General features: G+C 35.5%; 1 protein-coding gene across 2 annotated transcripts; it reads right to left on the reverse strand.

Moving 5' to 3' along the window:
- Positions 1–17,815: 17,815 nt before the first annotated feature.
- On the reverse strand, positions 17,816–51,713 carry NOP10 (nucleolar RNA-binding Nop10p family protein). 2 transcript variants are annotated; one of them, XM_089814039.1, is made up of 4 exons: positions 51,664–51,713; positions 51,502–51,574; positions 18,440–18,482; positions 17,816–18,342 (listed from the first exon to the last, which is right to left on the reverse strand). In XM_089814039.1, exons 2-4 carry the CDS (start codon positions 51,553–51,555, stop codon positions 18,245–18,247), a joined length of 195 nt encoding a protein of 64 aa, XP_089670165.1. In that variant the 5' UTR covers positions 51,556–51,574; positions 51,664–51,713; the 3' UTR covers positions 17,816–18,244. The 2 variants fall into 2 exon arrangements, with proteins under 2 accessions (XP_089670165.1, XP_089670164.1); XM_089814038.1 differs by having other exon boundaries at positions 18,440–18,500.
- Positions 51,714–72,089: the final 20,376 nt, after the last annotated feature.

Below are 72,089 nucleotides of genomic sequence, written 5' to 3' on the forward strand. Positions count from 1 at the left end.
AAAAATGATAACCGAGTTAGAATGTTAGTCGATATTTTTTGCATTGTTGATCAAGAAAAATTTGAAGTCAATAAGAATGGAATTTGATATGTTATCGAGTTATAAAATGGAGCATTTATTGTGTCTACCTAACCATTAATTCACTTTATGTATAAATAGGGCATTCGTCTGAATCATTGTTTATCTTGCATTAACAATTTTTATATAGAAAATTTGAGTGATTTTGACCTATCAATGTGAGTGACTGAATTTAAGCTATATCGAGAGAATTTATTAGAGATTTGAGTTGAAAGAGTGGTTTGAAGGAAGATTCAAGTGAACTCAAGTTATTTTATTAACAATTACCAAAACCCTAATCACAAATATACAATAATGGCATCCATATTTGTACTTGAGAAAACATCAAATGTTAACAAGGATAATGAAGAACCAAACTAAAAGTTACATCCAAAGGTTTCTACATAGAATGATGAAGTTGAAGCATTATTGTTGATACCCCCTAGGGTTCTACAGGTACAAGACATTTTTTCCTTCATCTACTTCAAAATTGGAGAGGTTAGTCACTTTGAGCTTCAAAAAACCTATGCAGAACTATGTGAAAATGGCCAACTGAAAGATGAGAAAAAATAATTAGAGACTAAAGGTTTAACCCATGTTTTACACTTTCCCAAGGATTTCAAAATTGAGAGGATTCACATTTTGTTGAGTCTAGCACCTAGAACAACTATGTGGTTAGATGAATGTTAAAAAATAACCAAGGATATAATCCACATGGTCACCAGCTACCCAGTTACAAAAAAGGCCAAGGCTATAAGGAACACATTGAGGAAGGAAACTAAGAACACTGGAGCACTATGGGATGGTAGAGGTTTGGAAGTTGCAACCATTTCTAATCAGGAAACTGTACACTCGAAAGTGTCCCACTCTAAACCATTCTATCCAAACGATTCCATGAGTTCGGAATGCTTGGATGCCGGCTTAGAGCTCCCTATCCGTGGAGTGCAAGAGAGTATATTTCAAGTTCAAGGGCTCTCAAATGAGCCTTAGAGATACTCTTCTTGCTAGTAAACCATGCAATGGGATGTTCCAAAGACAAGATGCAAGAATGCAAATGTCCCAAGGAGTTCCTCAAGAATGCAATGCAAATGAAAATTAAGCTAGAATGAGATGCAAAGTGGAGCTATGCCAAAACATGTATGAGAGTGTTACAATACCATTATTAAGCTATGTGAGATTAAGCTACATGTAAAAATAAAAGCTAAGCTAAGCTAGAATGCCATGATGCCATGGATGAGAGAATGTAGACAAGAAATAGAAGTTCTCCACAAAGCTCCAAAGAAACCTATTAGAAAACTTGTAGCATAACAATATTCAAAATGAGGATGGATTGAGGGGGAAAGCTCTCTCCCTTTTAAAGATGTATGGACGGTAGAGATCAAGATGAAGATGGTGGATGATCAACGGTGGAATTCAAAAAGAGGAGTGATCCATGTGCACACACAAGTCAACCAATAGAATATAAGTTGACTTTTCATATAAGAAAAAAGTCACAAAGCCTTTTCTTTTAATTGCAAAATAGAAAAAGGACTTTATGTGTGCACTTTAAGTGGGTTAGAAGAACGGGGTGTTTTATTTAATTAAAAGGGGACATGTTCTTTTAATCAAATAATGAACTTAGGATAGCATAGTCAAACTATAGGTTATAATTAAATAAATTGATTATTAGCAATTTGTTCTAGGTAAATGATTAAATTAATTTAGCCAAAATGTTGAGAAGGGGGCTAATAGTCTAGATGACCATTTTTAGGTGATTACAGAAACTAGGTTAAGAACCTATGTTGTGGCATATAAGATATATCAATCAAGTAGACCGAATAGTGTACCCTGTGGAGCAATGGACCTAGCATATAAAATTATAAAGAAAGGTCTTAAGCTTGACCTAGTCAAGCTCCTACTGAAGCTTTTTGAGGAGAATACGAAGACAATTAGAGTTTCCAAGACCAATAAATGTAAATACGATTCACTATTGGTATGTATTTTTTTCTACCTACAATATTATTTTCCTACCATTGGCAATGTGAATTGGGATGCAAATAAGCTAGTTATTTACCAAATAAATGACTACATTAAGAGTCTCGATGACAACTTTGAACGAGTTATGGATGAACTTTTTTCTCAATTCAAGGATAGAATGCACGAGACGTTCAAGATTCCTCCCCAATTAGTTGAAATATACAAATACATTATTTGTTTCTTGGTAGATACCGACACAACTTTGATTAAGGTTGTTGAACTAAGATCAACATAGCTAGAGCCAATGGAATATGAACTTAGCATTGACTGAGCTATTCAATACATTTAAGATTTGTTGAAAGAACCAATTGATAGAAAGGTCAAACCCTATGGCACATATAAACAAGCTAAGAAGAGGATAAAAATGGATATTTTGGTTCCTAAGATAGAGAAGATGTCGAAGAAAATGATAGATACCTTGGAAGATAAATTTGGTAAAGGTGAAGGAAGAGAGTACTTAGTTGAGATGATAATCGAGGGTCGTGAGGAAGAAGTCAATGAAGAATAAGTTGAGGAAGAAGAAACCCAGCAGTAGGCTCCAAAATCAAAGAAGGCAAGGAAAATTACATTAGAGAAACCACAAAGTCCTAAGGATTCCTATGCTAGGACTAGAGTTGCATTAACATATATACCCCCATCCAAAAAAAGTAAGAGAAATATGTACAAATTGAACAAACACAGATGAAGACATATCAGAAAAGGAAGACTGCTCAACATTTGATGAAAAGCCACCAAGGAAATAGAGAAAAAAGGATATAAAGACAATGATAGTGAGAAAACTAAATCTGACAATTCAAGGTGGTAAGCAATTTAGTTCCTAAAATATATATATATGAGCATGTCAAAGACAATTCAAGGTGGTAAGCAATTTAGTTCCTAAAATAGATATATGAGCATGTCAAGGCAATAAGAAAAACTAGTGGATTGGCAAATATATGTTTCATTAAATATCATACATTGAATGATGGTGATAAATTTAAAATTTAAAAGGCTATTGTTTATTCCATTTATACCTAGAAATGTCTTCCAGTTAAGATTTCTAGCTATGTACCGAAAGACTTGTAAAATAAAATTTATGATAGATGGAAATATGCTTTAGAAATAGAGAGCCAAATAAGAGAAAGGACACTTTTCATATCATTATCAAGCCTCGCTATAGAAGAAATTGATGAAGGTGTGAATTCTCACAGTAAACAATTGAGAGTGAATAGTAGAGCATTGAAGGTGATGTTGGGGAGAGCTCAGGAAGTAAAGTAGGAATGCTTAGAACTTTGGGTAATAATATATGATCTTGACAAAGAACAAAATGTTGCACCTACAACCAAGCCCTAAGAAAGCATTCAGTTGGATAATCGAGATGTGACCTCATGGACACAGTAAAAGAAGCAATTGATAACATTCCCCAAATGGTAGTGGGAATTGAAGAAAGGATAGAAATTATTGACATTATTGAGAATGATCTAGATGCTATAGTTAATAAGGATCAATATGTTATGGAGGGTACCAAGAAACCAAGTGAAAAGACTCTTGTTTCCAAGTCTACAGTTGGAAAACTAATGAAGGAAGCAACAATTTTGGAACAATTCCAAGCTTATCTAGCCCCTCCTAGTGCTATTGATAATACAATTAATTATTTTGATACTAATGATCTCTGTGATGCAGACATAAATGATAATCAAGCACCTGAGCAATAGGAAAAGACCAATAAGGGCACTAAGCAACAGATTCCCAAGCTAGACAAGGGTACCACTAGTGATGACAATAGAGATGTCGAGAAAAGTAAAGATGACACTATTGTGAGAGCACTAGGAATATCTACTGATAGAACAAGCTCAATCACACAAGCCACTGGGAAAGATACTAAGAAGCAACAAAAGGATGGCAAAAAAAAGGACAAGGATACTATTATATCATCTACCAAGGTATAACCTCTGCAATAGGACGCAACCACTTCACCATCAACTACACTCGTCATTAGCATTGAAGCCCCTATACAAGAAAGAGAAGAGAAGAAGAAAGAAAGTACACCTTCTACCACCAAGAAATCAAAGAAAAATGAAAAGCAACAGGCTCTAGTGCTACCTAAGATCATATCATTTATAACTAGTTCAATCATATCCCAGTCAAACTCGATGAAGTCATTGTGATACCACAATGTGGCCCGACCAAACTATCTCCTAATGAATTGAAAAGTTATGTGAATTATGCCAAAGAAAAGATGCCCAAGACAAGTTAAGGCTAGTAGTCAAGAATAAACAAGTGTTGTCAAATGTCAAACCTTCTACAGATTATTTTAGACGCATCACTGAATAAGAAGGCAGAAATAATTGATCAAATTTCATATCTAGCAGAGAAATTCAATTCCCTTGATGCAAATTCTCAAGAATAATTAAAGGAGAGAGTATATAATAAATCAAAGAATAAAACAATGGAGAAGGTCAGTGATTTCATTGCAGTTCACCAAGCTAAACTTGACACTTTGACCACCAAATTGGAAAAAATATTTAAAAATATAATCCAACTATTTCATAAGTTGTGTGATGTTCCTCACTTCACACAAGTAATTTCAAAAAAGATGAAGGGGCTTGGGGAAGAATTGAAGGCAAGTGTTGACAAGCTAAACACAGAACCTTGGTCTTTCCAAGTTCATTATCAAAAGGTTAAGTATTTTATGGGTTTATAATTGGAGTTAAGGACCAAGGAGGATAAAATAAGAGCTGAAATTTTAGAAATATAGGTACTCATACAAATACTGAAGGTTATGCAGAAAAATGTCAAGAAGGCTAGGAAGTTGATCACAACCCAAGAAATTTTGGTGAGAGATCACATGCTTGAGCTATCATCACAACTATAGGTACAACAGTTGGTATTGAAAGCTATCAAGAAATCATGGAACTCCACTGTAAATAGTGCCAAGAATACACATAAACATTTTCTTGATAAATTGTAACTGAATCTTGTATCATTTTTTTTGTTGCCATGACTTTTGGCATTATTGTTAAAAGGAGGGATAGTATATAGATACAATGGTAAAGATAAATACATAGACGAGAGTACGGTATTATTTATGTGAATACTTTTTATATGGAGATATAAGGGAAAGGATATATAAGGATGATACAAATTTTGAAAAAGACTTTGAATAACTCAAGTAAACTGAGAAGCATAAGTTTCGGGGGAGCACTCAAATTTTCACTAGTCCAATTTTGAGTACATGCACAAATTTTTTCCGCTAATGCCAAAGAGGTAGAATGTTACTCATATTTTCATTTGAGTGTTGTCATTGATGAAAAATTATGATGAAGAGAAAGGTTAGTTAATGAAAGTCAGAGAATTTGGTGAACCTTGACACCGAAAAGAACAATATTACCAAATAGAGGCAGATAGCAAGAGAATTTTAAGTTAGCAAACAGAATGATTAGCAATAGTTATTGATTAGTATATGTATATCGAGCACAATTATGACCGAGCATGAGATTTACCAAAGCACAAGATATTATCGAGCAAAGAAGACAGTATTTACTGAGTGATATAAAAAACATGTAAATGTTTATAAATGCATAGAATTTCATGTACCTAATCCTACCAAGCCAAGAAATGATTTACATGGATCGAGGAAAATATTGGGTGAGAATTATAGGAAATTAGACCTACATTTATGGATTCCTATACGCAAGTATTGACCAATAATATAAAGAGGCAAAATGTTCTTAATGATAAGAACGAATAAGAATTGTTGATTAGTTTGATTGTGCATTCCAGAACTTTACAAACCCCAATTAGGTCACATGTGATGGAGGACAGAGAATTATTATGTAAAGAGGGATCGATAACAAACAAAAGAGGTTGGAGGAATGATAGTTTGAACATCAGACTAAATTATATCATAACTGAGCTATCAAGCATTGAACAAGGGTAAATTGGGTGAAATCTATCACAGGAAGGTAATTCACAAAATAGAGCAGACTAGATCAGAATCAAGAAAGTAAGTTACTTATTGACAGATCATTTTTACTATTACTTTCTTAACATTATAGCAAAAAAAATCTTAACATAGTGGACCTAACAATTCTATTGTAAAATCTCCTAAGCAAGTGCACAATAAAAGAGGGTTGCTAAAATCCTCTCACAAGGTAGACTTTGACAAGTCTTTATATTACTCCTAACTTGGTAAGTCACCAGAAGTGACGTCATTGTAATCTCTAATCGAGCATTCTTATGCTAGAGTAGTGAAGATTTGTGGGTGTCATCCCCACCACAATTCTCACTCTAACCAAGGGTTTTTGTGTGACCAAATCTATGTGTTAAATGTGTTAATGTGTTGATGAATGCATGTGATGTATTTATTGTTGTAGATCTTAGATTTGTTTATTGTTATTCAACAAATAGTATTATGGATATCCATGCAAATCTAGTACATTAATCATGAGGGTAAGTAGATTATTAAGGGATAAAAGTTTCTAGAGATATTGATTCAACCCACCCCCCCCCCCCCCCCCCCAACATCTCACATTTCCTAAATATTCCAACAATACCTTCTAGTATCATATCAATCCAAATGAAATGTTCATTTGTGTCCTTAAATGCACATTGCATATCTAATGGTATCTCAATAGGGTATCTAATCACCTCACTGAGTAAACTTAATTATTAGCAAGTCAGAAGTTATACTCCAACTTAGGTTTTGAATCTTCTTATGAATCCCATACCTTGTCATTTTCACCAAATGCAGTACTACAACTAAGAATTGTTTCATCGTCCAACCCAAATAGTGGATTTTTATGTCTTCTCTACACCTACCTCAAACAATGGGTTATCATTGAACAGAAAAAATTGATTCTTCCACTCATGATTATACAAACCAAGAGAATTAATGTTATTTTGAATATCAAAATCAAAAGTATTAAATATTTCATCAATGACTCCAAGGTTGTCTCAAGTCTCTTCAGCTTCCTCATTGGCATTTTTAGAAGTATATTGTGGATCTAAATCATCAAAAAAAATTATGCTCAAAGTCGACCTCATGCAAATATAATTCAAATCTTTTCCAAGATATTCATCACAGTCATCAATAATATCCTCCATATTTGCATTATGTTCATCTTCACAATTAAAAATGAATTCATCTTGTGTCATATTTTTATCATACATAGGTGCCAAAACACCCAAATCTTATGTGTCAAAAGGTTGATTGTTTTGTTTAGAAACAAATTGTGTGTTGTCCTTCTTGTGTGTTCACCTCTATGAGAGAGTCACTCCCAAACTCAGTAGAATTAATGTCTTCATAAACACTCCTTTCTAAAGGTTGTGTATGATCATCCAACTTATATCTATCTGAACCATCATCACTGGAAATATATGAGCTCAATTACATGAATATTTTGTTATCTTTATCTTCATGCACAAACTCATCAAAAATAGTTACATGTGCATCCAAAGGATCTTTTTGACACTTTGTCATGTGGTTCTTATATATCAAGGCAGTATCTCCATTCAAGTAATCTACTATGAACCTCTTTGCATATATTTGTTTCTCACCATTTCTTGCACTAGAAGGATCTTTTGCATTTACTTCTACTTTTGTTTTAAAGATGGACCTTAACCACCCAGGATGCTCACACAAGTACTTTTGGGAATTTCTCGAAACTCTCATCATTTTAACATCTCTTAGTTTGTATTTGATAACTTTTTTTCACTTCTATCAACACTATATGTCAAGTCATCATCTCATTCAAAAGGTCCAATCGATGGTTCTATTGTTGAGCTCTTTGTTTTGCTTGTTGATGTGCTTGAATTAGTGCATCCAAAAAGTTCAAATAGATGTCTTCTCCTATATTCATGGCTTCCATTTTCTCAATATTATTTTCTTCAAGATTTCTTTGTTCCTCTAGATTCAAGTTTTAGTTGCTCTATTTTTTTTTTATTCTAGTGATGTGTAAAGGATTTTTTCTCAAACCCAAACATATCATTTTTTATTCATCTTTACACCCACCAGAATGGAAAAATACACTACTCAAATAATTGTAAGAATACCCCTTTGTTCTAGACCGACTTTTCACCTTTCCATTCTTTATGATTTTGTCAAATTAGTGGCTTGCAATATGATTACTGAGTTATCTAATATTTTCTTAGTTTGTAGATGTAAATGGTAGCTTTATTTAATTGCAATATTGAGAAATGTAATATCATCCAACATGAAGTTGAGATTTTATCGCATTATGTATGACACATGTTAGCAACATTCACAAATATTTTTCTTACAAGCAAATTGACATGGTAATTTACAATGAGCAATACTCAAACTTAAGTCAATTAATATGACATAGGCATACCAATCTCGTTGTCCAAGTTTATTTCAAACCTGCAATCACTCCACAACCATGTAAAACACCATATGTTTGTTATATAATGTATGTCACCTCCTCTAGATAGTTACATGTGTACATCTTCCCTTCACATTTGGTGGTAATATGACACTATGGAATACCATTAAAAACCCCAAATTTAAAATTCACTTGGTTCTACAGTATTTCCAATATGTACACCAATATTTCGTAGTATGACAAACTCCAACACTTTTGCACTAATACCAAAGGGATAACCTTAGCAATATGTCAACCTTGGGTTTGGCTTAAACAATTGTAGTCTATACAATGTATGATGAACAACAAATCCACACTAGTTTAATGGCAACTATCTAATTTTTCCCAATGCCAAATAAAACCCTTGTCTGACAATGCAATATTGAAACTAGGAATGATTGTAAATGCAAAAAAAATTTACCTTGACACTTGATTCAAATCCTCCTTAGTGTCTCATGTAACAATGATTAGAATGTCATTCATGAGGGTTTTCTCCCTCACAAACCTTGGAAGAAGTTTTCCAATATTTAATCAATTTCATATATTTTCCAAGCATGTTGAAAGAAAGTTCTTCAATCTATTTTATAACACTCTCATAAGATCACATTCACTCCTTGTCGATGTCGAATAAACAAAATCATTATTTTTCTCTTCCTCATTTTTAGGTTTTCCCCCTATTTTCTTGTTCCTGCTTGTTTTCCCTATTTTAGTGCCATTATTTTTTAATTTAATATTTATCTTGCCATTAAACATAACTCTCCTTCTATTTGAGTCCCCAAGCACCTTTTTTATGTCTCCAATGTAGTATAGGATTTTTTTTTAAATTCTATTAATTTAATATTCAAAATTTAACTTTATAAACTAAATTTAACCCATAACAAATTATATCAATGATAAATAAATTTCATGTCGATATTAAAATTTACCCTTGACATTCCAATGTCACTAGAGGTCCCAATCATGCCCAAAGTGACTATAAATAATATGCCTGAAATTGTCTCTAATTTTTTCAAAATGATTTCCAATTGAAACTTCCTAAGCCAAATGGCTTCAAGGTCCCCAAAATATCTTGGTTAACCTACAGGACCAAGGTGAAATATGCTAATGACATCATCATGGTAGAACTGCTAGGAAGTGGACATTGTACTTATGTTCTCTTAATATTATGGCAATTGAATAGAATATGGGTATATGTGATAATAGCAATTGATATATTGATTCCATCATTTATTATGAATATAAGTTAATATTGCTCTAAGCAGTTTAGGATGTTTTATGGGATCTAGTCTTATAGATGTGGGTATCATGACTATATGGACCATTGAATGAACATGTGTTGCTAATAGATGGACCCTAAGTATGAGTATTATTAATGTCTCATTACATCATCTTGGTGCCCTCATGTTGAGTGGTCTTATTGTGGTCTATGATTATTACACATGGTGCCATTTGTTTTATCTAGATTGCTTGCATGGTTGTGATGTGTACTCAATTTTTGGATGCTTTCATTGTGTTCCCAAGATTCACTCATGTGGAGTGGGCTTTTGTTATGTTGAACATTGCATGATCTTGAGTAGCCATATGTCCTTTGCATCCTTGTACCTATGATGTGACATTGGGCTCCTTATGTGACATTCTCATTGTACATTGAACAATACAGGTGGATTGAGTGTGTTGAAAGTCATACTACATAATTATTTAGTGTGTGTTTTGGGGCCATATATTTATCTCCATGAGCACGGTTGGAGGGTCCAAGGACCTCAAGGTTGAGTGGCCTAACTATCCACTCTTAAGAAACAATGTATAGGTGACGAGTAGTCATGATATTATATCTTCTTCGTAGCATTATGGTTCTATATTGATGTTGTTACATCCCATTTTTTGCTGCAATTAAAAAGAAAAGAAAAAACTAGCTGTTGGAAATTCATGTGAAGTTAGTTGTTCAGTACTAGCCGTTGGAAATTCATGCGAAGTTAGTTGTTTGGTAAATTTGTCGAAATAATTTTTCATGTGAAATTGATCTATCAGTAAAGTTGTTGAGATATTTTAATTCTTGTGAAATAGAATTTCAGTTATTAGTTATTGCTTCATGTGACATGTTAGTTAGTTGTTATGAGGGAAATTGAAAAATGAATATATTAGAAATTAGAAATGATAATGTGATATTTTATTATTATTTTAAATTATGGAAATATGTTTTTGATTAAGGAAAACAAGATTAAAAAGGGCCCTGAAACCCAAATACACATCGTAACATTTTCAAAGAAGACCATTTAGGAGAAATAGGTCACTAAGAAGAAAAAGGTGACTATTGTGGCAACAAAGATACCAAAGTACAACTCAGCCACTACACCAGGTTTTAACCAGGCACCTGGAACCCCATGGTTAAAAAAGGATAAGCATAAAGACCCGAACCATGAACCAATACAATGGACATCAGGCCAAAAAAGCTAGAAGAGCCAAAGCGGAACAAGGACTCAAGATTTCCCGTTCGATCCCACCATTTGAGAACGTAATGCCATATCAAAAGTTGGGGTGGAGGACTTGACCTTTTTCTTCTTGATAGTTTTCCATCCATCCTCCACTATACTTGCAACCTTTTTCCATGCAAAGTCATGAGCATCGCAGCCATCCCCCAAAACCCCCGCAGCCCTAGAGGGACACTGAAATGTGGCAGGAACATCAACAGCAGAAAGGGACGGAACTGTCGGAGTGGTACCATCATCAGGGACAGAACCCGAAGGAGGGAGAGCCAGAGCGTTTACCACCGTAGAAGGATGGGGAACAAAAGAGGTCACCACCGGAGGGGCAACACCAAAGTCCACCACAGGGGGGGCCATTTGAACCGGGTCCAAAATGACCTGAGAAGAGTCGCCCTCCCCAGGTGGGGGGGATTTCAGAATCATGTAATGATCATCTGAAACCCCCCTACCACCATGAGGGAGACTTCTTCGGTCTAGATTTCCCAGGAGAACAATGAGCAGCAAGATGTCAAGTCTTGTGACATAGCCTGCAGTGGAAGGGGATACCTTCATAATCAAGAGACAGGATCCAAGAACCAATCGGAGATTCCAGCTTAATCTTATCAAGAAGTCCTTTAAAGATGTCCATCTCCACCAGGATGCGAGCATACATCGTCTGAAACACATTGGATGAAGTAGAGTCAACCAATAAAAAGTCCCTAAGGGCTTCCCCCACCGCCTCCAGGATAGAGTCTTGCCATAGGTGAAGGGGAAGATTCGGTAGCCTGACCCGCAAAGGGACCTTATTAAAGGATTTTGTCGATGGATCAAAATCTGGGAACCAAGATTTAGTCATCAAGGGAAACTTTTCCCCCCAAGAGAAACCACAGTGCAGAATGGTGTTTCTATCATCAGTTGTATCAAACTTCACAACGAAAAAACCCCTAACTACGGGGTATATCTGAGCAGTTGTTGAAATGAGGGGCACCCAAACCTGACCAACCCAAGCGTGCAAGTCTGAGAGAGAGAGGGCCAAAAACCCTTGAATCGAAAAATAGCAGTAGTGGAGGAGAAATCATTCAAATGAGAGGAAATCTCATTGACAATATCAGGCTCAAGATCAAGCAATAAAGGTTTGTTGACAGCCACAGGCACAGCATCCCAGAACCCCAAATGCACATTTGAAACCCCGAGGCTAGCCTCATAAGCTACCACATCTACATAGGAAATGGAAGAACCACTAATAAACGGAGTGACAGGTGCAATTGGATAACGCCCTCCAATATCAGCATGTGAACAAGCACGGGTAGGAGAAGTCAAATTATGGAAATATGTTATTACTTGGAACCATTTCCATTTTGCAAGAGCACAATGAAGGGAGGGGGTGGTGTTGTCAAAATGGGAGTCAAGAAGGGGACACCCAAATCCACTATCAACCATCAAGTATGAAATCTAACCACCAAGACCAAGGATAAAACGACTAGACAAGCAAGAAAGTACAAAGGATGACCATGAGCTAACCAGTTAAATTAAAACATTATAAAAAATCAAATAATAAATATTACCTTCATTATTTGGATGAGTCTCGGTGTATCTTGTTTATGCTATCACGTCTTAGAATAATAATATCATTTCTATACTCATACGTGCGTAAGTATAAAATGTGTACCTGTAGGCACGCGCATGCATGCACGAACGTGAATCTCAATTTTTTTGTGTGTGCACATATATATGTACATACATATTAAGGCTACTCAAACAAGCATGATTGTAAAGGGCAGACATTATTATACTAAGGCATGAGCGATGATATTGTTGACACCCTTGTTCTTTTATTTTGAACCTTGGCTATGATTTTTCTTATTTATGTATTTGTCTTCAATGGTCACCCTTTATTCTGTCACCTTTATGACATCGGGCTAGTCTTTCTTATATTATAATTATGATTTTGGAAGGTTGTGTGAACGTTTTCTTTGCCACTTCATTCTTTTGCGTAACTGAGCACACACGAGGGTGGCCATTTGTTACCTTGTCGCTCTTCATGGATGTATCATATACGCATTGCTATCAGCGCCTTAAATGGTTCTTTTTCATACATTTGCTACCACAAGAATTTCTTCTTTGTTCATACTATATTTCTTCTTTGTTGATCTCAAGTAAGTGGGGGTTGAATATAATCGATGATCGTTCCAAATTGTGTCAAGCTTGTGAACTAATCCATTATTTTCCTTGGACACAACTAAAATCTTGGAAGCATAAGGGGGTGCTCCTTTCGTACTTCTCAAATCGTGTTGATTGAATCTCATGTTTTACATTCACTTTGGTTTATCATGCTTAAGTCATGAAATCTGAACTTTTCATTTGCTTCTTAGAGCTACCTCTATTTTTGTTTTACATTGAAAGTCCATAATCAGGATAAGTATTATCAAGTATTCTTTTTTATACTATAAACTTGTTACAAGAGGGAATTATCTAATTGTCGTGAGGCTTTACCTATGATAGTATTTAAATTTGAATGCACATGTTTCTATCATGAGTGTTGGACCGTACAGCAACATGGCTAATATATCTCTGAGATGGGATGTCGCCCTATATGATAAAGCAATAATCGAAATGAAGGCTTAATTCAATTATGATACCATAGGCCAGAACTGGCATGAAAGATGGCAAATGTATAAGTACTCTTTCAACTAGATGTCATATAATGAATCTACCTAATAGACATCTATGAGGACTAGCATGGTTGAGATGAAGGGTGAGATTGGGAATAATTTTGCAATGAAAGGAAAATTATAATTAGTAATAATATTCAAACACAGTAATAAGTAGCTCATGAAAACCCTTTGTATAAATTTATTGTTGTCAAGTCGAGTTGTGGGTGATCGAGCATTTAAGTTGCCCATCTAAAATCTTTGGCCAAGGTAGTTAATGACATGATTGCCACTATGATCACCAGAGCGCTAGCAGTTGTGGGATAGACTAATTGGAAAGTGTCCACATCCTCATTAGCTAACTAGTCGACACTCTCACAGAAGGATGCTTAATGGCTGGATAAGGGTGTCCCAAGCCAACTCCCAAGATAGGGAGGACCTTTCTCAATGGAGATTGTGTGGGGATACTAAAGGTCTATGGTTGGGAGGTTAACCCCATGGAAATGCTTCTCATCTCTTCCAGATGTTGAGGCTTACACAAAACAAGGTCATTATTCGCATATTCTCTAGTAACATTTTCATGTTTTTTGCATTTTGTTTCATCAATATATTGCTATCATGTATTTTGAATATTTCCTAAAGTCAAGAAATTAGCTTAGGAAATGCAAGTGAAATGGTAGCTATTAATTGAATGTCATGTGAATCTAGTAGTTGAATGGTTGTTAGTTTCTAATTAGTTGGAAATGTAAATTACAATTATCTTGTATTTTCCCTTCATGTGAAAGAGTAGAATAATTGATTTAACTATAGCTCTTTACATTCGATTAAGATAGATGTTTTTTCCTTTAAGCTAATTAGTTAATTAGACTTCATATTTTTAGCATGTTACATATGTATCCATATACTTATGTGCTCTTACTTGTACTTCCAATTGATGTAATATATTTTATATCAATGAAGTCAAGAATATTGGACCTCAAATTAGTGTGTCTAGAACTCCTATGTTGAGGTAGACCTTATTAGGCCTTGTGTTTATTTTTTCTCAAGTTTTGGACATGTTGATTTATCCTTGTGCTTATGTGCTTTTACATGTACTTCCAATTCATGTAGTTGAATATATAATTTATATTTTACATTTGATGAAATCAAGAATATTGGACCTTGATTTAGTGAATCTAATACTCCTTTGTGTTGAGGAAGACCTTATTAGGCCTTATGTTTGTTCTTTCTCAACTTTTGGATAAAACTTTGAAAAATGTCCTACTCCTATAGATTCGTCCAATCCTATTGTGCATTTAACAAGTCATGTTCCACATACATTCATTTATCCTACACATTTGTTTCTATAAAACTACGCATTTATGGCCGATGGTAGATGCCTTAGGTTTGGGTGAAATTCACCTCAAGTTTTGGATAAGCTATCCTTGTGAGCATTTTGCTATAATCACTCAAATGTATGGTCTTGTTTAGCTCACTTTTTAGTTGGTACTTAAAATGACATTGTCGTCATTGGTTTCAAGGATCAAAGCATTCTCTCTTGGGTAATCGTGTGCCATTCCCACCAAGTTCCTTGAAGATTGTTGGACATCATTCAAGCTCTCGAGATGCAACTTTGTAGAACTTGATCTCTTCTCATCATGTTCATCTTATGTTGTTATTTAGTTATGCATGTTATTTGATATTATTTGAAAAATAATAATATGCATATTTTACCCTTTATTGTAAGGGTTCCTTGGGATAATCATTTAACCACATTATGAAACCCTCAATACTATATAGATAATTATTTCACCATAAAATGCAACCCTGTATAACAAACAAATAATATTTTAAGGTATAATGAAACCAATGATGCCGTATAGATTATTACTTTGTGGTATGCTTTGTCTCGTGATGACAAAATCAAGTAAAACTTTTATAAAGCATGATGCCTAATGTTGAAACCCTACATAAAATCATATGATTGATGCGAATTTTGACAAAATAGGTGGACAAAAACAAATGAAATCATCTCATTGACTGGAAAATGAAACAAAAAGCCATAGGCTCAATAATTTTCCCATTATGGCAAATCATTGCAAAGAAACCCTCAACACCATGGACAACTTTTGAAAAATTAAAGCAAATGTCAAGTAAAGAGCATAAATGCAGCATTGAATAACCAATAAAACAAAGACATTCTAGGCAAAGAAACATAGTTAACAAGTAAACCTTTGCCAAAAAAACACAGCAAGGAAAATAATTCCCAATTCTGCAAAATTTTGTTTTTAGGGTTCAATAATGTCAGCAACAAGTTATGTATGTAGCTGAGGGTGGCGATAGAAAGTTGGTGAGAAATAAATGGCTACATTCCTCATACAAAAATGAAAAAATGAGTTAAGTGGTAGGGGTGAGGACCCAATACTTGAACACCCTAACTTTTCACTTATCAAAATCTAACGTGAAAATTCCAAATCACTCCGAATTTTTTACAGCAGCTTACTTGATGACTCGTCTACTTATAACTAAAGTTTCATGTCCATATCATCACTTATGATTCCACATCAGCATGATTTTTGCCAAGTCCAAAACAGCCCAAATAAGAAGTGAGACCGATGGTCATGCAAAAATGGTACCCACACTTGCACACCTGATGTGGCATCACATCATTGGTTATTTTTTACAACTAAAAGTACATTTCATTCAATTTTGATAGTCATCATTGTACTAATAACTTTAAAGTCACAAATATTGGTGCAATGTTGCCAAAAAATATTGGACATTAAATTAGTAAGTATAGGTATCAAATCAGCAAACTACTATCACAACCACTAGACCCTATTCAAGTATTGGAACCTCTCACCTATTCAATTTTGTATCTAAATACTTATAAAAAGAATACTGGTTGCCTCTCAAACTATTGTTAACACATAGATAGTCCTCACTTTTTGACCTTTTTGCACACCACAAATCTCACTACGTGTGTGCTTAATAACTAAAAGCTTAAACACTAGTTTAATACAATTAAGTCACATACAAAGACAACCAAAACACAATCTTCAAAGAGGATCTATAGGTGCACATAGCCACTACTCATACACTTACCCTATTTGTGTCTTGGCATCCCTATAATTTGAGGGCAAACTGGTGTTAGCACAATGTGGCTCGTGTATTAGGTTAAACTTCAAAATGACTTCAAAATGACCACTTTCTGATCTTTTTGTGCCTAACAAATCACACAACGTGCATCCTCAATAACCAAAAGTTGAAACACCTCCTTTATACAACTGATTGCAAACAAAGATGACCAAGAAAACTTCAAAATCCAATGAGGATCCATGGGTGCACATAGGCACTACTCATACACTTCGGTATTTGTGTTGGTCCCCCGTACAATTCAAGGGCAAAAGGTAATAATTTAACGATTGCAGCCTTGTTTTGGCAAAGGTTGTTGAGGAGTTTCAAGAAGATCCCGTGCCTTGTTTAAGGCATGGTGGTGACGTCTCAGTCTGATTCTTTACACATTGGTGAAAACGTAGAAGCAATAGTGAAGAAATGGTGATTCACTTAAGTTGTGATCTAGACCACTACCTTTTGGAGGTCTCAAACAGGCACTACTGGGGAGCGTGCATAACCACTTTTCTTGTTTCAGTTAAAAGGTTTTTTGATCTATTGTAAATCAGCTTTAGGTGTAGTCATCAATTATACAATGTAATGGTAGGTAACCGGCAGTAATTTGAAGGAATATGAAACTAGATGAGAAAGATTATATGACTGATCAAAACAAAAGAAAAATTTCTTTGAACTTGCATATCTCCAACACCTCCACTTTCCAAATACTCAAATGTGATTATGATAATAAATTTGGGCATATCAATTAATATATGTTTGCAAAGCCCCGTCCTGCAAGGAAACCTCACTTTATGGAAGGAAAATAAAGACAACTGATAACAAATCAACAAAAAGGATCATACCAAAAGGAAATTCTGATTGGCAAAGCATAACATGTTTCCCAAAAACATTGTACCACAGTATCCATGGCATTCTGATTGGCAAAGCATAACATGTTTCCCAAAAACATTGTACCACAGTATCCATGGCATTGACCTACACTTTTGACAATTTCAATAAAAGTACCAAATACCTATCATATGATAAAAATTCCCTTAGAAGTTTGTACTCTACCAAATTTTACATAGGGCTGAGTTGGAAAGATATTGCTCTAGATAAAGCTTTCATGTCCTAATCGTAAATTCTGGGTTGCATTTGACCGAGAAAAGCAAAAAAATTAAGAAATGCATCCATATTATAACATAATGAATAAAATATATATATCCCGCCACCACACCATGTCTCTCATCTTTATAACGCTGGTTCTTTCCAAGTTAGTGAAAGTATTGTACCACTAAATCAAAAGCACTAGGAAACTCATAAACATCAACTGCTTGCAGAATACAGGATTCTAAATTAACACAAGTAATAAACAGCTACTTATAACCGTCATTTTTTACATCAGGTGTACCGGTTCATTTAAACAATTAGACAACTGCAGTGTCTTTGATCATTAGAAGCAGTAATTAGGAATATAACATTCAAGTTCTGGTGTAGATCTCTTTGAAGTTAAAATGACCAAAAGACTACCCCACCTCCATGTATCTACCAGAATGAGACTAAGTAGACTTTTTAAAGATGAGAAATCTATAAGAGAACATGATTTTCAGTATGTGACAGGAGGCTGTTGAATTGGCAGCAAAGAAAAGCGCTTCTTCAGCAAGATACGATGCCTCGAAAATTTGTCATCGGGAGAAAATCGAGCTGCAACATAAAACCACCTACGTTAACATTATTTTAGAATGCAGAGTTACTTACCAGACAATGAATAAGATAAAATTACATTATTAAAACAGTTCACCTGGATGAGCAGATTGGGTAGGAGTTCCTTCGGGTGATTCTTTCTGCACAATGCATAATGTCTATTATTATTATTGCAAGCTATCGAATATCAAAAAAAGTGGGGTGAGCAAGCACAGTAGTGTAAAGGTTTGGCCCTCAGCTGTCACCAATCTAGAGACGGGTGATCACTGCCAAGACATTAGTTTCAGTTGAAAATAAGAATAGTAACAAAAACTCAACTGCCTTTTTTGTCAGTCTTCTAAGGGAATGCTTTGTGCAACAAAAGAAAAAAAAGGCCAATAGACCTGAAAAAAATTGGGCTATGAATGAGAGGGATGAGCGAAGAACAAAGTCCGCCTATAGAATCCTCCTTACTGTATTGAAGGAAATTATATAGATAACAAGAAGCTGAAGTGTCATGACCCTGTCTAAGGAAGAGTAAAACAAATAAAATTAATCTTGCCTGCAATCCAGGTATCAGCAATGAAAAGCGGCCATCAGTCAATAGACAGAGATCCAGATGATTGAGGCATTGCTTACATTTAGCTTTGGAATGGGAGGGTGTGGTTAAGAAGGGATACCTCAAGCATATAACCTGTAATTATCTTACATTCGACATGTATAGTGGTATGGAATGGTAGAATCAATAAATGTTGCATGATTATGTAAAATGCACATTCTAAAACATTATCTAATTATAGCCTGGCAAGCAATCATGTACGCAAAAGAACAAAAGCAAGAAAGATGAGTAGATACAAGATCACCATCTAAGTAGACCACCCCATGATGGATGTCCAATGTGCTCGCCACTTGGGGCCAAGGTTTATAAAGTCTGCTCTTGGGCAGAGGAAGGAGGATTTCCAGGCCCACAACAGCAAGTCCTTTCCAACCTCTAAGATGATTGGTTGTTAAAATAAATAGGTCATAAGAGGAACAATAAGAAGCCATGAATAGGGAGGGCAGAGATGAGCACCCCACTAGGTAGACCACCCCATGATGGATGTCCAATGTGCCTGCCACTTGGGGCCGAGGGGGCATAAAATCCACCCCCTCATTCAAAACCTGTTGAGATTGAATACTTCTCTGATTAATTATAATGATTATACATATTTGTACTCGTATGTGTGATTACAACCCTAAACCCTAGTAGAAATGAATATATATAACTGAATTTATCTTGTTAAAAGGCATTTTTAATGGTAAAGATATATCTCTATCTATCTCGCATCTCTTATTTTACTGGAATTTGTGATTTTAGGGCAAGACATAGTGCAATCCCAAAGAGCGGACATCACACAAAGAAAGACTGCAAGGCATGCCAGAAAGACCAGTGAGAGTGTTAGTGCCAAAGAGATGCAAGAAGCTAATGCACTAACTGAATTTGGTAAAGACTTTAGTACAAGTAATGCCTCATAAACCACCTCTTTCTTACAAGTATTATCCATAAAGTAACAAAAAATTATTGTGGAAATAAATCTTATCATAAAGATATGCCACTAAATAGCTTGTGAAATAAAAAAACATCATAGAAAACAACCACAGGCTAGACAGAGCCTACAAGGCATGATATTAAGTATGAGAATTTCAATTTTCAACTAATAAAAATAAACATGGCAATGATTGCCAAGACTATATCAACTTTGACATGGAGTTTCTATCTGGGGCCCGCAGGAAATGCCTGGGAATCCTGCAATGGTCAGGAAGTGGGGATGCAGCATTGGGAGCATTCCCCAAGTCCCCAGAGACTCGTATCAAAATTGCAGGCCTTGGGTGGAGTTCACGCGGGGCCCATGGAAGACTGAAAATAAGTGCAAGCGTCTAAAACTGCTCCATCAGAAGCGTATGTACTGATTTCTGAATACCAGGTGATCCAAAAGGCTAAGGCAAAGGATTGAAGGATTCTCACAAAAGATGACACCAAGGAAAAGCACAGCACAAGGAAAACATAAAGCAAGTTTAAAAATAGGAAGAAATCTGTCTATAAAATGACTCTAATTAATTAAAAATAGTAAAAAGTATCACATTTTCCAAAATAAAAAAACTCACTTTTTAGTATAAGAAAAAATTGCTTTAAAAAGTACGTCCAAGAACCTCAAACCTTCAAGAGACCAACTGCATATCTACAATTCATGGATATGCAATTATAGTTATAGCTATGTTACTGGGAGGTAAAAGAAAATGTTGTTTACAAAGGTTGGCTAAGCCAAAAAACTTAATCCTTCCAGGGACCAATTCAATAATTACAATGCATGCAGGTGCAGTCATATTTAAGGCCACGTTACTGGCTATGCTCTGTACCCTTTGTGTGCCTATATCAGGTTCATACTGAGTACGGCCTTAGATTGTTGGACCTGCATGGATATGTCTAAGGCAATATATACACACTTTTTGTTTGAAGGCATGGAATAGCTGGTTAGGGCCCTGGACCATGAACTTAATCTTTCGTCTTTACCAGGTTTGCCTTAGACATATCCATGCAGGACCCACAACGCAAGGCCATACTCAGTATGAACCTATATGAACCTGGTATAGGTACACGATGGGTACAGGATATAGAGAGAGAGAGAGAGAGATAGATAAATAGACACTAAAATTCAGATGTGTTCTCTACTGCAGCATTGTTGTATTTTAATATAAACACCAGTTTGATTTATTGTCATTGGATTATCAAATTTCAATTATCAGCGGTGTTCTCTATTAAGTTTTTCATATTTTGTTGATATTATTGCTATTTTAATACTTTGATATCTTATATAAATTACTGTGGATGTGCCCAACTAAACTGAATCCAGGTTTTTAAAAAATCAGAACTGTCATATCCAACTGGGAACCTAGATTTATAAGAATAGTTCATACCAAAAGAAACTAATTGATTAACCCTGTGCATGACTTGCAAATTAAGATTTTTAATTTTAATTTTAAAATGTGTTTTCCAGTTTACCCGTATAGATTAAACTGCATAAACCTAGTCACGACAATTAGGCATGCAAATCCACAAACTTCCCAACTACAAAGATATTTTAATATATTTCTATTTAAACTCTACATTGCCAACTTGAATTCAGGATAGGGTTCAGCAATTTTTCAATTTTTTCCTTCTCCTGGATTTAATGTGGCTTAATTCAGTTGTGCAATGCACACACATATACAATAGAATTAGAAGTTGCACAAAATTAAATACAGAATTCAGAACGCAGTTGACAATAATTCATTGTTGATTCAAATCATTAATTTTAAAGATCAAAACAATAAATATCAAAGCTGTCATAAGGTTCATACTTCAAGTTCAACAAAAGACCAAAACAATGGTTTAGATTCAAATTAAAAAACAAATAGATTCAACTGTATAGATATACTAAAATTGAACTTATCAAAAAATTAAATAATATTCTTTTGGATTCCTGTTTTTGTGTGCTATGTTGTCCTCCACATTTCTAATTATTACATATTAAATTGCAAAATTATAATTTAAAGATAACATTATTATACAATTGTATGGGGTGGCTAAAGGGCAATACTGGGCCACCTGGGTGTGGTGGTTGTTTGGCTGCGGTAGCGCTCCCCTTGGGAACTTAGACTAGTCCCCTAGCCGAGGCCATGGGGGTTTATCAAGCTCTCCTTCTCGCTAAGAATTTGAATTGTAGAAAAGTCTGGGAAGAAGGGGTTCTAATAATATTATCAATTGCCTCAAAGGTGTCAATAATCCCTCTCCCTCTATCTCCAACTTGATGTCCCTCTTGGGAAGAAATATGAACACTTTTTAAAATGTTTTTATATCATATGGTTATAGGGAGATCAACTCTATGGCTAACTGGCTTGCGAATGAGGGGTCAAGGCAAACACGTACATAAGGTGGCATGGTGAGCTGGACTTCTGTCATGATGCCAAAGCAATTCTTGGAAAGAATTGTACTCATGCAAAAGGTGGTTTTATGCCTCAATAATTCCAATGATGTTTCAAGTACATCTACAATATTGATTATTCATGGAAGCACGGTGTTGTAAACTCAATATGTTTACTTCTTTCAGTTTTCGCACACTTACTGAGTTACTAATTTGTTGAAAGCCTTTTCTTTCTCAAATTTGGTAAGTTTCTCTCCATTTTCTTGCTAATGATGAGGGTTGCTTTGGCTTTTACCAGTATGGGTGGAGTATGAGAAGAGTGACCCTTGTCTTGTGAAGAGTGGAAGCTGAAGCGAAAAGATTGAAAGAGGTTTAAGATTTGGAAGAATCTTTGAGAATATGAAAAGGCCAAATGTTTTTAAGAAGGGTTGGACGGACAGGAATATGGAGATCTGTGGCAGGAATGTCACCATTGATGTAAGTGTTATTGCAGCTGTTTCTGGTCTCCCCCTGGTGGGGATGAAATTTTACTGGGATAGGAATATTTCTGATGCCACTATCAAATGTTTCCCAAAGGATGATGCTGAGAGGGGAGGCTATGGTTCGGGTTAACAAGAACTATTTCTCTACCGCTGCAATACATCACCCTGGATGACAGATTTAAACAGACTTACAGTTATCATTTTGTCCTTCTCAATCACTTCAGATATAATGAGAAAGTCTCTATGCTTTTTTATTTGCTCCGTTCCCTAGGCACTAGTATTGTGGAGTCGCGGGGGAACCCTAGTAGTAACCTGACTCTACATGAGGGCCCCATGGTTCTCATTTATGAATACTGGTGAATACAGTGGAATTCTATTATTGAGGATGTGTATTCTAAGGACACTTCAGCTAAGGAGACTAAAGGTGAAGAAGGGTCTATCTGAAGAGGTGAAGATTATGGATCCCCCACCAAAGAGGGGTGTTTTGTCCAAGAGGAAAGGCACTGGCAGTTAGCCCTCTTCCTCCTTTGGTGTCATTAAGAACAAGAAGTTTGTTGGTAAGAAAAGAAGGCATGTTGTTAAGAATTCTTCCGTCTCTGAGGATAGGGAGGATGAGGACATCAATGTGGAGAGTTCTGACACGGAGGTTGAGGGTGAGGATGGCTCCCCCTCCCTTTCCACTCCTCTCTCCCCTTCCAAAGCTGTGAATGTTGACCAAAGTATCCCTCATGGAGATTATGAAACCCCCACCTAAGAAGGGTGTTTCGTCTAACAGGAAAGGCCCAGGCAGTAAGCCCTCTTCCTCATCTAGTGTTATTAAGAACAAGAAGTTTGTTGGTAAGAATTGAAAGCATGTTGTTGAAAATTCTTCCATCTCTGAGGATAGGGAGGATGAGGGCTTCAATGTGGATAATTCTGACATGGAGGTTGAGGGTGAGGATGGCTCCCCCTCCCCTTCTCCTCCTCTCTCCCCTTCCAAAGCTGCCAATGTTGAGCAAAGTAACCCGGCTCTACACGAGGGCCTCATGGTTCTCATTTATGAGTACTTCAAGGTGAATAAGATAGAATTCTATTATTGAGGATGTGTATTCTGAGGACACTTCAGCTGAGGAGACTAGAGATAAAGAGGGGTCTATCTATAGACGTGGAGATTATGGATCCCCCACCTAAGAAGGGTATTTCATCCAAGAGGAAAGGCACTGGCAGTAAGCCCTCTTCCTCCTCTGGTGTAATTAAGAACAAGAAGTTTGTTGGTTAGAAAAGAAAGTATGTTGTTCAGAATTATTTTGTCTCTTAAGGATAGGGAGGATGAGGACTTCAATGTGGAGGGTTCTAACACGGAGGTTGAAGGTGAGGATGGCTCCCTGAAATATCTCAAATGGATATTGACCTCATTTTCTTCCTCACGATAACATTCAGAACATGAACATATGAAGTTGCATTTTAAAACCCAGTAATACAAACCATAAGAAATATCCCCAATAGATATTTATCTGATTTCTTCATCAAAACAATATTCAAGATTCAAGCATATGAAATGCATTACAAACCAACAATATAAAACCAATAAACTCTCATAAAATTCCTTAAAATACATTATTGCATTATACAACAGCAACACAATAATCAGCATTCAAAATCCAATCTTAAACACAATTTTACAGTCAGATTGGAACACTAAAAAAGGACCCTGTAAGCACATGCGGACACCTAAAGTGACGTCTCCATAGGCAATGGGTTTGCGTCCATTGTTTGTCGGCACGAGGGGATACGTCCTCACACTGGCTGAAAGCTAAAGCTTTCCAAATAACTCTCGCAAGAGAGAATCTGAAATCTGAATCATAAAATCCAGCACGCCGAATGAAATAGCTTCTCTCCTTTTAATCCACAAAGTTGTGACTCTTCAACTCCCCTCCTAGCTTTTTGTCTTATGCCTCCTTGTCACCTTTAGCCCACCTTATAATATTAAATTGCCCCTCTTATTCACGCTCTCATAGGCAGATTTTAATATTATAAGAATTACACTCCCCTTCTACTCCTCTCTCCCCTTCCAAAGCTATGAATGTTGACCAAAGTGCCCCTTGTGGAGATTATGGATCCCCCACCTAAGAAGGGTTTTTTGTCCAACAGGAAAGGCGTAGGCAGTAAGCCCTCTTCCTCCTCTGGTGTTATTAAGAAGTTTGTTTGTAAGAATTGAAAGCATCTCATTTCACCCACCGCCGAGACTGGTTCATTGACTACCAACCTTACTCAGATTCTGTTATTTTTGGTATCATATAAGAGTACACCGTTGTTGGCAAAGGCAACATTCAAATTCAATCGGTTGGGAGGAATCTCATTTTCCTCGATGCGTACTACGTTCCAAGGATGGAACTAAATCTACTCTCAGTCAGTCAATTACTGCGGCATTCTCCACAATTGGATGTCATCTTCAATTCACATCACTATACCATCACTAATATGGCTACTCAGTAAATTGTTACAATAGCTCTTGAGGATCATGGTCTGTTCTGACTTGCTTGTTCTGATAATTCTTAGGACTTAGCTATGGCTGCTCGACTGTCTTCTGTTAGTACACTTTGGCATCAATGATATGGGCACTTAAATGTGCATCATCTCTCTCAACTTGCTTGGGAAGAGCTTGTCGTCGGTTTGCCAGAGATTTAGACTCACCAGCTTAGAGTTTGTGATGCATGTTGGGTTGGGAAGCAACATCACACACCTTTCACTAGTGGCGATTCATGGTGAGCTTCTTAGGTACTTTAGCTTATTCATGCCAATATCTACGGCCCTATGGCCACTCTTTCTATTCTTGGGTCCAAGTATTTTTTGTTGTTTGATGATGATTCCAATAGAAAAATGTGGGTATATTTTCTTAACAAGAAATCAAATGCATTTCCTGTACAATGGGGGGAATTTTATTCTAATGACTTCTCTAGCTTCTATGATACTCATGGCATTAAGCGCCAGTTAACCACACCCCACACACCACAACAAGAACAGTGTAGTTGAACGTCGAAACAAAACAATTATTAACCATCTCTAAGGATAGGGAGGATGAGGGCTTCAATGTGGAGAGTTCTGACATGTGACATGGAGGTTGAGGGTGAGGATCGCTCCTCCCCCCCTTCTCCTTCTCTCTCCCCTTCCAAAGCTGTGAATGTTGACCAAAGTACCCCTCCGGCTGGTTCCAACCCCCCCACCCCAAATATTTTAGGAGATGAACCCCCAAATGGGTGCTTTGTTCCACAGAGAATATTTGTCACACGGCTGTGGATGGTATTAACTTTTAATGGTGTTCAGGATGCAACAAATAAAACCCAAGATAGGGAGTGCAATGTTTCACAAGAGGAGGATTCAATTAATGTGCTCCACTCCTACAACAAGGAAGTGGATCTGGGTGTTCTGAAAGAAGCAACAAAAGGGATTCTTGGTTACTATAAGGTAAGGAATTGGGTTTCCCATGAAATTGATGAGGTGAGAATAAAACGAAGGGCTACCAATACTAGAATTGACTGCTAGGATAACATTGAGCTGGGGAAAGGTTCAAACTTGATACAATTAAAGATCTCACTGACACAATGGGTAGGGTTGAGATTTTATGGCCCAGGTTGAGATTTTATGGACAATAGGGTTGCTGTGCTGGAAACTAAGGTGGATGGATTAATGTAATAACAACAATCTGAGAAAAATTGGAGATCAAGACTTCAAACTGTTGAGAGCCTCTGCCCAGCACCTTAAGATCTTGGTCAGTAAGCTGGAAAAGGGACCACAAGAGAAAGTGGTTGTGCAGATCAACAACTCCAAGGAAGTTGGACAGGCTGAGCAGGCGGCACCTCGAAAAAGGACAAGGGCTTAGTACCAAGATGCTGGAAGAGCAGAAAGGAAAAAAGGATGTCAAGGAGATACAGGCTGCAGCAAACCACATGACTCAACTGGAGATGTAAGTAGCTGAGCTCCTTAAAGATTTGCATTAAGTTTCTGCAGTCTATTTGTGTTGCTGGTTTTTTGCTGGCTTTTTGTTCTAGTGATTAGGCAATTTTGTTTTGTAGGTTGTCTATGTCTAAATCTTTCTCTCTAATATGTATATGGGTTTCAGATCCCTAAAAACCTGGTTTTCAAGTAATCAAAAACATTAATATACAATTGTAAGGCACTAATAATCAGGTGTATGGTGAGTGTTTGGTATAGATGAGGGCAAATTATTGGGACATATTGTGTCCATGCATGGAATCAAGATTATTCCAAAGAGGTTCAAGGTGATTGACCTCGATCCCAAGCCTAAAATAGTCAAGGGTGTGTACACATTGAGTCAAAGACAAAATCAAGATTATTTAAAAGAGGTTCACTGATTGCCCTCATTCCCAAGCCTAAAATGGTCAAAAGAGTGCAGTACTCTTTTGAATTGATCAATTTATTGAGGGAGTTTCTACCAAATATTGTAGAAAAGACCAAGCCAATCTCTAACTTGGCAAATAAACAATAAGTCAGATGGAGGAAAGAATCATTAGAGGTCTTCAATAGGATAAAGTAGGCTATCAAGTAAACACTAGCTCAAATTAGTTGTAACTATTCATAGCCCTCCTAATTGGTTTCATTTACTTCTTTGCAAACTATAGCTACCGCGTTATTAGACAAGAATAGGGCTGTCCAAGCATGAATAATTGATTGCATTCTTAAATGAATTGTTGTAGGGGTCAGAGTTAAAGTACTCAACAATGGGAGAAGTATATGGTTCTGTAATGTCCAAGGGCACCGGGAGACGGGGAGACTTGGAGGTCTCTGGTACTAGTTCTGGTACCGATACGGCACTTTTTCAAAAATAGGAGACGGGTACTTGGAGACGGCAATATTTTTTTTTAATAGTTTAAAGAGTCTAATACTAAATACAAAATTTGAAAATAGTAATACCATAAAACTAAAAGACTAAAGTAAATAATAATAGTAATGTCACATTAATATAGAGTAAAATATTTCATAACTCACATAATCACAATATTGTATCTCATTGGTCTTAATTTTTGCATTAAAAATAGTAAAATGAGAGCTAAAATATATAATATTATTTAATATTATATTTTACATTTATATCTTATCAAGGAACTTCGAGGAGACTTCACTTTTTGGATCAAGAGACTAGGAGACTTCGTCAACCTTTTTTGACTAAATGTCTAAATGTCTGAACTGACATAAAATAAAAATAGACAATGGAAGTACGTAGAGTGACAAACCATAGTTTGCAAACTCTCTGAGTACTCCCCAAGTTGCCGAGTACTCCATTTCTTTTGCTGGCCAAGTACTCACGAGTTTAAATCTTGCATTTTTATAGACACAAAAAAACATGGGTAAAAATGTTGATTCAGGTATAAGCTGGTTAAAATGTATTTTTCACATGTTGTTTTTGCTATAAAACCATACATTTTCTCTTTCAAGACTTCAATTTTTAATTTAATACATTTTGTAATTGAATTTTATAAAACAAATATGTCTCTTTAAGAGATTAAGTTTTAGTTCTTTCTATGTTGCCAAGTTTTTGCTGAGTTTTCGTCAAGTTTTCTCCAAGTTTGTCCGGAGTTGAAAATTTCAGGCTTGCCAAGTGCTCTCCGAGTCTAACTCTGCAAACTATGGGGAAAAGCAATGTAGCCTAACAATTAGCCAGGCAGCACATGTAAGCTCCAGCAATTTTCTTGTTGACACTGCAAACCAATAATTCCTGGGATAAGTTATATCTACTTCAACACGGTATGGTGCATGTGGCACAGAAAGTAAATCTATGTATTTTTTAGGTCTATTGTTTGTCATATTGCTCATGCATGATTTACAACTAGGAAGACCCAGGCTCTGCATCTCATAATGACTTGATCAAATCCCTTCTCTTGGAATAAAAATGTATCCTATTTGATAAGTAGCAATGTACCACAACTCTAGAATTATAAGAGGTAAACCGTGAAAGTCTAATCAATACTCCAGCTCCTTTAGCTTATCACTATTTTTATTTTGACACGGGAAAAAACTCATGGTTTCTTTCACAAAAATGTTTTTTGGTTCATCAACTTAACCGCCAGGCGTAGAGGATAGGCTTCACATCCACCATGCTTGATGAATTGGTATAAAATGACAGTTTTGGTTAGGCACTATAGAGTTATGAAACTGATTAAAGATTGAATGAAAATAGTAATTGCAACTTCAAGTTGCACACAAAGAAGTGTGCTTTTCTTTTAGACAAAAATAAGTCCTAAAGTTTAATTAGCATATGACTGATCAAAACAAGTATAAAATTTTGAGAAACGAAAAATTTGTTCTTTAATTTTGAAAATGCTGCCATAAGAAAATGAGCTTTAGTGATATTGAGGATATTATATGGTAGTTATGTCTTGTAAATACAATATGATTTTCTTCCTTTTTGAGATCCGTATATCTGAAGTGCACAAAAAATCTTTCTTAACCTGTTTTAAAGACAGGCAGAACCACACGTTGAACCGAAAATCATCATAAACGCAATCCAGATACTATAAATCTGAATTCCAAAACCTCAAATAAACATGAAGAGAATACACAAATCAATTTTGCCAGAGTAACCCTATTATATTTGTAAACTCCATTAATGAGTTCATCTGAGATTTTTACACAGGAAATTTCATCTTTCTAACTGATTTTCAATGGAGTTTTCCCTTATTTATAGAATTCTAAGCTAATCCTATTGGTTGATTTAATGAGTACCTTCATTTTTTAAAATAGAAAAATATTAACATTTTTAACAAAGTATTTTCTGAATAACCAGGAAAATTTATAAATGTGGTGTTCGCATGCCCACAGAAACATCATCTGCATCAATTACGTATCTCTTATTTCATGCTAGATCCTCGTTTGCTTCCCAATCAATTTCCTATCATGCATGAAGTTTCTGCCATTATGGTCTTGTTGGCCTATTTTGGCTTTCGCTCAAAATAGTCCTTCAAATTGTTTTTGGACATTTATAAGAAGAAAGAGCCCAATGTATTTCAGATTAAATACATTGACAAACACTTAATTTTTCCAGAAATGTTTGATTTTATAATTATTGTAGTTGCATAGACCCACGTATGTGCCAAAGAGTGAAATTTAGAGGAGATTTGATTAGGATCTTCCTTGTTGATTAAATGTGCACATTCAGATACGGAGAGATAATAGCACATGAAAGTAAAAGAGGTCTACTTTTGGAATGTAGGGGCAGGCAGAAGAACTTATGAGTCACATTGCAAGTCCAAATAGAAGAGCATGGCTTAATTGCAGCAGCTGTTTGTTTCATCGGTTGTCTGTTGCAAGGGAGTTTAGGGGTTTATAGGAGTTGTAAAGATGGAAATATGGTCCACCTTCCACGCTCTTACAGTTCTGGGAAAACCAACTTTGAGACTGCAGTTTGCAAACATTTATAGGAATCTACTTTGAAAATCAAGTGCTTATTTGGATTTCAATATGAATGGTGTTTATGGATATCATAATTTTTACAAATGATTAGTTACTCATAAGCCTTTATGATATATGTTATCATGGCTTCTAATTTAATGTCAATTTTCAGCAACTAATATCGTGTGCAGAACCTAGGCCAGGATTTCTCTTATAGAAGGCACTTAATTGGTGAAGTTATATTCTTAAATGTTTTACAATTCTTATTTTTACTTAAAATTATGGTTCCAGGGCAAATTTTATGAATATCCAATAAGGGACATTACAATTGGTATCAGAGCACTGATCCGGCCAACCTGCATGAAAAATGATGGCCTCAGTTTAAAAATACTAGCTCAAAATCTATAATGATCACATGATATGATAGAGTTTATAAGCAGATGACGGTAACCAAGTAACAATGGCAAGGTACAAAAGAGCTTGGTACCTTACCAGAGAGTAAAGGCCAACAGACAATAGCGTGATGTTTGAAAGTAACAATCATATCACTATTATAACAGCTACTGACATACTGAAGCATCTCTATGAAAAACTAAAGCAACTAATAAACTATAACTGGTAAAAATTATGTAAACCAGGACAAGCAAAGTTCAAAAAATTTAATGGAGACAGCCAGGAAGCAGTAGGTATCTAAACGAGGCTTTCGCAGGCTTGAAGGGTGGTGTTATAGTGGGGGTGCTCCATGTGGCTGGCCTTTCAATCGGAGAAATCAGCCAGCTTACAACACCAAACCAGATTTGTATTGGCAAAGAAGACACAATGCTAATGTAGGGTTTAAAGTATTACAAAGTAATTGGTAAAATACTAAAATACTTGCTTGTTATTAACAGTGATTAATAGATCATCATATACAAAAGAATAAACAACGTTTCCTTAGGAAATGATCATCAAAAATAGAAACATTCTATTCTAACTAATAGCTGACTAAATATTTGAAACATTCTAATATTTACAATAAATTACAAACAGATAACCATTAAATAATGATATACAATCAGAGAAGCTATCTATCATCGAAATATCCTCCCTTAATGACTAGTCCATCCACAACACCAAGTTGTCTTCTGAATTTGACAAACTTATCTGGACCATGAGGCTTGGTGAGAATGTCTACATTCTTATCCATTGTAGGAACATACTACAAGTCAATTGTCTTATCTTGAAGCAGCTGCCATGTGTAGTGACAATGAAAATCCACACGCTTGGTTTGTTCGCAGAAGACTGGAATCTGTACTAACTTGATAATACCTTCCTTATAAAAAAACAAATTAGTTGGTCCTTCTGGTGACATCTGCATATCCCCAAGCATTTGACGAAGCCAAAACCGCCTTACTGGTCCATGTGACAGCACCGGATCCCAAAACTGAACACATGTCTAGAAATTGACTTTTTATCATCAACAGAACCTGCTCAATCTGAATTTGTGAACCCACTGGGTCTAGGATTAGAACTCCGAGAGTAAAGAAGTCCATAATATGTAGTGCATTTCACGTAATGAAGCACACACTTTGTTGCCATCCAATGATCAGCCTTAGAAGTTGTCATAAAGCATGAGATGTAGCTAATTGCAAAGTTGATATCAAGTCTAGTAGCGGATACGTAGATGAGGCTACCTACTAGTTGCCTGTATGTAGTATCATCAACTGGAGGAGAACTAGACTTGGCTGATAACTTAGAACTTTCAACATGGGTGTAGATAGAGGCTTGCAATCCTGCATACAGAATTTGTCCAACAGAGCCCTAGCATATTTGGACTAAGACATGAATACACCAAAAGATTGTTACCAAACCTCAACACCTAGCCAATAATGCCAGAGCCCAAGATCAATCATATCAAAGATTGGCATAAAATCTGTTTGATTCCCTAAATCAAAGATGTTTGAACTACCAATGATGATCAAATCGTCCACATAAATGACCTGAAGGATGATGTCACAGTCAGTAGTCTTGATGTACAAATATGAGTCGGAAGAACACCTTTGGAAACCTTGATCACTAAGGTACTTATCAATTTTCATGTACTATGCCCAAGGGCCTACTTCAAACTATAGAGAGCTTTCAATTATCTGAGAACGTGATGTTCTTTACCAGCAACCTTGAAACCAGGAGGTTGCTTCATGTAGACCTCTTCTTGTAGGTCACCATAGAAGAAAGCACGCTTGACATCCATCTGATGGACCTTCCACCCACATTGTGCTGCCATAACTAGGATTAATCTGATAGCGCTCATCTTTGTTGTAGGAGCAAAGGTCTCCTCATAATCAATGCCATGACATTGAAAAAAGCCCTATGCGACTAACTAAGTTTTGTACTTGTCCAAAGTACCATAGGTCTCCTATTTTATTTTGTAAACCCATTTGCAGGTCTCCTATTTTATTTTGTAAATCCATTTGCAACCAATGGGCTTCTTCCCTAGTGGAAGAACAAAAAGGGCCTTGGCATATTTCTTCAACAGGCTTTGGTATTCTTACTTCATGGCCTATTCCTACTTTGGAATTCCTTTAGCCTCGGGGTATGTCTAAGGTTCAAACATATTGTGAATGTTGGCCATAAGAGCAAAATTAACTAACTCTATAGGTTCACTCTTTTTCTGAGCAGTTCTCCCATTAATGAGCTCATCCTCTCGAAGATCAACCAGCGTCTTAGCCCACCACATAAGATGGAGTGGAGAAGGACCAACATTAGCATTAGGAGATGCTCTATGATCAAGTTCCTTATCAGATGAACTTGGATCAAGCTTAGATAAAGCATCTACAAATTTGGGTGATCCTCTAGGAGGAGGAGTAGGTGTCTGTACAGGAATCAATGGTAGATTTGGTAGATCAAACTCCCAAATCATGAGCCTTCATAGGCTGATCTGTTGGATCAAGAACATGAGAAGCAAGCATGAATGGTCCTCATTGTTCATCAAAGGCTACATCACGACTATGCAAGAAACATGATGTCTCAATGTCAATCAGGTGGTAGGCTTTGCAAAGACTACTGTATCTAGTGTAGTACCTCTCCCATTTGATTTCTGTAAGTCATCTTGATGGATGCAACCTTGATGATCTTTCTTGGTGAGTGATCATGATTGGAACTGTGAGTGGTCTACACCCTTGAGGTGATTGGATTTATGTTTCTGTATTAGTTGCTTTGATTATGCTTATGGCTGATTTATGAGATCCTGATGTGTTAGATGGTTCACAGACGTTTGTGCCAGTGGTTACCAAGATCGATATGGTATCATGATGTTGTTCCATGATTACCCAGAGATGTGTGTAGAGATTGCACTATGTACTATTATCTTGCTACACTAGACTCGGTTCCTGTAGCAGTGGTTAGTCATGCATATGACTATATTCACTTATGTGTTTTAAGTGCCTTTTAATGTTGTTTAAACAACCATTATTAAATGCTTAAATAATTAGAAATGGATTGTCCATGTTGGATTCATATGTGTTGTGAATATTTACCTTGTTATATTTCGATCCAAGAGATACTTGTTACTCATGTTATGTTTTACATTTGAGATGACCTGAGGGTCAGATGTTATACTTTGATTTCAGTATCATAGATGTTAGTCTACTATGTTGTTCACTTGATCATATTGCATTATGATGTCATTTTGAGATGATAGTGTTTTATGATGATATTTGGTTCTCTGGTATTTGGACATATCTCTGATTATGTTATGTGATGGACTTAATGCTATGGTTATTTACTTCATTCTTGCTTCATTATGCTATAATATGCGAGTGTGAGTGATGTAAATAGATTATTTCATTATAATTGAATAAATGGTTAAATTAGATATTTAATGCATTTATTGCTTCGGCTATGTTATTACATGCAATTGCACTTGATCGTGTATTTTAGCGTGTAGGATTTATATCCCTAGCAGTGTCACATGGAGTTAGTGATTTTGCCATTCATATTTTACCAGTGCCATTCTTGTATGGTCAACGTATCCTTATTTTAATTGATTAATTAGTCCTTTTGGTGATTATAAAATCCAAACTCATTTGCATTTTGTGATTAGACCAATAAGTGTGTCTATGCATTTAGAGGTCCGCATTGTCACAAAAGTTCTTAAGGAAATTTTTGTAATTTTGGGTTTTCGGGCTTTAAATTTTATTGAATTTAATTTCTGGCAACTCTGCCATAGATTAATTCCAATTACTTGGAATAGCCTATTTTCATTTGGGTTGATTCGAGATTTAACTAGTTCTTCTGATTATTTGCCCTAATCCATTATTCACTCGAAAAGTGAATAAGTATCGAAAGAGGAATTTAATTCCTCACTTCTCACTTTTGAATTAGAAAGTTTGAGAGTAAAACCCAAAATCCTCTTCATAAAGATTTACTGTTTTGTTCATTGTGGGAGCTACAAGCGTGGAATCGTAGCGAGATTGGTTTCGTTGGATCTAGCTCCGGGAGAACCTTGGACTGTTGCGATTTTCGACTACTTCTAGGGGATTGATCCAAATTTATTTGATTTTTGTGGCTTTTGTACCCTAAGACCAAATGTGTTTTGATTTCGAAGTTTTTAAGTTTTCAAGTTTTTCACATCGGTTTGTGTACCGCCCAATTTTCTTGGCATGATGTTGGTCATGGCCTTGGATTATCCGTAGGATGTCAGTCAAACCATTGTTGCACTTTTATGTTGCATTGGATTGTGTCTCATCCGTACTCCAAACTTTGTGTTTAGTTGAGTGATTTTATACCTGATGTTATTGTTTCTTTTGGACCCTTGTTATTTCGTGGACACTAAGATTCATGTAGAATCCATACTCCCGGATTATGGCTAGTTGAGTGAGTTCATGATGTTTGGTCTTGTTGCATCATTGGAATTCGTGTAGAATCCATACTCTCGGATTGAGTCCGATTGAGTGAATTCATGATGTATGGTTTATTGTTCTTGAAATTCGTATAAAATCCGTCCTCTCGAGTCTGTCCTCAATTGAGTATTTTTCGCTTTGTGTTCTCATCCAGTCCTTGTGTTGTGATCTTCGTGATGGCGGTGCGCCACACGAGTATGTGCATGTACATTTGTCGGGTGACTTGCAAGGCCCGATCTTCCATGGTACTTCTGGAAGTTATGATCATTAGGGTTGGGTTGGGAATACGCATACCTACGGGCACTCATCGTTGGATGAGCATGGGTAGGGTAGGGTAGCATATGGAGGGAGCTTCTTTTCGGCAACTCGATGTCTATTTCCCGAGGGTTGACACACAAAAGTTTTAATCAAGTGATAACTAAAGAAAATACTAGGTGGTAATAAAACTTAAGATAATAAAATGCATATGCGAGGCCCTCCATTGAGGAGTTGAAATGCACGATCCGAGCTTGGGCTTTTGGATGCCCCGCGACTCTCCATGATGTCAGGCCTTACTTAGTAGCCCATTGAGTGTCTGACCAAGACTTGTTGTATATGCATTGTTTTGATCTTGGTTTCAGTCATCATACTGTCTAGTGTGAGTGTTAGCCGTGGACGTTTTCTTTATGAATGTTTGTGGTTGGATCATTATATCCATCAGCACGGCGGGAGCGGACCCATGGGTTCCACGTGGTTAGGAGGCGTAGCTACCTCCACAACTGTTGGGGACCAGTGTACAAAGACGGTCTATTGTCCTAATACGACCATTGCTAGATGTTTTCACTTGGCTTCGGGCTCCGGAGTATGCTTTCTTGTGATTTATGCTTTCATTGGAATGCTTGGATATCATGTTTAAATGATGTTAGTTTATTTGACGCATTCATATATGATGATGTTTAGCATATGATTAGATGATGTGAATTATGATATTAGTTTATTTGATGCATTTGTATATTATGATATTTAGCATATGATTAGATGATGTGACTTGCTTCGTTGGAGTATCTATTGCTTATTGGTTTAGCATGTTAGATTTCCTATTCGTATGATATTTAGCATATGATAGAGGATGTAGTTGATTTATTGGAATGTCTAATGCTTAACTTTTAGCATGTTAGGATTCCTTATTCTTATGATGTATTACATTTCAATAGTGACGTCCTCATAAGATAGCTCCGACGATCTGGTCAATAATTTGGGATGTTACACGACGGGGATGGCTAGGGCCTTCGAGGTCTCATGATGTTATTATGGTTAGGAGGAATAGCGCACTTAATTTGTTATTTCAATACATTGTGGTGTTACTTTCAGTCATTTCCCTTCACTGCTATATTAGATGGTTAAATGCAGTTTCCGTCTTTCAGTTATTTCGTTTGAGTGTCTTCACCTCAATTATGGATCCGGTACTCCCCGGTGTGGAGGAAATTTATTTCCTAGCCTTTTATCTTTATGTTTTTCGGCTTGTTGATTTGTATTCTCACGCGAAATTGTACTTTCTCGTGCGAGAAAGCAAATGTTTGCGTGGTGTGTTGGGTTTCCTCACGCGGCTTGTGGTGAATCCTCACGCGAAACCCCACACCAATTTTGGGTGTTTTGGCTGCTGGGCCAAGCATGTCCTCGTGCGAGATAGTGTTTCCTCACATGAATCAGTGTATTTTCTCGCGCGAAGAGGTATTTCCTCGTGCGAGACTGTCAATTGTTATTCTCTCGCACGCGAAAAAAAAAAAGGGGGGGCATCTCCACTATTTTTCGGAGAAGGCAATTTGGACCTTTGTGTACCCTTTTGGAATGCTAGTGATTCCATGATTCGACAGATCAGAGATTTTGTGTTCTAATGTCGTCTCTAGCTTTCGTTCTTTAGTTTGGTCATGTCAGTTAGGTTGAGGCATTTGGAGATACGTTGGTTGTTGGGATTGTTAGTGAAGTCTTTCGTTGCAATCTTTGTGATCCCCGTATGATGTTGTTATGTGCATTCATACTTGTAAAATAAATAAATAAATAAAACTATCTTGGCTTGTATTGAATTCTTGTTCCAAGGATCTCTAGGCGAGGCATTACATCTAGTGAATTTAAGCTTCAAACTTCTAACATCCAACTTGGTGCATGACGTATCAAGGATCCAAACATAGGCAAGAGAGCCAAAAACCTTTAGATGACTAATTTTGGGTTTGCAACCTGACCAGGCCCCTTCCGAAGTCTTACCTTTGACTACCACAGTGGGTGACAAGTTCAAAAGGTAAATTGCAATGTTAATTATTTCTGCCCAAAACTTCTTCAGAACATGTTTATGCTAAAGCATGAATCTAGCCATCTCAGTGATTGCTTTGTTCTTACATTCAACTACACTATTTTTTTGTGGTGTGTGGGGTGTGGTTAACCAGCACTTGATGCCATGAGTATCACAGAAGCTAAAGAATTTGGTAAAACAAAATTCCCCCCATTACCTGTCCTAAGAGCAATAATAGACTTCTAAAATACAGTAAACACGTCTAATTTCTTGTTAAGAAAATATACCCACATCTCTCTACTAAAATCATCAACAAACAATAGAAAATACCTGGGCCCAAGAACAGGAGTAGCCATAGGGCTGCAGATATCAACATGAACAAGTTGAAGTATCTAAGAAGCACACCATGAATTGCCAACATGAAAAGGTGTGTAATGTTGGTTCCTAGCCTAACATGCATCACAAACTCCAAGCTGAGTTTGAATCTTTGGCAAACCAAGGACAAGGTCTTCCTAAGCAAGCTAATAGAGATAATGCACATTTAAGTGCCAATACCGCTTATGCCAAAGTGAGCTGATAGAAGAGCACCGAGCAATCATAACTAGGTCCTGAGAATCACCAAAATCAACAAGTCTGGAAAGACCATGATTCTCAAGGCCAACTACAAAAATAGACTACGTATCCCTATCGATGATAGTGTATTGATGTGAATTGAGGATGATATCCAATTGTAGAGAGGGTCTCAGCATCTAACTGATTGAAAGTAGATTGAGCTCCATCCCTGGAACATAGTACACATCAAGGAAAATGATATTCCTCCCAGTAGACCAAATCTAAATGTTGCCTTTGTCAACCACAATGCGCTCTTCCCCTCCACCAAGAATAACAAAATTTGATAAAGGTCAATAGTCAACAAACCAATCTCTATGATGGGTTGAATGATGAGAGGCACTTAAATCAATGTACCACACAGACATCTTCACATGATCTACTGGTCTTGTAGCCATAAAGGCGTAAAAGGCAAATTTTGTCTACTTAGTGTGCTCTACACTATTTGCATTGAGTTGCAAACCAAATTCCAACATTCAACCTTCATGTGACCATACTTGTGGCAGTAGTTGCATTGAATTTTCTTTTTCTTAGAGTCTTCTAATGCTAGACTAGAGGACTTATGCTAAGAAGACTGATTTGAATGAGACTTGCCCTTATCCTTCTGAAAGGATTTAGCAGCAAAGGCTTGCTCTGTGGAGGTGAAGCTAGAACTGCTACCGAACTGTTGTTTCCACCAGTCTTGTTGAAGCAGAAGCGTGCAAAGATCTATGAACTTTAGATCAACAACAGTAGAAGTGATGTTGAGTCTCCAAAAAATGCTCGTAGGACTTGGGTAAACTTTTGAAGGTTATTACCACAATGTCCTCTTGCTCCATCTTGTGTCCAATGGCAAGCAACTAATCACGGATTTTTTGAATCTTATTCAGGGGTTCCTAGACAGATTCCTGCTCATCCATGACAATAGAAAACAAAGTGCTCTTGAGAAAGGTCTTACTTTTGTATGAAATCTCATGAAGTTTCTTGAGATGCTCCCATATCTCGGCAGTCATCTTGCCGGATGGAATATGAGGGAATCTATCATCAACTACAGATAATTTGAGAAGCGTCACTACCTCTCGATTATTCTAATCCCATGTACCTCAATCAGTACTAGCTATAGTTGGACTTTGTGTAACACCCAGAACAATTTGATCAGTATTTTGATATTCAAAGATTGTTAACATACGCTACTTCCACGTCCCATAAATTCCAACTATTGAATTTTTATTTCCCTCGAGTCAAATATTTGTCAAAGATGTCATATAGCGTGTTTTTAAGTGAAAGATGAGAAAATCTGTAAAAGCACGTCCTTCAAGGAAAAAAATCAAAAGGCCAGAAAAAATGAAGTACTTTAACGAGAACTCAAAACACCCAAAAGGAATATATTGTCGGATTCAAGATCTATTGGCTCAAAAATCAAGGCAACCAGAAAAAATGGGCAACCCAGTAGAGCTCTCAAAAAACCCACCAAGAATCTATAAAACTATTGTGGATCCAGTACAAAAAATTAGGGTTTCAAAAAAAAATACTTCGGGCTGAAAAAAAAACTTCAAAACAATGGTCAATTTGCAATTGGATTAGGAAAAAAATGGGTCCAGATCTGATGCTGATGATTTAAGAAACCCTAGACATCACTCACAACCATAGATGTGCAAAAAAAAATGGGACGAAATGCCAAAAAACAGCTGCGGAGCTCACAAGCCGTCAGAATATCAAAGGGTTATGCAAAGAATGTTGGTCGCGTTGAGTGCACCCTTAAAACCCTATCCAACGGGTTTTTCTTAGTGATTTGTTTAATAGCAAAGGATAAAGATTGGGTCTTTATAGTGGGCTGCTTGTGATTGAGGGAAAGGGTTTATATTTTGTTAAGTGATCTCTGAATTTTGATCCAATCGGAGAAAAGCTGAAGGAGGTTCTAATCTGGATCAAAATGCCATATTTGCCTCAGGAATATAGACTCAGAGACCATCAAGTTCATTGCAAGTCAACTCGGGACTTTTTTTAAGTGTGAGAAAGCAGTTGATAGTAATAATTTGTCCATCTATCCCAGCATGCAGATTTAGTGGCAAGGTCCTCTTCCAGTAATGCTGAAAATCCGGACTCGAGAAGGACTTCTTTGGAAGCAGAGGTTGGCAATTGATATTAGTGCAGATTTGGGAGATGAAGAGAAAAATGAACTTAGAGAGGGCAGCAATTTAGTGATGGATAAAGGAAAAGATGTAGACAAAGAGGGATTGGAGAAAGTGACAGTTAAGATGTCAGAGGAAAGAAGGGCCAGCTTTAAGCATTATCCTAGAAAACACTCTTAATGGACTGCATGCATTAATGGATTCACTAGATTGGGAATCGTGTTGGAAGTCTGATATCATCTCAATTTTTGAACTGAATTGTGGATCATCTTCATCTTGTAGATGACTTTAGGTCCACGATAGACGATGAAGAGCTCCTCAGCAAAAGGATAATGATTCAAACCCAACAGGCATGTTGGAAAATGGTGGGGGGCTCATTACATCAAATGTTCTGACAGTGGAAACCTCTTGGAATTCAGCAAAGGCAAGGCAACAGCAAGAGGCGAACAGCTAGTTGGAAGGAATGACAAAAAATCTGAAACCTGGATAGGTTTCAATAATAGAGTGCATGACTCAGCCCCGGACCGTTTGTACGCAAAACATCCATTTTGCCTGGGAGAAGAACAGACCGGAGAAATATCTTTCAGATTTGGATCTTCAACTAGGCAGGACAAGCTTTGATAGGATTTATGTATGTGGAAGAGGCTAAGTGGATTGGAGGAAAGGATACCGAAGGAGGTTTTAAAGACATTCATCTCTCTCCTAATCGAAATCTGGAGAGTTCTTTTGAAGGGGTAAGAGATAGAAGTGGAGATATGGAATCAGATTATGAGGAAAAATTACAAGATAAAGATGGGGTGCTAATTATTCCGGGTTCGTGGATATTCCAGATGTCTTGGTATGTAGATCTGTAGCTCAAACTCGTTTAACCATTGATAATAAAATTGTCCATGGCAAGGAGTGCTACCAATCAAACTGAACTCTTGAGATCGGTAAAGGGTAATGCCCTTTCCCAGGAGAGCAATGAGGCTCCTATCGTGGAATGCCAGGGACTGCAATGGCCCTCACAAGATTCACCTGATCAAAATATGATTTTCTCAGGTGGGACCAGATGTAATTTTCATTCAAGGAAACAAACCAAATGATGAGGAATTTCTCTCTTTCCAAAGGCAGTTCCCACAGTGGAAAAGTTGCTTTGTTGATTAATTGGGTGCTTCGGGGGGGTTAGGCATTCATTGGTTGGCTTCCGCAGTTGATGTAAGAGTTAAGAACAGAAGCAGAAATTGGCTGTAGGTGGAAATAGCTTCAAAATAGCTCTTGTCCATGTGGCAAGCAGTTCACATATATGGGCCTAACAATCCAGCTTTAAAAAAATTGGTGAGGCAAGACATTTCATTTTTCAGGCATTCTTCAGAATAATCCTTATTATATGCTCGTTATAGGGTGGATTTCAATTTCATTCTGAGTCTATTAGAAAAGATGGGAGGGAAAGGCTGGATGGGGAGAAGTCGGCGTGATTTTGGTCAATTCATAATGAGAATGGGCTGATTGAAGTTGAGCTGAGAAATGGACAGTTTACTTGGAACAGTAGGAGAGGTGGTTTCTATGGATGGGGAGAAGTCAGTGTGATTTTGGTCAATTCTTAATGAGAATGGGCTTGATTGAAGTTGAGTTGAAAAATGGACAGTTTACTTGGAACAATAGGAGAGGCAGTTTCAATGGAAGGGGAGAAGTCAGTGTGCTTTTGGTCAATTCATAATGAGAATGGGCTGATTGAAGTTGAGTTGAGAAATGGACAGCTTACTTGGAACAATAGGATAGGCGGTTTCTAGATGTTGCAGAGAAGCTTGATTGGTTTCTCTTAGCTGGAAATCAGGCAGAGACCGGTTGGATGTGCTTGGCTGAGATCCTTCCAATCACAGGTTCAGACCACCAACCCATTCATCTGAGGATCCAGGAGGATGCCGCCCCAAAGAGAGCTACTTTTAAGTTTGATTCTATGTGGCATGAAGATCCTGGGTTGGAAGACATAGTCCGTGTGTCGCGGGCAAGAAAGATAATAAAGCTTTCATTTTGTTCAAGAAAATACAGTTCATTAAAGAACAATTAAAGATTTGGAACAGGGTAAATTTCAATAACATTTCTGAGGAAAAGCTAAAAATTGAAGATGAACTGTCTATCCTTCCTTCGATTGCTATTAAAAAGGGCATGGGTGAAATACTTTTTACTTTCAATCAGAGCAGGACTTGAATAAACAGTATGCTGAAATCCTTACTAGAAATGAGGTTTACTGGAGACAAAAATTGCGTGAAACATGGCTCAAGGAAGGGGATAGAAACACTTGTTTCTTCAATAACTTAGTCAAATAAGACATCAGTGAGCAAGATATTTTCAATCTCAGATGTAAACGGGGATGTGCAGCAAACTCCAGATGAGATTAATGCATAGGCGGTAAGATACTTTCAAAATTCTTTCGGGGATGATTCAGTTGATTATACTACAGATTGAGATATATTCCTTTGGATTCCTAAGTGCATCTCAGACACTCCAAATTTAAGTTTAATAAGTCCAATTCAAAAAAGGAAGTTAGAGAGGCCCTTTTCTCTATGGGAGGAAGCCCCTGGACCTGATGGCTTTTCAGCTATCTTCTCTCAGCGCTTTTGGGATATTGTCGCTAAGGCAATCTGGGAGGTTGTTGAGGAATCAAGAATGAGGAGATTTATGCTTAAGGATTTTAACAATTCCTCCTGGAGGAGGATAGAACGGGACTTGGTGACCACAGGCACAGACCCATTCCTTATGCAACACGATTTATAGGATCATCACTAAGACTATAGCTAACTGGCTAAAGGGGATCCTATATTGGATTATTTCTAGTGAGCAAAGTGGATTCTCACCCAATAGATCGATTTGTGAAGGAATTATAGTGGCCTGTGAAGCTACACATTCAGTGAAGACAGTTAAAACATCAAGGATGATGATCAAACTAGACATTAAGAAAGTCTATGATGCAGTTAATAAGGGATTCATGTTATAGGTGTTGGACAAATTTTGGTTTTGCAAGGAATGGGTTGAACAGATAGGAAGTTGTATTAGTACTCCCAGCATCAGACAAGGTGACCTATTGTCATCCTTTCTTTTTATTATCATGGCTGAAGCCTTGGGGATATTAATTAATAGGAGGCAGATTAACGGACAGTGGAAGGACATTAGCATTGTTATCGGGGGTGACCCACTTTCTCACCTCCCATTTAAGGAATAACACCTATTTGATGGGGGAGGCAAGTGAAGGGGATGTAAGAACAATCAGATCCACTTTGGATAAACATAGTCAGGCATCTAGTCAATGCATAAGTTAAAATTAGTCTGAGGTCTATTCTTTCAATACAGACAGCTTCAAAGGAATATTTGGTGAATTCTTGGGATGAGGATTGGTCTACTTCCAGGCAAATATCTTGGGGATCCTTTGTTTTGGGGAGTTTTCAAAACACCTTTACGGCAGGACTTACTGGACAATTGCTTTAAGTGGATGGATGGATGGAAAAGTAAATGATTGACTTCAGCTGGCAGAATTCTTATGTTGAAGTCTGTAATGTCTGCTATACCAATTTCCTCTATGATGTGCATGAGGATTCTGGTGGAAGTGATCAAGACAATAGATCGTAAAATGCAAAAAATTCTTTTGGGATGGATCTCAAGAGGAAGACAAGCGGCCTCTCCTAGCTTGGCCGGATATTTGTAAGGCAAAGAGTGGGGGTGGTGTTGGGATTCAAAATTGGCATATGATGAACTTAGCTCTTGGTGCTAAGTTAGTTTGGACCATATACTCTAATCCAAATCTATTATGGATCAAAATTATCAAAGCTAAGTATCTTGACAGTATGGTAAATGATAGAACCTTAACTATCAGGGACCCCCCTAAGGGATTGACTATTTGGAATTTTCTATTGGATAGTAGATTTATAAACCATATACTCTAATTCAAATCTACTATGAGTCAAAATTATCAAAGCTAAATATCTTGACGGTATGGTAAATGATGGAATTTTAACTATCAGGGACCCCCCAAAGAGCTCGACTGTTTGGAATATTATATTGGATTGTAGATTTATCATCACTAACCATATCTCGAGGCAGATAGGTAATGGTCTTAGGGCTAAATTTTGGGTCGACTCATGGCGTGGACTCCCTGCCCTTAAAAACAATGCAGAATTGCATGACTTAAGAATCCTTTGTTTGCAGATATAGGAAGGGTTTGAGATTATATTGAGCAAAAGCAAAGGATAGTAGGTCTTGAGTGGAGATGGAAGTCTATAAAGGGTTTCAATCTTAGGGCCTGTTGGTTCGTGGAAGATGATTGGAATTGGCTTTTTCATAATCCGGATTTAAAAACATTTGTGTTTGTTTCAAAATTGGCAAAATGGAATTAAAATACCAGACTTCCGATTTTGTCTCAAAGAAAGGTTTTCAGACTTCCCACTAGCAACTAGGAATTGAAAATCAAAACCTGGTTACACTTTTTGAGGAGTGTAAAAACAATAAATTGGACTATTTTTTGAAGTCTGCCTGCAACTCCAAGCTTACGCATAAAAATGTATCCTTCCACTCATCTTCCAAGTGAAACAAACGGTTCAAGTAAAATCACAAAAATAGGAATGAAGATCTGCAAAACCTTGATTTGACTAAATCGAGATTTGTCGAAATCTCAATTTCTACTAGTCCACGAACCAAATGGACCCTTAGTGTACAGCAAATGGAATTGATGCAGTTAGTTTTTAAGTTGAGACAAATTGTAATTACTAATAAAGATGGGAAACTGATTTGGTGTGCCACTAAAAATAGGAGTTATTTGGTGAAAGTGGGCTATCAGCTCTTCGATAGAAAGGAAGAATTGGAAGATTGGCCATTCAAGCTTTTTGGGGGAAAGGATTGCCTACCAAAAGCAGAATCCTTTACTTGGTTGGCAGCCAAGGGAAGGATCCTTGCTGGTGAAAGAAGGAAAAACTTTGGGTTTCAAGGACCAACCAGGTGTGCTTCATGTAAGGAGGGCGGAGGGAAATGTTGACCACCTTCTACTGAACTGTAAGGTAGCTTGGGAGTGCTGAGAGATGGTGTTGGGAAAGTTGGGGTGGGCCAGCCCCTTCCAGAATTCTTTAAGAGATGTATTTGTAAGTTGTCCCTACAAACAAAGGAAGTCAGTAATGTCGATTTTGTGAACAATTAGTCCTTCAGTTGTGGTGTGGGAGTTATGTAAGGAATAGAATAGAAGAATTTTACAGGTAAATCTGAATCAGTGAATAGAAGAATTAAAATGTCGATTGAGGAAGAGGTTAGTGTTGCTACGACTTACTTCCAGAAAGGGGTGCCTATACAATGTGGGATCAAAATATGCACTCGCAGTAGCCAGGAAGTAGTGTGTAAGTTGGCCCTACAAACAAAGGAAGTCAGTAATGTCGATTTTGTGAATAATTAGTCCTTCAATTGTGGTGTGGGAGTGATGGAAGGAATAGAATAGAAGAATTTTACAGGTAAATCTGAATCAGTGGATAGAATTAAGCACCAAATTAATATGTCGATTGAGGAAGAGGTTAGTGTTGCTACAACTTACTTCCAGAAAGGGGTGCCTATAAAATGTGGGATCAAAATATACACTCACATTAGCCAGGAAGTAGAATTCAAGGAGGTTAGTGTTACTACAACTTACTTCTAGAAAGGGGTGCCTATATAATGTGGGATCAAAATATGCACTCACAGTAGCCAAGAAGTAGAATTCAAGGGGGTTGGTCACTGTGTGGAGGATGTGTCTTCTTCTACTAGAAGGTCACTGGTTAAATGGTAGAAGTCAGATGATGAAGGATGGGTTAATATCAATTTTGATGGGGCTGCAAGCTCTAATCCAAGAATTTCAGGTGTCCGAGTGATTATCAAGGGTTGTAGGGTTGAGATTGGGGGCTCAGAGATTGGATAAAGGCATTAATAATATGGCTGAAGTAAAGGCAGCCTTGTTGGCTATCAAAAATTGGCAAACAAATGGGTTTCAATTACAATCATCTAGAAGGAGATTCACTATTAGTGGTCATTAAAGGGCATATGTAGGCATGGCATCTTCAAGCTTATATGGATGCTATTAAGGAAATATTGGAGATAGTGAAGGATTTTAACATTAGTCACATTTTAAGAGAAGAAACATAGATGCGGACAGACTTTTGAAATGGGCTCTATCCTTCGAAAAGGAACTTGAATTCAAATTGAAGGATTTAAGATGTATTGAGCTCTTATGATTAATGTCTTTGGGTTTTGCATTACATCGAGTTAGTGGGATATTGATGTTTAGGGTGTGCACTTGATGTTGACATTTTGGTTTATGTGTTGTAGTGGCCTGAGTTTTAACAGGATATTTTCAAGCTTGCACAAAAGGGCATACTTTTAAGATTTGATGTGATTGTACAATTTTGATTGTGGTTGGCAAAGGACAATGGGAGGTGTGTGACGCACATTTCCATTTTGAAATGACAGTGAATTATGCTAAAGTGAAGGATATGTCAAATCAACATTCATGGCAATTCATGGTGCATGACGGTGGATTTCTATAAAGGGGTATGCCTCTTGTGAATGCAACATAATAGCTATAATTTATGTTGATGTGTTGGTTGCTGAGGAGTTTTACAGTGATAGTGATGAAGGCCAACTTCACAGTCACCACAAAGAAACAGCAAAAAGGCTTTCCTAGGCCTGCTAGTAAGGAAAGAATTCATTGACTTTTGAAGATTAAGACAGACAAAATGGTGGTGTCAGTGTTGGGAGTGTTGGGTTCAATGTTTCAGGAGAACACATGCAGAAGGATATCATCTCCATGATGATTGCATGGGGAGTGGAGTTGGGGGATGACACACAAACGGTGAAGTGGGTCACACAATCCTTGTTTGAAGAGGATTTGTTGATGAAACTGGACCCCATTTTGGAGTGGGCAGTCCAGGTTTGAGAACAGATATCCACGAATGCTTTGTAGATGAAGAGGAGGCGCAGGAGTTTGGGATTATTCCTTTTGTAAGGAAGAAGAAGAAAGTGAACAATGAAGAATACAAGCTGCAAATCCTGATTGAATGGGAAGAGATCAAAGCTGAAATTAAGCAACATGAATTTGAGTGAATGTTTTGGTTCATGCCTTTCCAGCGGAGATTCCAAGACACCCACGAACTAGAGCTGCAGTTAGAGTTCATAATGCTATGAAAGCATAGGATGGGATAGGAAGCATGTGCTGGTTTTGCAGGTCCTTCATGCACTACTTGGATAATTTGCTGAAAGGGCTTTGTCTGTAAGTTTTGTTCAGCACCTTTGATAATGAGATGCTGATAATTTTGAAAATAATGTGTAGATGAAAGTCTGTCTATCTAGTGTCACGGCTGTATGAAAGCTTCATAAGATATTGTTTAGTCCTTAACAGAACTTAAATTTTGGCCAGGACGGTGTGGCTTGATGGCAGTTTTATAGATTTAAATCAGTTGTTGAGAGTCATTTATGCTCATATCGTATCTTTTGTAATGGCTTATACGGGGGTTAGGGAGTTCTCTCCATATGGTATCAGCTACTTCTTAGTTCTTGTAAACTTTTGATATATTTTCAGAAAATTAATAAAATTACCTATTACCGGGCAAAAATAAACAGCTACTGACATATTTGATAAGAATCAACAGTATTTGGTCTGTTATATTGCAAAATGACAAGAGTAAATGAAAACTAAGAGAGCCAGATGATTGATGACATGGCAATATTGTTCAGTATTGAATAGGACATTGATCTCTAAATCCAACGGGAGTGTATTAAGTGACAAAATGAGAATCAAGTGTTCACAAATCTGTTGAGACAGTGGCAAAGGATATGCAGATAAGTACAGGAAGAGTTCCCTTATGAATAATTATAGAAAATATGAGATGTAAATACACCTCACAGGCCCTGTACATGTCAAGGAATGGAGAGAAATATCAAAATGCAATGACAACCTTATGGTTGTATAAATGAATAAAATATAATAAGCCTGGGATTCACCATAAATGGAAGTGGCAAGACACTAGACAAAGCAATATAGCAGATTGTTGAGCATAAAAATATAGTGTTTCATGGCATAGAAACAAGAGTAATTTGACATGCACATCCACATCCCAAGAAAAACTCAGAAATGTCAAATAAAACAAGTTTGTGAAAGGTTTACACAAGCAGCCAAAAAGCAAATTCACAAGGTTTTTGTGAGGCTCAAAACTATGTCCAATGCGGTACTTCTTATCTTTAAAATAATAATCCATTTGGTGCTTTAGAAATTTCATTTAAATTAATTTACATTGATTTTTAACTTTCTGTCATTATACATTTAATGCATAGTTACACCACCTTGCGGGGTGGGGGGACGGTGGGACGAGGGGACAAGTTTCTGAGATGGGGAGACAAAGGGGCCTTGATTTGGGGACGGCAGTGAGGAAGGGGGGTGGCGGGGGGAGCAAGGGTATATAAACTATACATATGGTACTTAAAATGCTAGTTATGAAAAGACGTACTACAATTATACAACATAAGATATAAAGATGTAAAAAACTTAATCATTGAACACTGCATTGAAGTTTTGAACTGGAACATCATGATTCATGATCAAATGACAAACAATGAACATTGAACATCAACAAATGAAAGAGTGTCAAATTATATAATTTTAAATTTATAATATTTATCAGTCTTCAAATATAGAAATGCAAATGTGAATAATAATAAAGAATAGAAGGCTTGTGAACAAAGGAGCAGGAAGGAATGGGCCCCACATCCCATTATAACAAACATAGAACCAAAAAAATATTAAAATAATGCCTTATTTTTTAAATTTTTTAATGTCCCCCATCTTGTTGCCTCAGGAGACGTCCCAGTGCCCCCCGTGCATCCCCCCACACCCACAGGGGACACAGAGATGTCTTGTCATCTCTAACAGAGGTGGCGCTCTAAGTGGCGCCGCCTGAGACACCGTTCCCCCGTCTTGGGTGCATCCCGTCTCCAATGCAGCCCGGTTTTGGTGGGGGGACGCGTCCCCGTGTTACACTGGTTTAATGTCACAAAGAGAATATCTGCAAGCATGGTTTAAAATGACCTTAGCAAGACTTCTAAGTCTGACTATCTTGAAAATCCACATTTCTCCACAAAAGATGTCTTTCAAGTTGCAACAAAGAGGATAATAAATGTCCCAAACACCTCTAATTCAGATCCTAACCAAGTCTGATCCTCGTGTGGTAATCTCTAGATGATACAAGGAAGCAAGTTGTCTGCAATTAATAGATAAGCTGCAACTTGTAAACTGTCACAAAAAAACCTCACAAGCAGTTCGCATAGATGGATATTTAAACATCCTTACAGTGCTAGTACATAAATAGCCACCTTATTGAATCCTTACTTCCCAAAGTTCAAGTGCATAGCTTAACAAGCTCATATCAGAGAGTATGTGCTGTTATATAAAGCATCATGCATCACATACAAGCATCTACAATAGGGAAGATGTTGAGCACTACTAAACTGTTGTGCCATGAGGTTCCTGAAGCAATATGGACCTTTTCTTCCCAGCAAGTCAATCTCTCATTAATCTTAGAACTGCAAACACTATCACACATGTAAAAAGATATAAAGGACACTCATAAGCATGTTCTAAATAGTTATGAAAATATTTCAAATGCCCTACAAACCTAAGTTAACAATGGATGAGTGAAACAAATTCAGAAACTAGCAAAGGCATTGGAAAATGTAATGCAAACCAAAAAAGTCATGAAGGCAAAAGATTAAGATAGATATAGCAAAGCCCAGCTAAGCCAAGTGCACAATGAACAGACTTAAAGCGAACAACAGGATAGTTGGATTGTGGTCCCTGCCACACTCGTTTTGAACATTAAATTCATTGTTGTGAATAACAGTGAAGATAGGGAAAGATGGCAGCTTGTATGAGTATGAAGATAGTTATGTCCTGAATCATGAGTAAGGCCATATAATGTAATAGAAGAGAGAAGTGTTGTAGAGTCCAAGAAAGAAAAACTGTTGATGCTTTTGCGCTCGGGATATCAATGAAGCCAAGGCAGAAATCTAAACCAATTACATTCAATATGGCCATCGTAAGTCTTTGATGCTGCTGCAGTTGTAATAATGAAGCCATTGCAAGGTGCAATAATATTGCTTGATATATCTGGATCCTATTGTGCATGCTGAAGTTACAGCCATAAGAAAAGTATACAAAGATATTTGGGTTTCGGACAACTGCAAGCTGCCATAACATTGCTTGATGTATATGGATTCTATTGTTCATGCTGAAGTTACATCGGACAACTGCAAGCTGCCATAACATTGCTTGATGTATATGGATTATATTGTTCATGCTGAAGTTACATCGCTTGATGTATATGGTTTCTATAGCACATGTTGAAGTAACTTTCAGAATTTTTGGCCGACTTTGGCTAAGCTGCAAAAATGATTGCCACATTATTCAAAGCCCGTACTGAAATAAGATATTGCTACTTGCCCCTTTGCCAAAGGCTGGTTTCTGGTTATTCAAACAGCTCCCTCAAACAAGGATGCTCTTCTCAATGCAGGCCCTTGGCTTTGACAGTAACTAATACGGCTTTTTTGGATTTCAACCCTTAACGTCCTGTCTTCAACCACTCTTAGTCCTTTTCTGTTTCTCCATTTTGGGTGAGGCTCCTTAATCTTTCAATCCATCTTTTGGAGTGATGTGTCCTTTCCTTCGCCTACTAACTTGGTCCGTAAAACTATCCGTTGCAGATTTGAATCAGATGATGTCTCATTTCACTTATGCTAAGAAATATTGTACCAATGAATTTATCCGAAAAGCTTCCTAAAATCTGTTCATACGGCTCCTTGACCCAAACAGAGTTTCTCCCCTTGTTTAATCTGCTGCATCTGCTGTCCAAGACAGATTGAATTGGAAAATCTTATCCAAGATTGTGCTTTCGAGGATGCCAGTGAGAAAAATGGGCAGGGGTTTGCAGAAAAACATTGCAAAATTTTACAAAAACAGAAAGATTAAAAAATAATAATAATAATAATCTAACGAACCAAAACCAAGCACCCTACAGCTGTTGCTTCAATCTATTCACGTTAAAATAATAATGTATCTGAAAGCCGAAAAAATTCAGAGAAATGATGGCCGTATTCTTACAGCCTAATATTCTTTGCAGGAGTGATTCCAACGAGATAAAGGATAAGCCTCCGCCAGGGTTTAAGCTCCACCATTAGGGTTTTTCAATGAGAAGCCCAAACAAAATCGCTGAACTTTTAAAAGTTAGCATCTAGTCTAGACCCAATATTGATACTTACACTTAGCCATGAGATTATGTTGATTTTTTATTAGGCGTGTCCACAGAGCTGAAAATCATTTCCAACCCGTCCAAAGTCCATTACAGTAACAAAACTAAAAACATGAACTCTACAACTAGAAACGCGGAGGGCAAATAGAGGAAGGAAGCAAACTGTAAATAGGAATTAAATTGATAGTTCAGAAATTATATTTGTACGGAGAAAACAAAGTACCTTCAAGGTATAAACTTTTTCGCCATTTTCGTTGATGTAAGCCATGAGATACATGATTCCTATATAAGGCTTCCTGTAATATACACAACAGACACTTGAGCTTTATTACTCATAATCAAAGTTTGGCTTACATTTAATTTCCTGCGAGTGAATTGTATTTACCTGTGAATGAAAAGCGAAATCAAGAAAGCTTATTGAAAATGCTCTGGCACAAACAAGAACATACTACAAGCTTGGAGATTTATGCGAACTTTTCTGCCTTCGCACTCTACTTAAACCCTAACTTGGATGCCCGTGGTTATTGTGATATTGCCCGTGGTTAGTTATATCTTTTGAATTGTTTTATTTATAACTTCAAATTTGTACATATTGGCATTAGTTCTTCATCTATTTTTCAATTTAAAATTTTGAACAATATTTATTGTCATCTTATTTTCTTTTCTATGTATGCTTCTGGGTGCGATTGTGTGTTATTTTAACAGCATCAACGTTTCGGATCATACTCAATGATCCATCTTAGCTCTCTCATCCTGATCATTGAGTATGATCTGAAACGTTGACGCTGTTAAAATAACACACAATCGCACCCAGAAGTATGATCCATCATCAGGATGAGAGAGCTAAGATGGATCATTGAGTATGATCCGAAACGTTGATGCTGTTAAAATAACACACAATCGCACCCAGAAGCATACATAGAAAAGCATGGATTGTGGAAATCTGTTACAATTTATCTTATTTTCTATTCAAAATTTTGAACAATCTATTTTTCAATATACTAGCATTTGCATTAAAGGGAGATGCAACATGGATGCCGATGATAATATATAGGAAGGAAAAATGAGTGTAGTAATTAACATTTAGAAATTTGAGATCATGATCATATTAATATAATAATAACAATTTAATTATATTCATGAGCTCCTAATATACAATAGGTTTTAAATTAAACCATTTGAAAATCATTACAAGTAGATGTCAGGACGTTTCTTTTGATCATTGAGGTATGCATTGTATATTGCCAAGTACATGTAGGGGATGACAACCTTAGACATTTGATATGTTGAGGTATAGTTCACATCAATAAGTATGTAAAGCACATTATGAAGCAGATAGATGTGCTTTATTTTTTTATTTGTCATGCAGCAAGTGTCTACAACCCAGCCTCTTCTTTTTTCCTTAACATTGTGTATGTGTTATTATGCATCTTCGAGAATCTCTCAAAAGAAAACATTGGTTGAATGCAAATGTTGTCTAGTGATTTCACTCTTGACAAGATTGTTAATGTCACCCCTATCTCTCTTACTTGCCAATATCAATGGTTTCTTTTTGCAATTTCAGTCTTTGGGATTTGTGTATGGTTATGGCCCCTGCTATTGTCAGTGATATTTGTTGTTTGTTGCCTAGCAAAACAAGAATTATTAGCACAACTTTGGGGTCATCTTTATCTCATGGTGGTCCACGATAATTTCTAATTCTTATTGCAACATAAATTGGGATGTTGGGTGGGCTAGTGTCAAGTCCATAAACAATGTCAAATATTTCACCAAGAGTACCATTCATGAGACCTATTTATGTCCATATGTTTATTGTCAACATTGTATGCTACCCTTGGCAAATTAATATGTGCATTTTGAGATGTCATCGCTCGCCTCTTTCTTTGTTGTACTCTATGTATTTGGGGTTATGCTTAGTGCTATTGGGCAATTCAATCGTTTTAACATACTTCTATTGTGTACCTTGGCTAAGTCAGTAGTTGCAAACAAGTGCATTGCATTATCAATATCCTCTCCTTTTGTTGATGTCATTTCTTTATTTATGTGTGTCATAAAGGCATGTCAAACTTCTTCCCTTGGTTTTGCTTGACGTGTGCTCTCTAGTAACCACAAAATTGTCCTTGCTCTTTGCTTGCGCCTTTTTGTCTAAACAATGTCTTTAAAGTGACCATCATTGTGATTGTTCCCATATTGCTCTGCTAGTCAAATGTGTTGTGTAGATAGGCTTGTCCATCACAGGTGGTAATTGTGCAAGGTCACCAACAAGAATTATGGATACTCCTCCAAAGTCCCTATGGTGATTATGTGGAAATGTCTGCCTTAATTAGTTGTTAGATGATTATAAATATTTTAATATTTATTTATAACAATAATAATTTAATATTTTATTTTTATTTTTATTTTTTAATAGGTAATAGGCCATGAAACCCAAATTGTATTTAGGTTAGAAAACCCATTTCAATTGGGCATCAAAGATCAGAGATGGATAGGCATCCTTGGTATAGCCCTTACATGAATATATTAGAGATGTTTAGCCAATTTTAGGGCCTATTATTTGTTTCTGAATTTATAACTTTGCTCTTGATAATTTCTTGTAAATATAACCAAAAAATCAAACTTGGTTACGATCAAGTTGTTAGAATGAAATGAAGAATGCTTCATAATCAAAAATGAAATTGATATCATATTAACTTTATTTTTAAAATCAAATAGTATATAAGGAAAAGTTTTGAATAAATGAAAATGATATCAACTAAATTTATCATGTTTATTTTGACGGTAAAAGTTATAAACCAACATCGCTTCAAGAACTAGTGTCTAACTTATATTTGCCATATTAGCTAGTCTTATTAGAATCTATTCTCCATTTGTTGGGTTTTATTAGTGAAAAAATTTGTTTCTCTATGACCTTCCCTATAAATATTTTTTTAACTTTTATGATTGTTTCTTCGAATTGATCAACAATAGCTAGGGAATATTCAAGTTCAAAATTAAGGATTCAATTTGGGATCTCACTTTTTCTAATGCATTTTGGATAATTTGTGAGTCTCCTTCTATAACTAATTTGTTAATACTTGTATCTCTACTTAGAGTTAAGCCTTCTATTAGGGCCTCTAATTTGGCTAAGTTATTAGATATAACTCCTAAAGGTTTGGCATATTTAATTTAATATGATCCATTATCTGAACAAATAATACATCATAAGCATGTTGGTCCTGGATTTCCTCTAGATGACCCATCAAAATTAAACTTTGACCATCCTACAAGAGGAGGTTCTCATTTACATTCTTTCCTAGTGATCTTATTAGATTTTGTATATATCATTGGTGGATTAATTAGTTTAAACCAATTTTTACACATATCTGCATCTCGATCTAAAAATGAACCTTCTTCCTTATATGAGTTTCTGAGATTATTGTTAGCTACCTCAATAATATGAGCTGCCAATTTATTAAAAATGGATGTTAGATTCATTTTTCATTAAAAAATAAATAATTTCCTTTCTTTCCATAATTCTTGTACGAGTATGAAAGGGGATATTTTCCATTAATTACTATAAACCTTCAAACAATTGTGTTTCAACCAATTTTATAAAAAAATTAATAGTTTATCAGGGAATGTGGTTTGTGAATTTAATTTCTTACATAGCCAATACTAACAATTCTTGGAAAAGGAGCAGTTATAAAGCAAGTGTTCAAATGTTTCAAATTCTTTTTGCAAAGTGGGCATCTAGATGGTCTTTCAAAGCTCATCTTGGTGAACCTATATGTTGCTAGAATTCTCTTTTGAAGAGCAACCCAAAGGAACGTACCTACTTTTGGAAGACATTTTGGATCCCAACATAGATTTAGAGGGATGTCAATCTTATCCCATTGTTGATAATTTATTATCTTTTCATATCCTAGTTTAACTTTATAATTTTCGTCTTTTGAGGCTCTCCAAATCAGTTTATCTTTCCTATCTGTATAATTTGTGTGTCTACTTTCTTAAATTGATTAAAATGTACTTTTCATGTGATCAAAGTGGACTTTCATCTAGGGTTTTCTATTGCCATCCTCCATATTGATTATCGTTAATTTAAATTTTATAATCATTTATATTTTGACCCCGCAAAGTTGAAGAGTGTTTTTTATGTTCATAGGTAGATTTACAATATCTAGAGAAGGGAGTACATCAGGATGAATCTTCCCAAAATAAAGCATCATTCCCTAAATCGATATCCCAAGTTAAGTTATTAGCTACTAATGGGTGGCAATTCAACATAAAGTTCCAAATTATTGAATCTTTTGGAGGGTTTATAGTTTTGAACAAAGACAAGGGAATACAATTGTTTAAGTATTTATGACATAAAATTTTGGCCTATTTACTATTATGTTCTTTAAACATTCTCCAAATAAGTTTTGCCCCTAGCACCTCATTTTCGCCAACTCAATTTTTTTATGCCTGGCTTTAGGTCTACATATTTTTCTCCATTTTATCAAAACTTGTTTTTTCTTATCTCCAATACCTTGCCAAAAGAAGTTTTTAAGTTTAAAGTCTAATTTCCATTTTACACCTTTGGCTAGGGGAAGATATGGCACATGATATGTAGGGATGGCCAAAAGTATTGCTTTGATTATAGTCATTCTACCAACTTTAGTTAACCATTTCCCATTCTAACTTCCCATTTTTTTATTCAAATTTTTTAAAATAATATACTAGGCTTTACTTTCTCTAATACCTTTCTCAAGTTGAATACCAAGATATTTGCATGAAAATGTTCCTTTTCTAAATTCTATTATTCTACAAATTTCTCTCCCCTTCCCCTTTGGTATTAATAAAGAAAATCTCTTCTTTGCTAGCAGTTACTTTTTGACCTAATGCTTTCATATAATCATTTCTTTGGAGCTTCTTCCAAAGTACTTTCTCCTAATAGAATCGTATCATCTACAAATTGTTGATGTGTTATTTTAGGGACCCCCTTAGTTACTATGATTCCTCTAATTGTCCTTTCAGTTTGAGTCTTTATTATAGCTTTGTCAAAAGCTTCTGCCATAATAATAAAGAGAAAAGATGATCTAGGATCGCCTTGTCTTATTCCTCTAGATATGTTAAAAAACCTTTAAAGGTACCATTTATGAGAATGGGACTTTTGGTGTCGAAATACAATAATCAAAATCAAAATTTAATTCCTAGTTATTAATGTGTATGGGCCAACACCAGCAACAAATAAGAAAGAAATATGGAATGAGATTGGTAATTATTTAGAGTTAAAACTGCAAGGAAATATTTTCATTGAGGGAGATTTTAATATAGTAGAAAGGTTGGAGAGATTTATATTTAAAGGAAATTTAATATCATTTAATCATCCTCTCAATATAATCATTCTCCCCGATGCAAGATATGATCACTATCTGGTTAGATTAGAAATAGGCGAATCACAAAAACCTTCAAAAACCAAGTGATTTTAGACCAATAGCTCTTTCAATGCAATATATAAAATATTATCAAAGGCTCTTGATAACAGACTCAAAATAGTCCTTCCAAAGCTAATCTTAGGGGGGGAAAAAAAAAGATTTGTACCAAGTAAGTCGATATTAGATGGCATCATTACAATACAAGAAACAATCCATTTAACATAGTCAAACAAAGAGGCTTGCATACTACTGAAGTTAGACATACAAAAAGCTTATGATAAGGTAGACTAGCATTTCCTTTGTAAAATAGTAGGGGCTTTTAGTTTCTCCTGATAATTTATCAACTTGATATATAATTATATAGCAACTCCCAAAATATCAATCCTAATTAGTGGTACCCCGGAAGGCATTTTTAACATTTTAAGAGGAATAAGACAAGGGGATCCCATATCCTCGTTCCTCTTCATCATAATGGTTGAGGCATTCATGAGAGAAATTAAAAAAATGCTCAAGCTAGTGGGATAAAGGGTGTCACGATCACAAAAGGAAACCCTAACATTACCCATCAATAATTTGTGGATGATACTATCCTATTAGGACAAAGAACAATAGTAGGAGCCAAAAAATACAATCAGATTATTAAAACATATACCAAAGCCTCAGGACAAATAGTCAAAGAAAAAAAACCATAAATCTTTTTCCTTAACACCAAGCCAGAGATGGAAAGAAAAATCTGCAACATCATGCGACATAAGAAAGGCACCTTCCTATGTAAATATCAAGGAATTTAGCTAGAAAAAACATGAGAGAAACAAAATCCTGAAATACTATAATAGATAAGATCAACAAAAAAATGGAAAATTGGAAAGGGAAATAGCTAACAAAAGAAGGAAAAGCGACAAAAAATCAAATCAATGCTAACTGCAATCCCTACCTACTAGATGTCATGCCTATTACTTCCCAGTGGAGCAAAAAATAAAATTGATCACAAGCTTAAGAATCTTTTTTGGAGCGAGATTGAAGAGAAGAAAAAATAAGCATTAATCAAATGAAACAAAATATGTAGACACAAAGACAAAGGAGACTTAGGAATAAAAAAATCTAAGTTGGAAAAATGAAGCATTAGTGGCAAAATTAGTTTGGAGAATGTATGATGAGTGTGAAAACAAATGGGCTAAAATATTATACCAAAAATACCTAAACAACAAAGACTCGTTGTTATTATTCCAATGCAAAAACCCACCAAAGGGTTCTAAAACTTGGAATTTCATGATGTGATATCGACCCCTTATAAGAAAACACCTAACATGGGATATAGGCAATTGTGAGGAGGCTCTTTTTCTAGTAAGACTCATGAGATGGATTGCCTTCCTTGGATAGCTACAACATCCCTGCAAGAATCAAAGACACTCTTACTACAAAATGGGGAAAATAAGTTAGTAACTACAAGCACAAAGTAGAAACCAACCAAGTAACAAGTTGGGAATGAAAACCTCTAGAAGATCCTAATCTAACTAAACAAGAAAACTTAGCATATCATGAATTCATAAGACAAAGAAAAATCAATTATAAAGAGAGAAAGGATGTATTAATTTGGGTTGTGTTGTATGGGAAATATAGTGCAAAAAAGGGTTATGAACAAATCAAAAACTCTCAAAGATGGGAATAGATAGAGATGCCCTCAAATTTGTGTTGGGATCGAGTTTGTCTTCTCAAAGTTCGCATATTCCTCTAGGAAACCATACAAAATAGGATCCTTACAACAAACAGGTTTACGAAAATGGATTTTGAAGGCTCTTCAAGATACCCCCTTTGTAAAATGACTTGGAGACTATTGAACACATATTATATCAATGTTCCTTCACAAAATCATGTTGGCACTAGCTTTGTCAAAAAATCATCTAGCTCTCTGCTTCTTCAAAAACATTACAATATCACTTAAAGAGCTGGCCCAAAAATGGATACGTTGAGATTTATAACAATCTTTGGGAAAATTCACCATCCATCTTACTCTAGGAAATTTGGAAAGAGAGGAATAAGATAATATTTTTAAACCAAGAATTAATAGTACCTTCCCTTCTCAGCAAAATAGAAGCATGCATAATGGAAGTTATGAAAAATGACTTAAGAAATTCAATCAAACAACAAGGAGCCTTCTCAGGTTGGGATGCATATATGTGGAAAAATTGGTGTAAACTTATCAATCCCCCAATGCTATACACCAAAACAATAAAGCTAGCTAGAGCAAACTATAGATGGGGACGACCACCTGTGGAATGGGCAAAATTGAACTTTGATGGAGCATCGAGAGGAAATCCTATAAGGGTAGTACAGGATGCATCGTCCACTCAATAGATAGTTGGCATATTAAAAGGGCAAAATATTTAGGGGATTATACACACAACATGGTAGAAATGAGGCCCTCTTAGAAGGACTAAGACCTAGTCTAAACTTTGGCTTCAAAAAACTTATCATAGAGGGGGATTCACAAATTATCCTTAACGCTATAAGTAGTAGATATACACCCCAACTGAAACTCAACTCGAAACTAGAAGAATCTTTATCCCTATTAGATAATTTTGATGAAATTTAGATACAACAAATATACCAGGAAGGTAATAAAATAGCGGATGAACTAGCTAATCTAGAAGCTAACAAGGAAGATACCCTCACCTTCAACCTCTAGAATAGTTTTAGTAGGTCAAACTTAGTTTCATAATAAAATTAGCGTTAAGTTTTTACCATCTTCGATTTAGTTTCATTTTTGCATATCCAATGGTATACATAATATGGTTCATAACTAGACATTATGTCATCATTATTTTTTTTTAAAAAAAAATTCCTCTATATTTTGTTACTTCATGCTAACAATGATCTTGGCCAAGAGCGGTTGTCATTTTTGTAGAATATTTTCCACTCAGGAAGAAGGTGGACTTGCTAAGTAATCTCAATAAAGAATACAGACATGAGGCAACTTTGAATCTAAATAAAGGCAAAGCAACAAAATAACAACTAATGAAGAACTACACATATACAAAGACGAGGTTTTTCGAATAAAGAAACCATGAAAATCAAAGTGAAAGATGGATGGAAAGTTGTAAGAAATGAAATTAATTGTAAAAAGGATATATTTTTAATCAAGATAGGGAAACTGGGGAATGTCCCTTTTAACTTTATACATTATATAGGACCCTTGGTCTCAGGAAAGACTAGAGATTTTCTTTCTTTGTTCTTTCTTACCAATGTCTGTTTGAACAAAGATTTTATAAATTTTATTTTAACATAATCTATAGGGTTTTGGCCTTTTACCAATTAAAAAAAGTTAGTGATAAATGATTTTCAAAATAAATCTTTATAGGAACATTTTTAATCTCACCTTAATGAAATTTACAAATTCAATGACAAGAAACTAATTCATTTTAAAATTTGAAATAAAGATAATGTAAATTTATTGTGAAATAGAAAATTGTTCATAAGTTCTAAATTTACAAATATCACTTATTCACTAAAATAAATATTGGCGATGAATTTATTTTTTAAATTTTACTATAATAATACTTTATTATTTCCTTATTTCATTTAATTTTTGATATTTTTTTAATACAATATAAAGACTGCAAGTGATATATCCCTACAAGTCACAACTATAATTCAATATACAGATATTTGAAGCATTTATCTTCAGCTATTCTATTAATGTTTCCTTTGATTTATATTCACTGTGACTTCTAAGTACTAAATTAAATTCTATTAATAAAAATGACAAAACGTATTTGACATACAATACACTATCATGGCCCCACTTATTATTTGATGAGACATCGCTTAATTCATTTACAACCTCATGCATCACTGTCATATCAATCCAGAGTCATGTCATGCAGTTTGGTAATTAACGAGGTCAAGAATGATGTCTAGGTTTCCCCTCACCACATTGAATTTGGGTATGTGAAGATTTAGCCAAAATAGCTAATTAAGACTACAAGACCACCAAAGGATAATGGTAGTGCAGAAAATGAAATAGAAGATTATAGAGTACTAGATCATGGGATTCACCCTAGGACAAGGAGCGCTAATGGGATCATTTACATGGCCATTCAAATCTCCTTAAACCATGCTCCACCTTTTCATTATTTTGTTCAAAGAATGAGATCCTTTAGCCCTTGAAACAATGAGATCAAGGATAAAATACCAACAATTCTTTGCTTGCACCCATGTTAGAGATCTACCCAAGATTTCATCCGTGCACAAGACTACACATTCAAATAGATGCCCAAAAACCAAATTTGAAAGAGGGCTCTAGGGGTTTTAGAACATCGAAACATCTGTCATGTTTTGCTAAGCTTTTTTGGGTCAAACATGGTTGGTTACATCTATTTTCCATAGAAGATGTTAAAACCAACTTTCACTAAGGGATATCTGGTATATATGTGTTGGATACAATTGTTCAATTGTGTGGTGTCTTTGATGTTACACAAATGTCATATCAGTCATCAGATAGAGTCTACCAAGCTCAGTTGGTCAAAAAGGCAAAAGACAGAGTCTACCGAGCTCAGAAGGTTAGCAAAGAAGGTTTACAGTGTCTACTAAGTGTTCTCAGGCTTTACCTTGTGCAGATAGTTATTTCTGAGCTTTCAAGGTTAATCAAGGAAATTCAGTTGTTACCGAGTTCACTCGGTCATCAAAGGGAAATATGGCAGTGACAGTTCTTACTGAGCTCTCGTGGATAGTGAAGGAAATTCAGTTCTTACTGAGTTCACTCGGTAGCCAAAGGATTTTGTAGTGTTAATCGAGTTAAGATGGCTAACTCAAAAAATTGTTTCTAGAAATAGTGCTTACCGAGCAAGGTCGGCCAATGAAGGATTTCATTATTTTGTGAAATAAAGTTTATTTGTTTAATGTAATATTTGTAGCCGAATGATGTATGGTTTATTGGTAAATGTAACTTGTGAATGAGCCGACTTGATAATCTGAATGGTATATATAAGAGATCAAGTTGTGAATTCTAAGTGTATGATGGATTTGATGTGATATGAATGTGAAGGAGGACTGATTATTGTGAGAGCGAATTTTGAAGGATGATCAGAGATCATTGAGGAGCAGCAAAGCTATATTTGATCAAGGAGGATCTAATGGTGCAGAATAGAGATCTGTAATTAGCAAATTTAGTTGCATCATATTCAGGTCAATTCATTGTTACTTTCTAACCATTGAAGCAATGATTTCAAAATCTCTTTACAGAATTGGTTTAATAGCCATTTTGTAAATCCTCTAACAAGGTGACAATTCAGTTGAATTGTTCCAAAGACCTCTAGCAAGGCCACTCTTAACAGGGTGATTAAATCCTCTAACAGGGTCACACCTAACAGTGTGTATTGTAACCTTTAACAGGGTTGGCTCCTAATAGGGCTCACTTCAGAAGAGTGAAAATCGGTAGCTAGTTACTTGGTGGTTTTTCCATATTAGGTTTCCATATTAAATCTAGTGTCTCTTGTGTTCATGGTATTTATGTTTGCATGCATGCTAATAATTATGAATGGTTAAAGATCAATAACAAGTTAATCTACTGAGTTACAATATTTTAATGAGGTGTTTATCGAGTGATAGCAGTAACTAGTTATTTAAGACATCTAAGGGATCAGGATTTGTTTTTGAGGTAACTGATTCACCCCCACCTCCCCCCCCCAAGTTACTTCATCTATAATTCCAACAATAGGGATCTCAATTTTAATTTCCTCCCAATATATATTGTGTCATGATTTTTTCTACATTTGCTAGGCAGTCTTAGGATTGACTCACTGCATTTGTTTCCAATAATTCAATTGTAGGTATGTTGATTGACTCAGACAAGTAAAATAAATAATAAATAAAAGAATTATATTTCCATGGATGTAAATTTGATTGCAATAACAATGTTTATGACCAAATCTCAAGGAAAAGATATAATTCAATCGAATGGAATTTTAGCCTCTGGAGCTCTGCTACAATGTTTCTGGCATTGAAGACATGAAGCTATTGGAATTTATGGGGATGCCAAAGAATTTATCGAGGATGTTAATTGGTGGGGCTTATTAGGAAAAAAGTTCATCACAACCACACATGTGCAATATTTTGTAGACAACACTCAAAACATAATAAATTGGGAAACATACTCACTCAAACATAGCATCATACATAAAAAATGTTTTAAAGTGGAAAAACAAAACTTACATATTTTTCAGCAGTCTTTTTGGCTGGCAATTTTCATTTTATTAGTGAGACATTATAATTTGTGATCAGATGTTGTATAATAGCTTATCTACTAAAAAAATTGAACAAAATTTATTGTTAGTGTTATTTTTCTTTTTTATCATTAATTTATATTCAAAATAATATGTAACATTTAGTTTTACTATTAAAAAAAATAGTTATTTGTATATTTTCATTAAGTAAAATGTCAACAATATTAAAATTTCAAATAACATAATTATTGGTTCCTAGTTGTGCCAGGATACTTATGCATCTGTTAGATGCAAATAAACATTTATGTTGGCCAATAATATTAAGATTTTTTTGAGCATATGTTCATTTCCTATGTTTATAACTTTATACATATTTAAAAAAAAAAATAAAAAAAATTAGTTATATATATGTCTATTGGTTGAGAGTGAAAATGGCAAGGAAATATTTAATTTTTTTGGTAAACGACCAAAGCCTTAAAGATTATATTAATAAAATAGGTAAAATTACAAGTATCCTCATTCAAACGGGCACTCATATGAAAGAACAAAGAAGAAAACCTCTAGTCTTGCCTAGGACATGAGTCCTATACAAAATACATGTACAAAAAGGGCATAGCCCAATTTCAAATCTTTTTGAAGGACACACCCTTCTTTGTTGCATAATCATTTTATACTTCATTACATACTATATAATTACTATTTTGTTTGTTGTTAAATACATATGTCTTTAATACATTGATGATCTTTGAAAACCATTCTTTCCTTGGCTACTTTGATTAAAGATTAAAAATAGTCTTGATAAGGTGTTCTTGCGCTTTGTGTTTCCGCAATGGAGTCATATGTGAAGCCTCTTTCCATATTGATTACAATTTTGACATTCTTGATATGAAGTTCCATTCTTGTTCTCTATAACTTAAAAACACTTCATACTCATCTTTAAATGTTATTCCTCAAGCTCCAATATTTATTCTATTAATCTTTTAAGAAATATTTGATATTTGAATCACCAAAATATTTGATCAAATGCAATTCTTAGTTATCTTTTGATTTGAATTATGACACATGAATAAAACATAAATGTGGATAGTCACAAACTACATTATGGTCGAATGTTTAAAATACATACCTCTAAAATGTTGTTATTATTTTTAGAAAATTAAATTTAAGTAGGGTTTTCTCAAATTAAAATAATTTGACATTTTCAAATTTATGAATTTATTTTGTAAAAGAGTTTTAAAATTTCTTTAGAATCCACTCTGGTCTATGAATGATTCTCATCATACTCTATTGAATAAGGTAGGAAAGGAATCACCGTATTCAAATAACCCTATTCCATATTTAAAAAATGAAATGGAGAGCTATTTTGAAAAGTTAGAAATTGTGGAAAAGGCAAGGAAGGAATCTCTAAATTCAAATAACCCTATCTGTAAAAATATGACTAAAGAAAATTTCCTCAAAACGGCATGTCCGAGTAGTAATAGCTCTATGGTAGCTTCTAACCCTAAGAACTATTCAAGATCAGGGCCTCTCAATACTAGGAACATATTTGATGTTCTAACCCTCATTCAAGAAGAAAGCAAGGAGCAAATCATAAAATACGGGGAAGGCACTTTCAAATCCTTGGTTAAGTTGCATGATGCTAGGGATAGATAAAATCTCAAAGCAGAAGGAAAACGTATTTGTGTTTATGATAAATCAGACGAAAGTGGAAAGGGATAGCAATAGGTGATTAGAAGAAAGACTAAAAAAAGAAATAAATATTGGAACACAGATTGAAATAGAAACACAAAACAATAAGGAAGTATTGAGAATGAAGCATCAAAAGGGATTTTATATCAAAACAAAGTATGCAAGCATTTTTACATTATCTAATTTTCCAATTTTACCCAAGCAAAAGGATGAAGGAAACAATGGCACGACATGTGCTGTCAAGCTATAACCAAAAAAAGTTTTAGTAGCAAATAGCATCCCTTTAGATCTAAGAAACCTAATATATCTTTCAATCAAATCTGACCAAAAAACCTAGTAATCTTAACTCCCTTAGAAAATTCCCTAAAGCTTATATTCCTCCTCATAGAAAATTTACTAGACCTAGGGTAAATTACAAGCCATTAGATATCTCTAAACTCCCAAAAGTAGAAGCATCAATAGCTAATCAGGACCACTATAAAGATATTTAGATTATAAGTGACAGATTTAACAAGGATAGATGGAAGGAATGTTTAGAATTAGGAGTTTATGCATATTGGAGTGGCCCTGAAGAATTAATCTCAAAATAGGTAAGAAGCTTAATAAGATTTGCAGGAATCAAGTAAATATCATAACTTATACTAAGTGTTTGTTGTATCTACATTGTGTAAATAAGGAAATTAGGAATGAATTGGTCTCAATTTCATATTGTATATATAAAGAACTCTTAGTAAAATTCATAGCATGGGAACCAAATTGGAATGAACAAACTATTAGGAAGTTGCATGCACCAAATTGGTATGTAAGCGAAAATCTTTCCTCCTGAATTAAACGATATCCAAACCCTTAACAAAGTAGGTAAATCTTTAGGTAATTTTCTGGGTATTGAATCGAATTTCAACATATCTAGTAATATTAAGTTTCTTATGGATATAGAGTTAGGGAAAAATAATCTTAATAAAAAGAAAATCATAACAAATATGTCTATTTATGAATTAAGTTTTTCAGGATATCAAGGAGAAATCAAAGGTATTGTTAGACCTAACCTTGGCCTTGAATCTAAACTCACAAATATTAAAGAGGCATTAAGCAATATCAAATCTTGGAGGAAAAGAGCAGAACATGAAAGAGAAAGAGAAATATAAAAGGATAGAAATACACAAAAATTACATAAAAAAGAGTAAGGGAACAAAAGATGAAGAAGCGAGTTCTAGGAAGTCAAAGAAGCAGATTTTACTTACAATAAAAGAAAAATCAGGACAACAAGAGGTAAAACAAAGGAAAATAAAGATTCTAGTAGAAATAGAAAATGGGATTAAGGAAAGTTTGGATACGCAGTCCAAAATCTCAAAACTCAAACGTGTATTATGTCAAATAGTGAATGGCTTCATAAAGGACCTTGAATCTAGCATGAAGAATTTTAATAGCCTATCCCATGAAATCTTAGTCATACAGAATGACATTAACGATCAAATAATATTAGGAGAACAATTGCACAAAGAACATTGGAATCCAATAGCTCGAGATCATAAAGAAAAGGAAACTAAAGAATCAACAAATAAAGAAGAAGAAAGAAGAACTATAGATTATATGATTGAAGATGGGACAAGTGATGATATAAGACAAGAAAATAAACCTGATACAAAAGTTGTAACTTTACTAAAGCCTTAATCCAAACAAGAAATCCCATAGTAGAAAACTAGGCCATACTAAAACAAAAAAAGGGAGATCATAATAGAGGAAATGCAAAATCAAAAGGAGGACAAAAAACATCCAAAAAGGGTAAAAGAAAAAGAGTATCAAGGTTCAGACAAAACTTGATAAGAATATACCAGATAAGAGTGATCAAGAGCATATAGAAGAAGACACTAATATAGAAGAGCAGGATCAGGAATATAAAATACCCCCAGCCTCCTCTGTACATTGGAGTAATGTTACAATTAAAAAAATATCAAAGAAAAGAATTCACAAATTTTGGCAAACTCCAACGAATGGAAAAGACCCCTTTGAAGACAATAACAGAGAGGAGCAACAAAATTTTGTTGGAAGGAATAAGACTGAGGATCCTTTAATACCAATGGAAGTAGCAACCTACATTAAGATAGTAAATCCAAAGGAACAAGATATATTTAAAGAACAAAGGACAAAAAGGATAATCATATTGAAAATAGTTAGATATGGGAAGAATTTGGGATTATAGATAATGCAGAACAAACAAGTGAGCAAAAAGAGGCCAATTTTTTTTTTTATTATTACAAATAAATACATTAATTTTAAAAATAAAAGGTGTTGGATTTATAATGTCAGCAATCATGAAGCTTCCCAGAGGTTCATCTTGAAGCTCTATTTGTGCCATCTATTTAGTAGCCTACCACGCCACTCAAGTAACTAAAGCCTGGGGAATCTTCTAGGTCTCTATAGTCTAATTATTTATGAGGATTGAAGGAGTTGAAGGACACTTATTTCACATATGCACAAGTTGCACTACTAGGGTTGCATGGCTGAGGCTGATGCAATATGAGGTGAATGTAGATGAAATCACTGCAGTTGTTACTGCCTCGTTATTTGAAGAAATTGACAATAATGCCAAGCCTTTTGGAAATTATGAGTTAGCCAAGATCAAAATGATGATGCAGACTAAAGTGCCCAAGATGGATAGAAAGAGGAAAAAGATGATTGCAGATCTTAAGGGAAAACTTGACGAAGGACCCTTACAGATAATAGAAGGCAAGGGAGAAGATGAGGAATCTGAAGAACAAGAGGAATAATCTAAAGGAAATTAACTAGTGGCTGTTGAGCATAAGGCAATAACATAAAACATAATTGTGATAGTGGATCCCAAGGTGAAGAGGGAATTGAAGAAGAATGTGAAGAAAGTTGTTACCCCTCCTACCCTTGAACCTAAAAGAAGGATAGTCACAAGACAAGGATCTAAAGCAGTATTACCTACAATTGTTGAAACAAAGAAAAGCATAGTAGAGACATAAAAGTCAAATAAGGGCAAAGATACACCAAAGAGGAAGGAAGTTGCAAAAAGGAACGAGTGGAGTCCAAAGAAGAATCCTAAAAGGAAGTTAGTCATAGTCGTCATGCCTGATGATGAGGAAGATAAAGGTGAGAAGACAGAGTCTGGTGATTTAAGAAAATTTTAGATTGTTCCTAGATGACCACCCATGAACATTGATCAGGTATGTGAGAACATTAGAAATTTAGGACTCACATGCTTCACACATATTCATTATGATTATTTAGATAAGGAAAATCAAGAGAAATTTGAAAAATCTATTATAATTATGATGACTGAATTTAAGTATATGCCTATAGAGCTAGGCAAAGGTATTTTAGAAGACTTGTACAATAAACTGGATGGAAAATGGAAGTGAGCATTATCCACAAAGAGACAAATAAGAGAGCTACATTAGCCCAAACAATCCCAAACTTAGGAAAGACCCAAATGTCTATTATTGTAAGAGATTTTGAGAAGAAATTTGTGGCAAAGACAAGGGCCTACAAAATTTTGAGGAATAAAGTAGATGATGTTGTATAGGAAAGTGGTTTAATATGGAAGAAGGCATTTGGGTTGTTACTTCCAACAACAATATAGGAGAAAAAAGAAGAAAGGAAAGACGCAACAGAGTTAGATAACTGAGAATACTATGATAAGCCAGACAATCTAGAAGAATAGATAAGTAGAAAGGAAGAGGAGAGTGAATAACAAGATGTCGTTACTATAGAAGATATTCCAAAAGAGAAATTGTAGATGCTCAAAATCGTCCTAAAACACTATATTAATTTATTAATATTTCCCTTGACATTATAATTGAATGTTTATTAAATTAATTATATTTTTGATATTCTTCTACTTATTTAATTAAATAGGTTCACTTCCCTAATGTATTTAAATTTAATTTAAATGCATCCCCTCTAATGTGTTAAATATATTTAATGCACAATGTTCCATAAATCCCCTTTTAAATAAATTTCAATTTATTTAATTCCCTTCACTTTATTAAATTCTATAATCCTATGATTAAATTAAATTCTATTTAATTTAATCCTTATCCCACCTAAAACCTAGTCTACCACCCATCAACCTCATCCTTCTAATCCTACCTACTAGTTAATCCCACTTAATTATCCTAATATCCTTGTAAACACGTTTTATCACCTAAGTGTTTGGTTACACGTGTGAGCAACTCAAAATCCAAGAAAGCCTCCCTTTTATTATTTTATCCAAAAAGTCTATTACACTCTTACATAATTGTCTCCCTTTCCTTTCTCCAAGGTTGCTCACACATGTGTGAGCAAACCTTGAGCCATCTCTATCACCAAAAAGGCTTATGTTGACCTTTGTGTGGCTTGTCTCCTTAGACCATGTGTCTCCCTTGTAGCACCTATGTGGATGCCACATATATGCCACCTCCTCAAGACCTCTCTCAAGCCTATAAATAGAGCTCTTGTCTCAAGCATTTCTCATCTCCTCCATTGCATTACTATCATACTAGTTTAGTTTTAGAGGTTTTAGAGATTTTTATGCTTAGAGTTAACCTTTGGCAATTATTTTCATTCTAGTCTTAGATATTACATTCTCATTATTAGTTTGATTATTTGCATCCATCTTTACAACCTTCAAATTCTTTCAAGCATGGTTGCTCCCATAACCATTTTTTGAAGTATTCTCCATTCATCTTAGCACAGTTTCATGTCATTGATCATTCGTTAAATCATGGGATTCATCCATAGTTGTGTTTGAGGAGAGCACATCCACATCCTTCATCTTGAGCACACCAATAAGACATCTTGTGAGTGCCCTTGTTGAGCTGCTTTGAGGTTGCATGAGGAAATTTTTTTTGGTTGCACTAGTTTTAAAATTCAAGTATAATTAGTTGTATTTCAATCTTATTTGAATCTTTGATATACATGTGCAACTAACATTTTCTTGTTTACGCATGCTTCCAACAGGTTATATTTTCTTGTATACATTTTGGCATGCTCGGTGGGACCCACGTCCCTCTAAATATTCACATTTCAAGCTAAAAATCATCATTTTTTTTGAAGAAATTGTGGTTATTTTAATCTTTGTTCACGTGTAGTGTCATCTGCATAGATGAACTATCGTCACCATTGTTTAGTGTCTCCACCATGTCAAATGTTGTCTTCGTTATGTAAAGTGTCATCTTTGCCTATAGACTGGTGTCTCCATACCTAAGTTGGCATCTCCTTCTTTAGAATGTCATCTTTGCCTTTGAATTGGCATCTTCGCATGTAGATTGTCATCTGCACTTTCCCAGCCATCCATTGTTTTGGCATCTTTGATTTGTCAACGACTCCTAGTTTTGTCATCTACAATTTTTCCAGCAGCAACAAGTTCTATTGTCTACATGGTTTGTGTCTCCATTTTGATAATGTTAGATGCGATTGACTAGAGTAAGTATTAGGTATTCACTATTTCCTCTTCTATCATCTCTGAAGTTTTGTTGTCTACATTTGCATTTTGTCATCTGTGTTTTGATTATTAAAAAAAAGTATAAAACAAAATTTGACTTTTAGTGGTTCCGTAAGATATGGGCTATTTTAAGTTGATTTACGTATATAAAAAATTACAAAAAAGTTAAAATAATTTTTTCCATAGTCAAGCATTAATTTTGGGGATTTTGGTGATGTTAATGAAGTTGATTGTTTGTAGCATTTGGAGCATTCTAGAAACAACTAATTATGTGTCTTGCAGGTTTTTCTTATAAGTTTTGTTGCTCTTGGAAAATGAACTTGAATGCTTAAACACTTGTCTTTTCATGTATGTTGGACTTAATTGGATAAATCAAACACACTCTTGGATGGCTAAACTTAAAACAAGCAACTCCAATTTTGAATGCATAATCAATTGAACAAAAACCTTTCATTTGGATGAATGTTGTTAAAACACAATCTTGAATGCCTTAAGGAAATTCACAAACATTTTTTTTGGAATGAATGCTTAGAAGTCAAATACACTCTTGAATGCATAAAGGTCAAAGAACAATAATATGATACACATTTCAATTTGGGTTTAAAATGAATCTCATTAAATCTTGAATGCTTAAGGTCCAAAGATCATTGCAATGAACATTTGGATTTGGTGTTTAAAATGAACATACACTTAATCTTAAATGACTTAAAGGAACTTGCTCTATCCTTATGAATTTTCTTATGTTGACATCAATCGATTTACTTATGTTGATGTACTCTCCATTTTTATTATGTCAACAACATTAACAAGTTGGAAAGAACATTATATGCTATAAACACGAGTGTCTTCAAAAATAGATTACAAAACCTAAAACTCCATTGAGAAAGAACAAGTGTCTTTAAACCCAAGACCGCTTACGTATTTACTCCTCTCGTGCCTTTCGGTGATCTTGAGTGCACAAGAAATAAGTGGCCTTATTTTACGCTTTTAGGAGGCTTGCTTAGGGTTTTCATCACCCCTTGGGATGACCTCAACTTTAGTGATCTAGCAGAGTATAAATATAGGGAGGTGAATTGAAAGATACCTCTCTTGGAACTAAAATCTTTTCACTCTTGGCTAACCCCCAAAGAACTTGATACATTTGGGAATAGAAGGTGGAGTTTTGGGTTATTGTCTCCTCCCGACTGTGTGGAATTATTTTCTTTCATATATAGATTTGGGCCTCACATACCTTGTGTATATCGATGACACCCTTGTTGAGCTTGTATATCCTACTCAAAACCTTATAGGATTTTTGGTGTGTTTGACATGCTTGAGTGTTTGAAACCCTCCCCATTTGAAGGGGACACACCATCTAAAATTTTCTTGTATATATTTCATTGTATGCTTTGCATGTTATGTTTCAAAAAATCCAAAAATAACATAAAACTTTCAAAATCTAAAAAAAAAAAAAAATTTAAAACTCAAAAACATTAGAAATTTTGAATTTCCAAACACATCATAAAAGTTCAAAATCCGAAAATATTTCAAAAATAAAAATAACAAAAAGAAGCTCTTGTTTTCCACATCACTTTTTCTATTCATCCATTTCATTGCACTCTTCAAAATCTCAATATCCTAATCATTTCCTCATCTTCATCCTAGTCATGATTCATAATCCACATCAAGATCCCATTCCCTCATTCAATGATTCATCCTCATGTTTCTTAATCCAATCCCTTGTTGAATTCATTCCTTTCTAATCAATTCCTAATTCAATCTATTTACATCTTCATCCAAAATCAATCTTTCCAATTTCATCTATTCAAATACTCTTCTAATTCAATCTTCCACTTTGGACATAGGAGCACCATCATAAATTTTGGACTTTAATCCTAGCTATCTTGATTGACTCAAAACAATATCATCAATCATCTTTCTCCTTCATCAAGATTCAATCCAATCCTTAGGATGAAAGATTCATGCAATATGTGGCATTAGACCTTTATCCTTAGGAAAACTTATCATAGTTGCACTGTCTCACTTGGGATCATTTTTCCATCACCAAGTATTGAGTCAT

Source organism: Cupressus sempervirens, chromosome 2 (genome assembly GCF_028749045.1).
Source record: "Cupressus sempervirens isolate cs-2001-9-10 chromosome 2, ASM2874904v1, whole genome shotgun sequence".
NCBI classification, from domain to species: domain Eukaryota; kingdom Viridiplantae; phylum Streptophyta; class Pinopsida; order Cupressales; family Cupressaceae; genus Cupressus; species Cupressus sempervirens.

What these genes read in the sequence shown, in the direction of transcription:
- NOP10 (XM_089814038.1), bottom strand. Translation starts at nt 51,555, where the DNA reads ATGTATCTCATGGCTTACATCAACGAAAATGGCGAAAAAGTTTATACC. An exon ending in AAAAAGTTTATACCTTGAAG is followed by an intron (nt 18,501 to 51,501) that starts GTACTTTGTTTT and finishes TAATAATAATAG; the next exon opens with ACATTATGCATTGTGCAGAA. An exon ending in TACCCAATCTGCTCATCCAG is followed by an intron (nt 18,343 to 18,439) that starts GTGAACTGTTTT and finishes TTTATGTTGCAG; the next exon opens with CTCGATTTTCTCCCGATGAC.